General features: G+C 44.4%; 3 protein-coding genes across 14 annotated transcripts; 1 reads left to right on the plus strand and 2 right to left on the minus strand.

The window, feature by feature from the left end:
- Nucleotides 1–555: 555 nt before the first annotated feature.
- On the minus strand, nt 556–31758 carry LOC118384579 (histone acetyltransferase p300). 11 transcript variants are annotated; one of them, XM_052518859.1, is made up of 29 exons: nt 28979–31758; nt 24951–25540; nt 23425–23601; nt 22598–22877; nt 22269–22382; nt 21874–22098; nt 21577–21679; nt 20979–21113; nt 20644–20761; nt 20307–20490; nt 17578–17655; nt 16126–16211; nt 15843–15983; nt 15258–15743; nt 14745–14975; nt 14390–14582; nt 13987–14105; nt 11382–11621; nt 11132–11220; nt 9536–9616; nt 8959–9015; nt 8618–8695; nt 8256–8323; nt 6603–6753; nt 6073–6333; nt 5677–5842; nt 5368–5535; nt 4975–5139; nt 556–4881 (listed from the first exon to the last, which is right to left on the minus strand). In XM_052518859.1, the coding sequence occupies exons 1-29, from the start codon at nt 29070–29072 to the stop codon at nt 1702–1704; spliced, it is 8058 nt and encodes a 2685-aa protein (XP_052374819.1). In that variant the 5' UTR covers nt 29073–31758; the 3' UTR covers nt 556–1701. The 11 variants fall into 11 exon arrangements, with proteins under 11 accessions (XP_052374819.1, XP_052374810.1, XP_052374818.1 ...); XM_052518850.1 differs by having other exon boundaries at nt 5362–5535; nt 8247–8323; nt 9536–9646; nt 13954–14105; XM_052518858.1 differs by having other exon boundaries at nt 15258–15746.
- A 147-nt stretch (nt 31759–31905) lies between these two features.
- LOC118384580 (xaa-Pro aminopeptidase 3-like) lies at nt 31906–39299 on the minus strand. 2 transcript variants are annotated; one of them, XM_035771232.2, is made up of 10 exons: nt 38990–39299; nt 38423–38507; nt 37771–38178; nt 37364–37548; nt 37227–37289; nt 36991–37104; nt 36725–36810; nt 36443–36626; nt 33704–33824; nt 31906–33301 (listed from the first exon to the last, which is right to left on the minus strand). In XM_035771232.2, the coding sequence occupies exons 2-10, from the start codon at nt 38481–38483 to the stop codon at nt 33129–33131; spliced, it is 1395 nt and encodes a 464-aa protein (XP_035627125.1). In that variant the 5' UTR covers nt 38484–38507; nt 38990–39299; the 3' UTR covers nt 31906–33128. The 2 variants fall into 2 exon arrangements, with proteins under 2 accessions (XP_035627125.1, XP_035627124.1); XM_035771231.2 differs by having other exon boundaries at nt 38385–38507.
- Nucleotides 39300–39441: 142 nt separating this feature from the next.
- LOC118384581 (hsc70-interacting protein-like) lies at nt 39442–46169 on the plus strand. Its single transcript, XM_035771233.2, has 13 exons — nt 39442–39599; nt 39928–40062; nt 40493–40541; nt 40634–40718; nt 42739–42812; nt 43041–43107; nt 43225–43309; nt 43409–43519; nt 44323–44425; nt 44538–44654; nt 44731–44782; nt 45005–45165; nt 45270–46169. Exons 2-13 carry the CDS (start codon nt 39953–39955, stop codon nt 45399–45401), a joined length of 1146 nt encoding a protein of 381 aa, XP_035627126.1. The 5' UTR covers nt 39442–39599; nt 39928–39952; the 3' UTR covers nt 45402–46169.
- Nucleotides 46170–64417: the final 18248 nt, after the last annotated feature.

The following is a 64417-nucleotide window of genomic DNA, read 5'->3' on the forward strand; positions in this document are numbered from 1 at the left end:
AATACTTATGTCATGCAATAAAATGCTAATTCATTAAATCATACAATGTGATTTTCTGAATTTTTGTTTTAGATTCCATCTCTCACAGTTGAAGTGTACCAATGATAAATATTCAATCAAATCAAATTTATTTATATAGCCCTTCGTACATCAGCTGATATCTCGAAGTGCTGTACAGAAACCCAGCCTAAAACCCCAAACAGCAAGCAATGCAGTTGTAGAAGCACGGTGGCTAGTAAAAACTCCCTAGAAAGGCCAAAACCTAGGAAGAAACCTAGAGAAGAAACAGGCTATGTGGGGTGGCCAGTCCTCTTCTGGCTGTGCCGGGTGGAGATAACAGAACATGACCAAGATGTTCAAATGTTCATAAATGACCAGCATGGTCGAATAATAAGGCAGAACAGTTGCAGACCTCTACATGCTTTGTTAGTAGGAAAACCTGCAAAATCAGCAGTGTATCAAATACTTGTTCTCCCCACTGTATTTAGGGCGATCCCCCCACCCCAAAATAACATGCACTCTTAATTTGACCAGCTACAAGAAGAAAATATTCAGCACATTTCATTTTCATTTTATTATAAAAAACAGTATTTGAGTCCACAGTTCTTTGTACAGTAAAAAATATTAAATTAAACTCTCAAAGTTCTGAGCAGAAAGGTAAATTGGGGTTGGGAGGAGAGACAGCAATTATTCTGGGGCAGGAGAAGGGGACCAGTGCATTGGGCTCTTGAGCTGCTGGGGTTAAGTCCAGAGGGAAAAGTAAGGGTGAGGCAGAGTGTGACTGGTCACAACTCCCCCCTTCCTCAGTTCTATGCAGCACAGTCCATTTGGATCCATTCCCTCTATTTTACAAGAACCGCAATGTCCTCTGCACTGGCGGACCTCCCCCATACCTCATGTACTCTAAACTTTACAGGCATATAGGTATGTGCCCCCACCTCCAATACTAAGTGTCTTACAGGAGTGCTCACACATGAGGGTGAGGGAGGGCATGTGTGGTCAGTGAGAGGGATGGCCCTTCCGGTATTGATGTCCAATGGCTAGGCATTTCAAATGTAGTCTCCATTGGCCACTGAAACTTGCAGCAGGCCCTCAACCACAAAAACACTCATTTTATTCCAGATTGAAAGCCCAACCCAGACATCAGTGAAATGAAATCACCCCACCCCCATTTTAATAACAAAAATATATTCTATGTGAATTGTAGCAGTCTTCGGGTATATGCCAACAAACCATCAAAAAACAAAAATAAATAAAGAAAACTCAAACTTAAAAGATATGCATGATGTTTGGATTTATAATAATATTAATCCAAATCACCTCTGCTAAACTGATGGATAAATTACAATAAGTCCATTGCATTAAATCATTTGCTCTTACATTTTTTTTTTTTTTTTAATCTTAAACATTTCTTAAAAAGGCAAATACTCCCATAGTCCCAAACCCCAAAAATATTACCTGCGTCGTATTCTCTAAGGGAGATACCATCCCCCTATTTGTACACAATTGGCAAAAAATATATTAACAGCAATAACTTACCATTCATTTATTAATTAATCGTCGTGTTGATTTATAGTTGCATCTCCCATAGGAAGTTCACTTCAATGTATTTTTTTATTGAAAACATTAAATAATATTAATAGTAAAAAAGAAAAAAAAGAAAAGGCTAACACTGTCCCAGGTGCAGTCCCGAAAGCACGGCTACATGTCTAAAGTGTTATGATTAATGTTCTGCCCAAGGTCCTGGCTGTTCCCAGACAGCATGTCAGGTCCTCCAGGCCCATGGAGACCACCCATCCCACTGAGTTGAGACAGCATGGCATTCTGGTCTGACCCAAAGTGGTCCATTGAGTTCTGCTGCTGAGGCGGCTGTTGAGAGGGGACCACCATGCCAGGGAGGTGCTGGGGTAGCTGGCCCGGGTGCGGGGAGCCTGTCTGGGTCTGTGGGGAGATATGGTGAGGGGAAGGCTGGGGCTGCATGCGCGGGGAGGGGCTAGAGTGTGGTGGCTGGGACTGGGGTCGCGGGGAGGGCTGTGGCGAGCGCACTTGGTTGCTGAGGGATGTAGACAGCGTCTGGCCCTGCAGGTGAGGGGACTGGGCCATCTGCTGCTGGGGGCTCATGGGGCTGCTGTGCTGGGCCGGAGAGCCCCCACCCAGGTGTTGCTGCTGTTGAAGCAGCCTCTGGTGCAGTGCCTGCTGGAGCAGAGCCTGGGAGGACTGCGGCTGGGGGGCGCCCTGCGGGGGCTGGGGCTGCTGAGGGGGGCCTCCTACTCCAGTACCCGGACCCCCCTCAGCCCCCTGGTGACCCGACATGACATTCTGGTGTTGCTGCTGCATCTGAAGTTGGTGCTGATGCTGGAGCCTCTGCTGGAGCACTGCAGCAGCTTGCTGCTGGGCAACCGTGCTGGGGTAACCCTGCTGCTGCTGCCCTGGCTGGGCTCCAGGCTGCTGCTGCAGTCCAGACTGGCCTAGACCAGGCTGCTGGGGGGCCATGCCCGGCTGGCCCATGTAGCCCTGCTGCTGGAACTGGGCATGGTTCCCAATCTGTTGCTGCTGCTGTTGCTGTTGTAGTTGGAGATGCCTCCTCATAAGGAGCTCTCTGAACTGGGGGTTTATGTTGGCCATGTTAGGTGCCTGCTGGCCTGGCATCCCTCCTTGCTGATGCTGTTGATGCTGCTGAAGTGCTGCCACCTGTTGCTGCTGCAAACTACTAAGCATAGGACGCTGCTGCTGCGGTTGTTGCTGCTGCTGCTGCTGCTGCTGCTGCTGCTGTTGTAGCTGCTGTACTTGCTGTAGCTGAGTCATGGTGGGCATGTTGACTCCCTGACCCATGTGCATACCTGGCTGACCAGCCACAGCATTCACATTGACCTGTTGGCCACCCATACCTCCTGGAACTCTGCCTGGACTTGGCCCGCCAGGGGCTCCCGGGGGTCCTGGGCCCCCCTTATACTTGGAGGCTCTCTGCTTGATAAAGGCAGCCATTAGCTGAGGGTTTGAGCGGAGGATGTTGAGCACCTGCTGTTGCTGCTCGGGTGAGCTGGGGGAGCGAAGGGTACGCAGCAGTTCCTGAAGGGCAGCCTGCGGGAGGTTCCCACCCCCAGCTGCACCACCTTGCTGCACCATACCAATCAACCCACCAGGTCCCTGAGCCTGCTGCCGCTGTTGCATTTGCTGCGGTTGTTGCTGCTGAGGCGCCACCATGCCTGGATGTCCCATCATGGCTTGCCTCTGCTGGGGTGGCATTCCCTGGCCGGCCCACTGTTGCTGGGGATTCTGAAGCGGGGGACCAACCCTCTGCTGCTGCACCTGTGGAGGCAGCTGGCCTTGGGGGTTAGGCTGCTGGGACTGCTGCTGCATGGAGCCAGGGCCCACCATCATACCTGGAGGACCCTGCTGCTGCTGTTGTTGTTGTTGCTGCTGCTGCTCCATGTGAGCCCTGGCAGCAGCCTGAGCCTGGGGAGGCAGCCCCTGGGCCCCCACCATGCCCATCTGGCTCTGGGGCTGTTGGTGGTGAGGGTGCGGAGGCATCATGCCAGCTGCCTGCGCCGCCTGCCTCTGGAGGGACATCTTCCTTTGGGCGTCTGCCACTTGTTGAATCTTCATGGCGATCTCCACAGCCGCTGGAGGAGGCCCTGAAGGAGGTTGCTGCTGCTGCTGGGGCATAGAAGGCTGGCCAGGGTTGGGCTGCTGTTGTGGTGGTTGCTGCTGAGGTGGTGTGGCTGGTCCCAGGCCCGGTTTGCCTTGGGACTGAGGGTGCGGTGAGGAGCCTGGAGGCCTGTTGGTGTAAGGGGACAGGCTGTTGGGGTGTTGCTGGAGCTGTTGAGGGTTCGAGGCTTGGGACTGCTGCTGGACCTGAGGAACCATCTGCTGTTGCTGGGGGGAGTTCATCATCCCCCCTCCTCCAGGCATCTGCTGAAACTGGTGGTGAAGCTGGTGGTGCTGCTGAGGCATCCCACCTTGCTGCAAAGTTCCTCCAACACCCATCCCTGGCTGGGGCCCAGGAGGCATATTGGGCTGGGTGGGTGTCTGTGGTGTTGGGGGCTGGGTGCCTCCTGATGTGGGTGTACTGGGGGCTGTGGTGCCATTGTTACCTGGTGATGGCAGCCCCCCAGGAGGTCCTCCTCCACTGCAGGCAGGCTGGCCCACCCTCTGCATGCTGGCCATCCTTCTCCGAAGCATCTGAGCCTGCTGGAGGCGGTGCTGGAGTTGCTGCTGGCGGAGCTTGTGCTTGATGTTGAGGCAGAAGGGTACGGGGCACTTGTTCTCCTGGCAGTGCTTGGCATGGTAGCAGCACAGAGCAATGAGTTGCTTGCAGATGGGGCAGCCACCGTTGGTCTTGCGCTTGCATCCCTTGGTGTGCTGCACCACACGCTTCATCTTCTGGCAGGACGGCAGGGAACAGTTGGCATTGCGGCATTGGCAGGCGTGGACCAGGGACTGGATGCAGCGCTGAATGCTGAGGCGGCGGGAGTCCCCGGGGCTCTGAGTGGCGGCGGCCGCTGCGCTGTTGCTCTCGTCGTCCAGGCCCAGGCCCAGCTTCTCCATCTTGTGTTCATGGCCCTTCGTGTTATAGCAGGTGATACACAGGTCGTAGTCCTCGCAGACGGTGCAGTGGAAGCGTGTCTCCACACTTGCCTTGCACTCGTTGCAGGTGTAGACGAAGCGGTCCTGGCTCTGATTGTGTAGCTCCACCAGCATGCACATGGAGCTCCACTTGGCTCTCCTCAGGGAGGAGAACTCCAGGTGCTTGTCCCGGGCCAGCGTCAGGAAGGCGTCACGCCCATCCATCAGGTCGCAGGCCATTAGGGGGTCCGGGTCCGTGATGGGGGGCAGGGAGTTGGCAGTGGGGCCGGCGATGAGACGGATCACAAAGAACACCTGTATTGGGCAGAGAAGAAAGGATGAGCACTGGGACTGAGAATGTGTTTGTGTATGTGGCTTTATTTAGAAGATGGCGACAGCATCAAATACCTCCTTGTGTTTCTCCATACAAGCGTAGAGCTTCTGGGAGAGGTCATTGGACACATTGGGCATCCCTGGTTTCTTCTTATTGGCTCGGATCAGGCTGCTGTTCTTGTTCTTGCTCGTCTTCTTACTGTTCTTCTTTTTGGCATTCTTGCTGTCACTTTTCGGGGCCTATGTGTGGAGAACACCAGATTAACGGCAATACATTCCATTAAAGCACTGAATCTGAAGCAGCCTCAAAATGGACCCAATTAGCAATGGTTCAATATCTATCCTCCAAGCAATACTTTTTAACAACAGCTACTCCTATCATGTTATTATTGAGGACCACCAATATATCCCACAACATATTCACAAAAACACTCCTCTCTCCTGTTGTATTGAAGTCCTTACACTCACATCTACACTCTCGCTGGAGGTGCTGTTCTCTTCCCTCTTCCTCTCCTCCTCCTCCTGCTCCAGCTCCTTGATGCTTTCCTCCAGCACGTTGGGCCAGAAGTCCCCCTCAAAGTATGGTAGTTCGTTGGCACTGGTGAGACGGTCCTCTGTGGCCTGCTTGAAGACATCCTGAAACAGAGCATGAATAAGATGTGTCAAGAGGGGGTGGGGGGGGACTCCATGCATACAATTACCTCAGAAGAAAGCAGTTGGATTTCTGCCTGGCACAGCCTGTGCTATCTCTGACAAAACAAAACTGATTGTAGTCACCTTGTAGTCATGCACAATGCGCTCAACTACGGCCTTGTCCAGCATCTTCTTGTACCACTCCTGTAGACGCTTGGGCTTGGGGATTTTCTGGTCCACAGGATGACAGTGGAAGATGTAGTCGTCCCCTTCACTTGGGGGACAAGCCCAGATGTGCCCCGTTGTAAACCTGCCATGGGAGAGGTAGGGTTGAAGAATCAGACCAGCAACTAGAAAGAGTGAATCTTATTAGAACAATAAAGTAGAATGAAATCTGCAACTGACCCTTTAGAGATTTAGTACATATCATTACACTATGTTTAGAGTGATGAGGTCAAGTCATGTTCTCAAGAATCTATGCCCACTAATAGGTTGAGCTTAGTAAAAAAAAAAGAAAGAAAAAAGGGCCTTGTCTCTTACCCCAACTTCTTGACGTACTCCAGGTACCCTATGAGTATCTCATGGTAGACGCCTGTGCGGAGATGTCGAGGTTGGAAGAAGTGCACGCTGTCCAGGTAAGAGATATACACGCGTCTCTGGTTGGGCGGAGGGCTGTCTGAACCGTACTCCTGCACATGCATGCCGAAGAAGCAGACGTCAGCCCCGTCTATGTCCTCGAACGCAAACAGCGCCTTCGTCCTGTAGGGAAAGGACTCGGACATCTCCCCGGTGTCCACAAACCTGTATCAGTTAAAGGAAAGCATAAGTAGACACACCCAGACAAACCTGTATCAGTTAAAGGACAGCATAAGTAGACACACCCACACAAATACTGTATAGGCGCTGTCCCACGAGAACAGATAACATTGTTAACTCTCCAGTCTACAATGGGACTAATTGAAATACCACATGAACCGTGAGTCCATTTATGCTAGGATCAATTTGACATCTTTCTTGGTGGTCTATATTTGACTCCATGTTAAAGAATCACTACCCCTCAAGACTCTCACCTGGACTTCATGCCTGGCTTGACCTCCACCACCTTGTCGGAGACATGGACCACACGGATAGTGACGTCACCGGACTCTGGATGGTTCTGCCGCCTGAGGTAGTCATTCACTCGCCCCTCTAGGAAGCTGCCCAACTTAGTTTGGGGGAGCCCTGTGAAAATTAAGTAGGGGAAGAATAGAATGGGAGAGGGAGGGAGAAAGAGGAGGAATGATGGAGGACGGAAGAGAGGAAATGAGTGATAAGAGATTAAAGGAAAGGTCACATGGTTTTGGTAAAAGCCAACCCAGTCTGGGGTGGTAGGTGGGTGTATGGGGGTTATGTCTGTTAAGTAGCTCAGAGCAGAGAACTTCACTAGTGACATTAAAGATGGAAGAACGACTGGGCTCTAATCTGACAGTTAAATGTTTTTATAAAAGGGCAAGTCAGAAGCATACAAACTCAACCACTGACTGCTTCTAGAGTGTTTCAGAGTACTCTGGAGTCAGTCTAAGGCACTTGGTAAATTAATATCTAAAATGCCTTGATAGCGTTGTCAATTTGGCAACTAACAACATATCTGAGACTTTGACTAATCCTCTGCTCTGAACACTCAAATCAGAAGATATGACAAGGTGCAAACTAGATCTGACACCATATAAGGACATTCCCCCCTCTTCCATTCAAGACATATTTCATTGAGGTCCTTGTATGAGTCTAGGCCAGTTGGTCCTTTTAATTTGCACGCCCGCTCGCCTACCTGTGATTCCCTAAAAACTTTTCCTTCATTGAGGGTGTGGAGAATGGGATGGGGGAGGTAAGATTTTCCACACGTGGAAGGATTTTAGGCTCTCAAAAACAGGACAACTGTCAAAAAGTTGGGGGGAAAAGCGTGAGTATCGATGCCATTGCAAACTGAAAAAAATTAGCCCAAAATATGATGATTTCTGGACAGTGGACACCCACCGAGGAAAAAAAGATGACATAAATAAGGCTCCAACAAGATAAAAAAAAATGTATTAAAAAAAAGGAGGTCCATGACTGCCTCAGTGACACATAAACCTTAAAAACAGCAAACTGTAAACCGAGAAACCCTGAATGACAACGTTTTGCCATGGCCAGTGTGTACAGGCCTGGGATAAGAGTGAAATCGAACCAGAAAAAGCTGCAGCGGACTGGCAGCGGCAACTATTGTCTGAGGACTGCCTTCTGAAATACAAAAATAGGGTTGGTTACATATAACATTTTCATTGGGGAGGGAGGGGGAGATACGAAAGGGTTGGGTCATGGAAATGGAAAAAGGTAGAATATGTGTTAACTGGAACACTCGTCCTCTAGAGTAGTGTATCAGGGCGTCGGGAATTAAACCAGACTGCCTCGGAGGAAATAAGAAAATTATTTGGAATACACAGTGCACCAAATCATACATTTATACAAAGATTTGAAGGGGGGAAAAAGTCAATTGCGTCTTCACATGAAAGTATGGTGTTATACTTGTGGGATGTGTGTTTAGGAAATTAGCATGTGTCAGTAACAGCACCAAAGGAGAAGAGGGATAAAGAGAACACCGAAAAGAAACGGCTGAGTGACTGGAGAGGGGAGGGGAGACACAGACTGACACCCCGATGAAGATGACGGTAGATGAGCGCCCCCCGTTTGTCACTTACTCCACTTACTTCTGGCCGCGTATTTGTTCTCTTTCCGCGTCTTATTGGCCTTCTTAAGGCAGCTGTCACATACAAAGCTGTGGAGATGAGAGGAAAAGGAACACACTTTATGTCATTACTTCAAATACATCATACATGCATTTGTTATTTATCATATCTCAGTGGCCTTCAGCTTCACTTCTTTGCCCTACTGAATAAGTTGTCTGCAATGAATGTTGTAAGGTATTGCTGAGGGTCATGATGGCAAACGGGCAACACAACCACAGTAAGATTGAACCTGGAACTGCACCTTGGAATAAAGTGGGCAGTTTCACAGTTCTAACAGTCGCATTAACGTAATATGTACAGAACGTGTATGCAAGTTGGCTCACCCTGCCGGCCATATGGTGTCATTATGCAGGACACAGATTTGGTGCATTTTACGCCCGCAGTCGGTACATTCCACAAGCCTACAGAAAAGAGAGAGGTGGACAGAGAGAGTCACAGGTTATTGATACCATGTGTCACACACGGAAAAAGTCATTATCTTCTCAACAGGAGGTTCAACTAGCAGAACAGTTCAAACACAAAAGCCATGACGATAAACTTGAGTAACTGACTAAAGCACAGTAAAGATTAAATATTACAGTATCTCAAGTTCATGCAAATGCAAACCACATGGATAACAAGTACAGATCAAATGTAAAGGGGCAACAAAAAAAAGAGTAGGTACCATTCTGGGTCGAGCGTGTCATTCTTCTTCCTCTGAAACTGATCTTTGCTGATGGACCTGTGAAGAGGAGGGAGAGAGGCCCAGGAGTGTGGGAGGTAAGAACAGACTCAAGCCAATCACTAGGCCAGAAATGCAATGTACTATATTACAGCCACAAAGAAGTCACAAGCAATAAGAGCAGGCTCTGGCTTTATACAGGCTAGGACTCAGCCATTTCAAAACATCATCTAACACTTCCAGAACATTAGGAGCCCTCAGTATGTTGGGGTTTTGGCTGAAGAGAGAAGAGGCAGAAATCAAGTAAAAGGAGGGAGACGGCAGTTGAGGTGAACTGCTGCCTTAAGAGGTAGAGGAGAGAGAAATGCATTTGATTTTTATTTTAAGTTGACCATTTCACTAAGGGAGAGACTGAAAAGGTATTCAGTGATGGGGAAAAAGAGAAGTCCCATTGAAGAGCTTAAACATTTCTCAAACGCATTGCTAAATCAAGGGAACCAAACAATATTTACATGTCATCAAAATGAGCAATAGAAGAACCATGTCAGTATTAACATGGTGGGGGGGTGCTAGTACTCACGTCTGAGGCTGAGAAGGATCATCCCCCAGGGACACGCACTCGCCCTGGATTTCGTTGAAACACTTCTCACAGAAGTGGTACCTGTCAGCAAGAAGCCCAAATTGTGGTGAACTAGACCATTCGCCAACCGCACAGCCAATCACAGAGAAGGCACGAGGAAGCAGTCACCAATCAGGCAGGGCAGGACAGGCCAGGAGAAGAGCAGAGGGCAAGGTCGTCGCCAGGTAGCAGCCAATCATGATGCAGGGTTTTTGTGTGGGCAGGTGTTTTGATTTTGCAGTTAAAATTTGGAGTGGATGATTGGTCACACCAAAGCAGGCCAATGCAGACATCACAAGCGTTAAAAAAGGAGGGAGAGAAGGGAAGAGATGGGGGAAGGGAGGGCAAAATGAATATTAAAAAAGCGTGAAATAAATCGTTACAGGTCAGACGAGGACAATGGAGGGATGAATAGGATGGGAAGAGTGAGGAACATGGAGAACATAACATCAACAAGGACAGAGATCCAATGCAAAGCACAGATTAGTGTGTCAGTGAGTGGACAAAAACATAATTAAAGGGATACTCCGAGATTTTGGGAGCGAGGCCCTTTATCTACTTCCCCAGAATCTGATGAACTCGTCGATAACATTTTTATGCCTCAGTGTGGTTAATGATGTTAACTAGCATTAGCACAATGACTGGAAGACTATGGGTAATTGTGCTACTGCTAGTTAGCATTGCCTCATGAAACTACCTCTATCTTCCTTCATACTCGACAGACAAAATTAATCCACAAATTAATCTGCCAAAATCCCAAAGTATCCCTTTAAATTAACACAGTAACAAAGGGGGTGGGGGGGTGGGGGGCTCAAAAAACAGTGTGGATGCGGAAAAGCAAGTGGTAGTGCAACAGCGACCGATCATCCTTCTGCTCCATTTATAAAGAGGGTTCCTTTCTTGTGTTGGAGAGGAAGTATCATACATGTAGTGAGGTTGTTAATACTGTTGCCCTAACATAACTACACTATAGTGATTCTGTCTTGATGGTGAAATGAATCAAGCCAATCAGCTCTACAGCTTTGTTCAATGAAAGGTTCTGCTAATCAAAGTGTTCACTGCAGCTGTGCAGCAATATCGAGTCTTATTTGAAGTATTGTGTCCAAAATAAATTATGTATCCATTTGCCAAATATAAGTTTGATTAAATTCCTTACCTGTAATTGATCAATACATTTCTCTATGCATTCTAAGTAGACTAGTGAAAACATGTAGATTTCAAAATAAACTCAAGACAGGGAACCAACTTTGTAAATGTCAAAAGTGAAAATTAAATTGGTGAAGGATGAAGATGAAAACGGTGGCAGGGTGTAACCATTTAAAGCCATATTAAAACGTAACTCATTTGTGATTGAACAATGCTATACTGCAGAGAATATCAGCATGCACAATATCACAATAAGACAATCACTCAAGTAGATTTGTGAAATGTGGATTTATATAAAATATGCAGAAAACATGACTTGTGTATGTGTGTGTGAGCGAGAACCATTGAGGGTGTGAATGACCCTGCTCCTTTCAGTGTCTGAGTATGTTTGTGCTTCTGTACGCCCCTTACCTGTTCTGGTAGCTAAAATAAGCAGCGTCGCGCGGGATGGTGCATAACTGTTTCCCATAGCAGCATAGAGTTTGAGGGGAAAACTCAAGCTGCAAACATAAGAGGACATAGTAAGAGATAGTCTATGTACTGAAAAATACTTAACCAGGAAGCCAATTATTTTGTACGATAGTATGTTTAACAGGCAGTGGTAAGGAGAAGGTAAAAGCTGTGCTGACTTCAATGACTGATGTTACACACATCCACTCACCTTCCTCCCGCAGCAGTAGCCCAGGCCCTGCATGACCGGGTCGATTTCGGCTTCGAACACCTCTGCCAGCTTGGAGCAGTACTTATAGACGCGGGAAGTCTTGCGGTTGTACAGCCAGGCGTTGTTAAACATGAGCCAGATGTCATCCACATATTGCCAGGGCTCCTGGTACTGTCCCGTGTCCAGCTTACGCTTTATCGTCGACAGGTCTATGGGGTTCTTTACAATGTCAAAGTAGTCCTGGAGAGGACCAAGTCCAGGTGTCAGCGAGTACGGTTCAGCCCGGAAAGGAAGGTGGGGAGAAAAGGGATGTGGTCATTTTTTGCGGGGGCGGGGGTGGAGATGACCATGGTCGTCATCATCATCATCATTGTAGTTGTTGAAGTAGCAGAAGTTGTGGTGGACATCCAGGTGGAACCAGAGGAGGGGAGAGAAGAGGGTGCAGGGGACAATGTTGACGGCTGCAGAGAGGTTCACATGCACACAGAGAGACATGACAGCTTCTCCCCTTCACCACTCAAACTTTGCACCATTTCTACATTAAATGGGGAACAGGCCAAGGAAGGACACTTGGGTGGCCAGGCTTGTCCCCTCCCATTCTGCCCAAATTCAAACTTCTCCTCAAATCAAGACTAGATTAGTACTCTAAAGGCAGACCAACCTTTACATCCAACAGTTATCAGAAACGACAGGAAAAGCACCTGTTGTGCAGTGTAAATGTGTGTTTGTTTTTCAAGCAGTGAGACGGTTCCAGTGCAACCGCTTTCTCCTCTACAGGCTCTCCTAAAGGAGAGCATCTTCAGGGCATGAGTCAGGGTGCAAAGCTGAGGTGAACAGAGCAGTAACACCAGTCAGTCCAGCAGTAACAACACACACACTGGTAAACTGGCAGCATGGAGGTTGGCAACACGGCAGTCAAAGCCAAGAGCACTGAGACAAAGGGGCAAAGCCAAGGATCTCTCTCCGTCTCCAGGGAAACACAAACAGGAAATGAGACCCTTCACTTTGACAAATAAAGGACACAGCAGCCTGTGATGCATGAACACGTGGCACAAAGTATGCTGTATTCCATTAATCTGAGCTCAATTACAACAACTATGAGTGTTGTTTCTACAAGTGTATTGGAAATTGAGGTGTGATAATCCCATTGTGGATGGATAAATCCCTGCACTTATAAAGGTGTGGTATTGGTAGTTATTTGAGCATGTTAAAAGTATTTGAGCAGTTTCTGAGCCTGGTTGTGTGTCCATGTTGAATACCCAGGTGGTGTTCTGGGGTCAGGTGCATCACTGGGGCTATTGAGGGTTACTGAGGAGAAGTGTGCCAATGACCTCTGAGAATGGAGTAAGTGTGCCCTAGCACTGCTTGAGGAGAATTAAAACTACGGTGAGGACCATACGATATTAAGTCCCCCTCTCAGGCTGCATTTACAGTCAGCCTATAGTTCTGATCTTTTTCTACTAATTGGTCTTTTGACCAATCAGATCAGCTCCTCTGCCAATAATTGGGGGAAAAATATCAGAATTGGGCTGCCTGTGTACATGCAGCCTCAATGGCGTACAAACAATTATTGTAATTAGTGCCAGACATTGCCTGGGTATCTCTTCACGGGTTTTCAATAAGAGGTCTGAGATATTTGATTTGCTAGCTATTAGCATTATCTGAGACACACTACTGCTGCATACAGGCATTGGCACAACTCTTCACATAACTCACAATCAACTTCAACAATACTTATTACTGGCGAGGAACTGTCTAGAAAGCTTCTATGAATAGGCATATGTGGGAGAAAAAAAGATGCAATTGAAAGAAGACAGTTGAAAGAATAAAAGAAAGTAATGGGCTATGAACATTTTTGGCTAGTAAATTTCCCTTTTAGGGTATGTTACTTTAAATGCAGAACGGTGATGTGCCACTGATAAAATGGCTGCTTATTTTAGGCCTTTTGAAGTCTGATGAAAGGCAAAAACACAAGCCACCATTAACAAGGCCCAGGGGTCTAACATTCATGGCCAGGGCCAAACCACCCCTCAAGTGTTGATTTTAATCAAAACTGACCGGTAGAAACCAATCCAAAAATATTTGGCAGAAAGGTTTAAATTTGCATCTCTTAAATGTTACGGACAGACTTATTGATTTCTGCTAACTTGGTTTACAAGCAAAACAAGTTTTTAAAAGATTTACATAGCATTGATGTGTTTTTTTTTGTGGTGGAAGAGAATTCGAGAGAAGCAAGCATGAGCTGACACACACACACACACACACACACACACACCTACCCAAGAACCTACAGTAAAAACCAACTGACCTACGTTTGATGTATAGTATACTCTACCTGAGCAGAGACATAACAATCAAATTCAGGATTGAGACAGCTTTCTCTAACACACACACAGTAGCGCTACAACTCCCCTAGCCAACAGTCACTCCCTCAGCCCACTCTTGCACACATGTGGCAGTGGTAAGGATGAAGAGGTATGAAAGAAAAAAGGAATGAGAGAAAAATCAACTAAAAAGAACGGTAAGAACGTTTTTAGAGGGAAGCAAAATGGAAGCCAGCGCAGTCCCTTACCAGGTTAGTTTTGTTACTAGTTCGAATACGTACGGGTATTCCCAGTAACTGGGGGTCCACCGGTTGGCGGAAGGGCAGAGACTCAGGGTCTTGGCGGTACAAGGCCTCCAGGGTGGGCATCAGAGCCTGACGCAGCTCCTCAGGCTTAAAGACTGGGGTAGTGGAAAGAGGAGGAGAGAGGGAGCGACAGAGGAGAGGGAGTGGGGATGTTGGCAGTGCAAGTGGTGGAAAAGGAGGAGCAAGAAAGATGTGAAAAATTGTTTTTTGATTAGGCTGTTTACCGGTGAATATACAAGTCGCTTCAAAGATTCATAGCCTAGATCTATACACCATGTCTGACTTAGGTGAGAAACAAATGTTGAGGTACATTACTCCTACTCCAGGTACATTACTCCTATGAAGAAGAGAGGAAAGAGTAAGGGGTGGGGGGTCTTACTTTTCCTCTTGTTTTGAGCGCTGGCGGGGGAGCTGTGCGTGCCCGATGCCCCCGAACTCTCCTCTTCGTCCTTGGGCTCAGTCTTTACCTCTGGCTTCCTGTCTCTGTCCTCCATCTTTGGCGTTGCTACCGATGACGATGTGTCCATAGGCTCGCCCTTGCAGCCGTCGCCTGAAGGCTTCTCCTTCTTAATCTGAGAGGGGACATCATGTTCAATATCCTATACACATTTCCAGACATCATCCTGAATGTAATAAAATCTGTTAGCTGTGTGTAAAATAATCTTCACCACGCTGGCTAGCAAGCACTGTCTTTTGCTTTTGGACCCCTGCCTTAGAAAAACTAGAAGCCTCACCTCAGGTTTCTCTTCTGACTTGATGTCTGCCTGTCCCTTGCCCATCTTCCCAGAGGCCTTCCCCTCTCCCTGGTCCTCGGCATCCTCATCGTCCTGCTGTTTCACCTCCATCTTGGGCTCAGCTGGGGCAGGGACGTCAGACGAGGTCAGCTGGGAGCTAGGGTCCACGCTGCTCACCGAGGCCGGAGTGGAAGCCTGGCCGTCTGCCGTCAGTGAAGACTTCTGAGACAGCTGGGAGGACAGAGAGAGAAAAGTTAATGGAAAGGAAATTAATAACAGAACCAGCCAAAAAAGATAGTGAAAAGAGTGAACAGGCAAAGACGTAGACCAACAAGGAACAGAGGGCAAGAGAACGGCTAAGGTGTCTGTCCAGGCAACGAGGGAAATCTCAGAGACGTGACGGTATATGGAGGTATAGCCAGAGATCAGGGATCAGCTTAGAAATTCAAAGAAAATAACTTCTGACAACCACAAGGAGTTGGGTTAGTGAGACTATGGGGGAAAACTACTCACTGGAGTTCGCGGAAGCTGGGTTGGCACATGGGCATTCTGGGTAGGCACAGACTGAGCCTGCCCCGTCTGGAGGCCTCCAGAAGCTCCACCACAGTTTGTCTGCTGCTGGAGCTGACTGGGCTTCTCCGAGTTCATTCCTTGCCCCATTGGTTGTGACGACTCTAGCTGCTGCTGCGGGAGCGGAGCGGCAACCTGGGGCGGGTTGGGCGTGTGAGGCTGGGGGGTTTGCGAGCCTGGCAGACCAGGCGGCGTCTGATGAGGGGTTGGCGTGAGGCTGCGTGCCGGGGAAGGGGAGTTCTGTCGGATGGGGGGGCAGTGCGGGTGTGAGTTGAGCTGAGAGGAGTTGGGCAGTTGCAGGTTGGAAGGAGGGCCTCCACCTACACTGCCTGGCCCCATAGAGCCCTGGGAGGGCCCCGATCCTGCCACTGAGCCTGGCTGGGCTGCAGGGCTGCTGACCGGGAGCGAGGGCGGCGTGGGCATCTGGGCCTGCTGGAAAACACCATGGAGGTTACGGTTAGAGTTAATAGCAAACAACTACTTTACTGTCACCCTTTACTTATAGCATTGGTTCCAGTATCTATTTACCTGTGCCACACCTCCTTGTGGCCCTGGATGGTTCATGCTGACTGTGCCAGCCCCGAGGCCAGGACTGGACCCAGGAAACTGACCAGGAGGGAGGTACTGGGGCACGTTGGGCTGCCCCATCCGCGTTGGCCCCATACCCATCTGAGTGAGACCGAACAAGATAAATTACTCAATTTTGTTCTAATGAGACCATGGTTAAAATGTTGAAATATAATACATTTCTATCAATATTGAATGCAGTTAAACTTAATTTGGATATTTGTAATGAGAGATGGCGACGAACCTGATTTAGAGGTCCACCAAGTGGGAGGGGAGGCGTTGACCTCTGACCTAATGACTGCATACCCATTTGTCCAAACTGATTCATCCCTGAGACAGACGAGAGAGAGCAAACCAGTAACACACATTAGCCACCAGTATATGTCCACCCTTCAGACTGGTTCGGGTTGTGCCAAGCAGCAAACTAAGCTGAGCATATACAGTTGAAGTCGAAAGTTTACATACACTTTGGTTGGAGTCATTAAAACTTGTTTTTCAACCACTCCACAAATTTATTGTAAACAAGTCGGTTAGGACATCTACTTAGTGCATGACATGTAATTTTTCCAACAATTGTTCACAAACAGATTATTTCACTGTATCACAATTCCGGTGGGTCAGAAGTTTACATACACTAAGTTGACTGTGCCTTGAAACAGCTTGGAAAATTCCAGAAAAATATGTCGTGGCTTTAGAAGCTTCTGACATCATTTGAGTGAATTGGAGGTGTACCTGTGGATGCATTTCAAGGCCTACCTTCAAACTAAGTGCCTCTTTGCTTGACATCATGGGAAAATCAAAAAGAAGTCAGCCAAGACCTCAGGAAAAAAAAGTAGAACGCCACAAGTCTGGTTCATCCTTGGGAGCAATTTCCAAATGCCTGAAGGTACCACGTTCATCTGTACAAACAATGTCACACAAGTATAAAAACCATGGGACTACGCAGCCGTCATACCGCTCAGGAAGGAGACGCGTTCTGTCTCCTAGAGATGAACGTACTTTAGTGCGAAAAGTGAAAATCAATCCCAGAACAACAGCAAAGAACCTTGTGAAGATGGAGGAAACCAGTACAAAAGTATCTCTATCCACAGTAAAACGAGTCCTATATCAACATAACCTGAAAGGCCGCTCAGCAAGGAAGAAGCCACTGCTCCAAAACCGCCATAAAAAAAAAGCCAGACTACGGTTTGCAACTACACATGGGTACAAAGATCGTACTTTTTGGAGAAATGTCCTCTGGTCTGATGAAACAAAAATAGAACTGACCCCAATCCTATAGAAAATGTGTGGGCAGAACTGAAAAAGCGTGTGCGAGCAAGGATGCCTACAAACCTGACTCAGTTACACCAGCTCTGTCAGGAGGAATGGGCCAAAATTCACCCAACTTATTGTGGGAAACTTGTGGAAGGCTACCTGAAACGTTAAAATATTTAAAGGCAATGCTACCAAATACTAATTGAGTGTATGTAAACTTCTGACCCACTGTGAATGTGATGAAACAAATAAAAGCTGAAAGAAATCATTCTCTACTATTATTCTGACATTTCACATTCTTAAAATAAAGTGGTGATCCTAACTGACCTAAAACAGGGAAATTTTACTAGGATTAAATGCCAGGAATTGTGAAAAACTGAGTTTAAATGTACTTAGCTAAGGTGTATGTAAACTTCTGACTTCAACTGCAGGAACAACTTACCTGCAGGGTTCTGCATCCTGTTCACCATCAGATTGGGTCCGGTGGGTCGAACCATGGAGGGGTCAGCATGAGAACCATCTGAGAGTGAAGAGAAACACATTCATTAGCTTTGCATCGATGGCTACAGTAACCAGGTTTCCATCCAACCATTGCATGCGGATGAATTAACTGACGGCCTGATGGAAACAGGAAATGTGTCGGTAAAATATCCTCATTTCCAAAAACAAAATACGCTAGACAAGGGTGGATAACTGATTAAGCGACAATTCCGGTAGAAATATTGATATAATAACCATCATATCGAAGTAAACTCAGAGTAACGCAATGATATGTTACATTGTAGGCCGACCACCACAACACGACGTGAAAAAGCATGAAGAGTTTATATGCAGATTAAACAAGCTATGATCAACTTCACATGGTGGTTAAGTGCACGGTTATCTTGCAAGTTTCCCCAAAATATTGACGGTAGGCCATTATTTGAATGTTGGTGACAAGATGATTGGTGTTTGGCTGCCAATTAACAAATAAAAGGATCTTGTTCTTATTCATATCATATAACCCACCCTGTCCACTTCACCAGCATACTTGTGTAATTAAGAGTTTGTGACAAACCCATCAGTAGAGTTGAAAATGTGCTTGAAACATATTGAACTTCTGTTATTAGTTACCGTACCTGAGAATTAACCGCAAAAGTACATTTTATATGCATTCTGTCATTACACATAGAATTTCATGCAGTTTAAAAGCTATTTGTCACATGTGCAGAATACAACAGGTGTAGACTTTACAGTGAAATGATTGTTTTCAAGCCCTTCCCAATGATGCAGAGTTTAAAAAACAGAGAAATTAACAACAAAAAAAAACACACACACACGAGGAATAAAATAAGTTTGATGGACACAAACCTCTGCTGGGAGAATGCTAATTTAGTTTTTATGCTGATTTTTGAAGTCTTGAAAATCTGTTGCCCATTGGATGGAAATCTAGCTATTGAAGTAAATAGAGCCAGGCAATTGGGATCAAGCAGTGCAAATCACACCTATGTTGAAAGAGAGTAGCGACAGCTGTAGTCGGAAGTTTACATACACTTTTGTTGGAGTCATTAAAACTCGTTTTTCAACCACTCCACAAATTTCTTGTTAACAAACTATAGTTTTGGCAAGTCGGTTAGGACATTAACTTTGTGCATGACAAGCAATTTTTCCACCAATTGTTTACAGACAGATTATTTCACTGTATCACAATTCCAGTGGGTCAGAAGTTTACATAAACTAAGTTGACTGTGCCTTTAAACAGCTTGTGAAATTCCAGAAAATTATGTCATGGCTTTAGAAGCTTCTGATAGGCTAAATTACATCATTTGAGTCAATTGGAGGTGTACCTGTGGATGTATTTCAAGGCCTACCTTCAAACTCAGTGCCTCTTTGCTTGACATCATGGGAAAATCAAAAAGAAATCAGCCAAAAGAATTGTAGACCTCCACAAGTCTGGTTCATCCTTAGAGGCAATTTCCAAACGCCTGAAGGTACCACACTCATCTGTACAAACAATAGTACCCAAGTATAAACACCATAGGACCATGCAGCCGTCATACCGCTCAGGAAGGAGATGCATTCTGTTTCCTAGAGATGAACGTACTTTGGTGCGGAAAGTGCAAATCAATCCCAGACCAGCAGCAAAGGACCTTGTGAAGATGCTGGAGGAAACAGATACAAAAGTATCCATATCCACTGTAAAACGAGTCCTATATTGACATAACCTGAAAGGCCACTCAGCAAGGAAGAAGCCACTGCTCTAAAACCACCATTAAGAAAAAGCCAGACTATAGTTTGCAACTGCACAAGGGGACAAAGATCGTACTTTTTGGAGAAATGTCCTCCGGTCTGATGAAACAAAAATAGAACCGTTTGGCCATAATGACCATCGTTATGTTTGGAGGAAAAAGGGGGAGGCTTGCAAGCTGAAGAACACCATCCCAACCGTGAAGGACGGGGGTGGCAGCATCATGTTGTGGGGGTGCTTTGCTGCAGGAGGGTCTGGGGCACTTCACAAAATAGATGGCATCACGAGGATGGAAAATTATGTAGATATATTGAAGCAACATATCAAGACATCAGTCAGGAAGTTAAAGCTTGGTCGCAAATGGGTCTTCCAAATGGACAATGACCCCAAGCAAACTTCCAAAGCTGTGACAAAATAGCGTAAGGACAACAAAATCAAGGTATTGGAGTGGCCATCACAAATCCCTGACCTCAATCCTATAGAACATTTGTGGGCAGAACTGAAAAAGCGTGTGCGAGCAAAGAGGCCTACAAACCTGACTCAGTTACACCAGCTCTGTCAGGAGGAACGGGCCAAAATTCACCCAACTTATTGTGGGAAACTTGTGGAAGGCTACCTGAAATGTTTGAACCAAGTTAAACAATTTAAAGGCAATGCTACCAAATACTAATTGAGTGTATGTAAACTTCTGACCCACTGGGAATGTGATGAAAGAAATAAAAGCTGAAAGAAATCATTCTCTACTATTATGCTGACATTTCACATTCTTAAAATAAAGTGGTGATCCTAACTGACCTAAGACACTGACTTTTTACTAGGATTATATGTCAGGAACTGTGAAAAACTGAGTTTAAATGTATTTGGCTAAGGTGTATGTAATCTTCTGACTTCAACTGTATGTTGTCAAATGTATGTGTGTGTGTGTGTTTAAAGGGTCTACTCACTGGACGGCTGTCCGGGGGCCAGAGGCGACTGGCCCATGCCAAGGGGTCCCTGTGGCAGGCCTGAGGGGGGCATGCCGGGTTGCGTGGGCATCATGCCCTGCTTCTGTAACCGCGTCCGCCGCTTCTCCTCCAGTTCCTTCTGGATTTTATAGATCTTCTCAGCCAGGAGGTGGTAGTACTCCGCCTAGTAGCGATTTAGGAAATTCAGTAAATGTATATACACCCTCTAGTCCGCCATTACTTGTTGTGGTCAGTTATTGAACACGGTGATTTAAACTTCCTGGTATACTACTGTAATACCAGTCTTCACCCACAACATTGAGGAGTCAGTTCTCACCCTGCTGTTGGCCGACTCGTACATGTCCCCCTCTACTTTACGAGCGTAAGCCACCAGGTTCTCCATCCGCCGGTCCTTCAGCGCAGCCGGGTCCGGGGTGGGGAAGATGGCCTGCACACTGCTCACCCAGCAGACGGATAAAGAGATACAGAGAGATAAGCCAAAAGACACTGGCAGCCTGCAATGAACCATAATTATGTGGTGTGGGTGCAGTCCAGAGTCACATATTCAGAGTACCCGTCTAATAGCAACAGCAGATAAAACACTTTTTAGTTTAAACTGCAATGGCCTACGTGTCCCCCTCTGTGACTCTGGTGCAGTCAGGGCAGACTCACAGCTTGTGGACGAGGTGGTTGCGCAGGTCCTGAGTGATGTCCTCGTGCCAGTTCTTCCTCATGCCCGCGGCTGAGGGAGGGGTCGCCATGGGCATGGAGCCCAGGCTGCCCACCCCGCTGCCGTCGTTCAGCAAACTGAGAGACGACGAGAGAGGGAAAGAAACGACAAGCTGGAAGTCATCATTTTGCTCAAGGTAGTCAATGAAGTAGCTTTGTGAACTTGTGAGTGTGTTGCTGTGTAAAATAATGTTTTAAGTCTTTAGAGCTGGCAGGACCATAAAATCAGTGTTGAATTCCAAGGATAGTGAGTTCTTACCTCGATTAACCTCTACCCCTGCACATTGACTCAGTACCGGTACCCCCTGTATACAGCCTCATTATTGTTATGTATGTCTTGTTACTTTTTGATTGATTAAATTATTATTTATTCTTTTAGTTTATTTAGTAAATATTTTCTTAACTATTTCTTGAACTGCATTATTGGTTAAGTGCTTGTAAGTAAGCATTTCATGTTAAGGTCAACCTACACCTGCTGTATTCGGCACATGTGACAAATAAAATTTGATTTCAGGGGGAGGGTACGAATGTGTTGTTGTACCTTTGCACATTCATATTGTTGTGAAGCATGGCGTCTGGTAGCAGGTTGGACTGATTGGGGGGCTGCACCCCCACCCCTCCATTCATCCCCATGGGGTTCCCTCCTACAGGGGCAGAGAGGACAGGTTCAAAGCAGTTCCTTTCCTCGGAATCACAACCATTCACTTTAAAAATGTTCTCCTGCTCAATCAATGACTAAACTAAGAAGTCTGCTACACTGCCCCTGGTCGTTGTTCATTTTTCTAGATTCTTCCTCCTCTTCATCAACACTGTTGTTGACGAGCCAATGCCCACTCACCCATGGCGTTTAACGACCGCATGCCAGGCTGGTTGGGCAGGTTGGACTGCGGCGGTTGCTGAGGCATCTGGTTGCCCTGGTAGGTGAGGCCCAGGGCGGCGTAGGCCCTCTCAATGGAGCTGGGGTCGATCTGGCTGGGTGGGGTGAGGTTAGGGGTGCTGGGCTGACCCCCTGGCACTGCCCCTAATGAGTTGCCCAGGCCAACCCCAGCACTGCTTAGTAAAGCTGTGGAGATGGAGAGAGGGGGAAAAGAAGTGAGAATGAGAGATAATCAACTTGCCATGATCGATGACGGGAACAGATGCTGAACAGGTAGCCAGCCATCTTGGTTCAAACACACGTAGTACATCACAATGCAGAGGACGGACACATAGCTCAATACAAACCACACTCACACTGCTGGTTCCTTTTATCTCCAGCGTTCTTTAGCGGCAGGCAGACAGGACAGTCGTGCCGAGTGCAGTTCTTCCAGTGAGAGATGATCTGTCGTGACGAGGCACAGTGTGCCACTGAGGGGGACGAGAGAGAAAGTGAGACAACTGACAGCGCAACACAATGACCGTGTCCCAGTAGAGACCTAATGATAGAAATAAGGCAGGAAATCTAACTGTAAAAACAAAGGAACCCCCAGAGCATGATTGGCCTGATTGTTGAAAAGCAACCTACAGAAACATGAATGAAATTAAGCTCAAACCAAGATGAAGGATGCATCTCAACAACTCACCCTGGCAGGACTTGCCAGCCTGGCAGTGGGTCATGTGGTTGAGGACGTTCTTCATGGTGCGGCAGTGGGGCAGGCTGCACTGGCGCACCTCCCCGTTGGCCTGCTCCCGCCGCTGGCACTTGTGGGCGTGGAGCAGGAGCACCAGCTGCTGCTGAATCAGCTTGCGCTTCTCCGGGTCGGCAGTGGGAGGCGCTGCCCCCGGACCTGTTGCCACAGTACCAAGGCCAGCCTGGGCCCCGGCTCCAACCACCGACCCTACTGCCGAGGTCTGCTGTGAGGCCTGATGACACAGAGTGAAAAGAGAGTGCGTTAACCAGAGGGGATAGGGGGATGTAGAAGGAAGATGGCTGGGATAGAGGGGCTGTATGGAGGATTAAAGACAAGGGAGGCCTTTAAAAAGGGAGATCAAGTTGACAAGGTGGGATGGGCCGAACTAAGAGCAGTGGGTTGTGAGTTGATTACCACTTAAGTCCAGAGGGTCTTTAATCTAGTATTTTAGTAGGAATGACAACACCAATATCGCAATGTTTTTTGCATGGCAAAAATGAAAACGGGAAGCAGACCAAACTCTTTAGTTCTTTAAAAACCTGCAGTATGTAAAATAGTCTGTTATAGCTTGGGAAACAAATAAATGTGACTCTGGATGACAACAGAATGACACTTGTTTCCAACACTAGGGCTGTTAGCCTAATGAAGTGAAATCCATTTCATGTTTTGTTTCCTTGCCACGACACGTATTGCAATACTGGTATTGTCCCAAGCCCTATATTTTTCACTAAAATAAGAGGAACAGAAAAATATAGAAGTCAGAAGGAGCATGCCCTCACCATCCCAGCCATGCCCTGTATAGGTGGTGTCTTCTTGTCCAGGTTGAACTGGGCCAGGCTGTTGGCCAGACCAGCCTTGTTCTGGTGCTGTGGGCACAGCCCAGCACCACCCAGACCTTGGCCTGCTAACTGACCGTACGGACCACCATAGGGGCCCGCATTAGCCATCATATTCATCTGAGATAGAGACGGGGGCAGAGGAAGAGATGGGGAGAAATTAAGGGAATGTTAGGTGAGTGAGATCTGGTTTACACTCATGTTCCTGGTTTTCTTTATCGGACAAAAATAAATAATTGGCAGATTTTTTTAGAGCAGATTAAACGACACTAATGAAGCTTCATTAACTTTAAAGTCACTAGCAACCTGAGATAAGTTGTTGACAGATAATAGAGTTCAATCTCTGGACCATTAGGCATTACACTGCTTTGAGCAGTAGTCAGTCCGGTCTTATTCACGGAGTTTGTTAACAAAGCATTAACGCTGACATACTTACAAAAACATAATTCAACAAACAGCTTGAATTTCCTAGCCTTTTCACACAAACACCAAGCACTGCTGAAGACAATAGTGATCTAGGGGTGACAATGAGAGAACAGCTGCTTGCTATGGGGGAGAAAGACCAAATCAGCTCTTGCTCCAGCAGCTTTCATCATCTGTTAACCCTTATCCTTACAAACTATCATCAGCCTAAAGGAATGTAATCAACTACTTCCAACAAAAGACAGATACGGCCAACAGATAAATAAGCTGGTCACTGCTCAGCTGAGTCCCATCAGGATCGTTTTGGATGGAACTTTACGGCTCTAAGTCTGCACCCTTCTTACTCCCCACTGTTTTAGACACCTTATGGAAACGCATGTAGACACTGCCCCAACTGACAACGAACATCTATGCTCTTAGCTGCCCAAACTAAAAGAGAACATGCACTGATGGTTTGTGCTTTTTAGCCTCAGCCAGTCTACAGCTCTGGAGGTGTTAAGCAAGGCAACATCAGCCTGAACATGACAGTATCCACTGCACCCTGCCCTTGTGAAAACAGCTCTGACAACTGATTAGATTGTCATATTTACAGCACCAACAAACAAGCATTTAAACTGAAAAGCACCAACATACTGATCCAATTATTTTCATAGCAATGTGAAGTGCGTATTTAAAATTAGCCTATGCCAACATGATAGCTGGGATACACAATAACAGGGTTAAAGGTTGATGAATCTGCTCTGCTGCCGTCAGACATACTTGATCAGTTCCGAAAGAGGCACTTCAGGGTTCACACACTAAATACTCTTCTCGATTCTGGTCAATTAATGTTCATTCAGAGCAATCTTGAAACCATCTAATGACATATTAAACATAGCATCTCACCGTTGTCTGGTGTCAAGACCGCTAGCATAGCCAGATGCACTGAACACCATGACCAGCACAGAGCTAAAGTGCAGTAACGTCAATATGTGTAAAAGAGGATTCCTGCTCCTGTAGACATTAATGAACACAAGTCCATCTACAAAACAATTAGCAGGTCTTACCTTGTTCAGTGCTCCAGGTTGCTGTGGCCTCATCCCAACCTGCCCCCCTGCCCCCATTTGCTGCCCCCCCTGCTGCTGCAGGGTTTCTGCCAGCAGGTTACTGTTACTTCCCATGCCCGGGTTGACCTGGTAACCCATTCGGGGCGAGCCATTCATCACCTGGCTTCCCATCATGCCCTGGGGTGTGGGCCCTTGCTGCTGTCCATTGCCCTTCTGGGCCCCCATCATGGCCCTGTTCAGTCCACCCACCATACCCACCTGCTGCATCATGCCAGCCTGCTGGGGTGAGGGGTGCTGCCCCTGGGGACCCATACTCTGGGGCCCAGGGGAGGCATTCATGCTGCCCATGAGTCCCATGGAGCCACCGGGGCTGTTGGTGGCTCCCTGTTGACCCGACGGTGGCAGCGCTCCAGCCCGGAGAAGCTCCGAGAGCTGTTTGTGTTTGGCAGCAGCGTCCTGGCCTCCTCCCATTCCTCCTCCCAGGCTGGTGTGCAGCTGGCTGAGGTCCCCTCCGTTGACCAGGCCCAGCTCCGACGAGTTGATGAGCTCATCAGGTAGGTCGTGCTCCAGGTCAAAGAGTGAACCGAAATCTGGGAGGGTGTAAGAGGAGGAAAGAGAGGGCAGGGTAAGTGGGATATCCTGAGGTGTAAGTAGCAAAAAAAAAATGCACTTGTGCCCCTTGACATTGCAAGCTCACTAACAAAGGTCTAACCTCCTTCAAATGTAGGTGCAGCAATAACTCATTCTGGAAAGGGAAATAACTCCATCTAAAAAGAACCAACTAAATGAATCCCTCCTCTTTCTGGACACCAACGGCGTCTGCATACTATGTTCCGTTTTCTCCTAGAAAAACTTGGTTAGGCGAGATGAACGTATGTGCCCTCGCATACTCACTTAAAAGATATTTGTTTAAAAGACCTTAGCCAGTATACACTTCCTGAAAATGGCCTGAATAAATGTAAGATATTGCAAGAAATCTGTAATTCACTTGGATGTTTTTGCTGAGGTGGTCTTAGTCATGCAATTTTACATCTAACCAAGATGTTTGTTGCTGTATTTCACAAGTGAAAAAAACGTGCATGAAAACAATTCGTCTCTCGTTTAATGACAAACACTTTATTGAAGAATCCATACGGTTGACCAATCACCGACAAAGGGGTGTAGACTTCGGTTACGGGACTTCGGCTTGCCTCATGAAAAACTGTGGTGTGCACAAACAGCCGAACAAACCCTTGCCGAACACAAAATGTCATCATAATATACGCACAAACTGTTTCAGATGGGAAGCATGAGGACGCCTTAAGTCAGTGCAGCAGCTGGCTGCAACCAACCAAATTAATCCCTCCCCTTTCTGGACCCTAAGTCAGTGCAGCGGCTGGCTGCAGCCTCCCACCAAAGAGTTTCCTCTTCTGGGCCAGTTTGTGGTTTGATGGGGTGTCAAACAGGGTGGGGTCAGAGTGCGAAGCCACAGAAGTAAACACTGACTGAACAGCAGGTGGATGTGTGTGTATAGAGGACATTTCTCTGCCTCTTCATATAGAAAGGGAAAAAGCAAGAGCACAGACATACCTGCTAAGTTGCGAGATCTACTTGAATTGCCCCTGTCTGAGACGTGTGCATTCACTTACAGTGCATGGTGGATACCAAACTAAGGCAAACATTTGTGTCCTTTATGACTATCATATGGCAAACAAACACCTCTGGATATAGAACTTCGGAAACAGGGGGGCAAGTGGTCCATTTATGACACCAGGTTGAGGATGTACTTATCAGAGACTTGAAACACCTATGGCACCAGAAGCATCTCACAGTCTCACCTCTTGCCATCTCTAGCTTAGAGCAGCAGACTGCAGCCATCTTAGAGGGGGGAATCTAACATGAAACACACAAGAGCTGATCCGCTCAAATATGCAAGCATGCATCCTCAGTCAAGCTCAAATCTCTTTTAGAGAAACAGGTGGGTGTATTGATATTTCTACACTATCCTCCAAGTTGCAGTGACTATAGCACAGGCAACACTCAAATTGTTCTTCTGGACGGCATGGATACAACATCCGTACGTGTAGTTTAAGACAAGAGGAGCTACATACAGACGTTGAACCCCGTCAGTCTCATAAACAAGAAAGAGAGCCTTCTCAATTTACCTCATATCTCCCGACTCTTACTAAAATGAAGATCTAGGCTAATCCCCCCCCCCCCCACGACCAATGAGACACATAGTAAGTTGTGTACACTTGTGTCTGGGGGATGATGAATGACAGAAACTACCTCTAAAGAAGTGATTTTGCAAATGATTGGTTGTGCAAATGCTACTGTGAGCTACACAAGATGCAGTCCAGCACCAACGCCTCAGACTCCCATCACAATGGGAGGCAACAGACAGCAGAGGTTTACTGGACTGACATCACCATTTTCACAGTCCAACCGATTGATCCTTCACAGGGTGAAAAGTCTTTTTTTTAGGAAAGGAGGGGGGTTGCATGTTGCATTTGCTCTTCCCTTTCCAAACAGAATCAACTTTTCACCACAGAGTGGTTTGTTAGACCTGTGCAGAGCCTTTCTTAGAATTCCAGTAATGGCTCAGTTGGTACAACAGAACTTGGATGACACTTAAATCAGAGCTGTATGTTGAGAGAACATGCTTGTACAAGGCATATGCTTCATGTGTAATGGCGACTTGGTTGAGCTGGTACAGTACAGATTCTGATCTCTTGCCGAATTGTGTCCATAGTGCTCCAAAAAAGTTACATCTCGACTTTGTGTCATTTGAGAAATTGCATTGAAACGAAAGCTACAATTTATGGAGGGACCTATTTGGGCAATCCTGAATTGTTTAATTTGTGATTAAAAACATCCTGATGACAGACATAACATGGAGAAACAAACAAAATGGGGAATCGTGGGTGCCAACTACCAGCTAATTTAGCATACGCATTGAATAAATATGAATTGCATGCGTCAGGGAGTGAGTGGGGTCTGCACAATTAGATGTGTTTTCAATCTGGCCTATAATAATTTAAACTTGACATTGAACTTTTACCATGTTATCAAAGTATTCGAAGGAGTTAAGATTGTAGTAGTCCTGCAAATTAGGGGCAAAAAACAACGACAGGACTCAATGGTAGGAATAACGTCCAAACAATTCAGACTTTAAAACAACGGGTATGAAAAGGCTAGATACGCATACAAACGCATAAAATAACATTACGCTGCCACATATGTAGAGACAAAAGCCACTACAACTTTCGTCTGCTCACGAGCAACTTGACTCTCGCTATCAAGTGTAGCCACTAGACAACAATGCAGCAGTACACAACACACAGGAGTGGTGATGGCTCGGTCACAAAGCTAACTAACTGCCGTAAGTATAACAACACTTCAGACACCATGTTAAAGTGAAGTTGTCTGAACAGGTTCAAATAAATAAACCCCTACACCAATCCAATACTGAAAATGTACATGGTGTCACCTATCTGATAAGCTAGCTATGCCATCTTACCTAAGATTGATAAGAGCTAACGTTCAGCTAGTTAGCTACCCACACATCAAAAGCAATAATCTTTATTGCTTGCAACGTTCAAGTTAAATATCTAACGTTAGCTAACTAGCTGGCTATCCATAAATGGTATCAAGCTGCAGCTAGTTAAATAGGAGAAGCAACGTTAACTAGCTAAATTGGCTAACTAGCTACTGTAGCTACCTAATACATTCCAATACTGTGAGTTCACAACTTGCTATACGTGGACTATCCCATTGTTTCAAGCGGGCAGATGACTTTAAACTTTCACTTCAGACCATCGCACTTCAGACCATCACAATTAGCGAGTCAACTTTACTTTGACCGGTTGGGTAACAAGCAAACCTTTACTACTACCACCTAATTGGTAGCTAACGTTGGCATCATAACTTGGCCGATGATGGATGTGGCTCATTCTTGTGAACTTAGTAAAACAAGCAGGTTAACTTGCTAGGCAATATAACATCCCTGAACAGCTAGGCAGGACTGTTATAACATTTAAAATGTTTACCGTTTCCATCACTGGCGGAGACTGAGAGAGCAGGGGATGATAGTTTAGGCCTCTTGGCTGAAGGCGGGCCGGACTCCAGAACATTATCGGCCATATTTTTTCAAGAATTAAAAAATAGCTATATATCCACAAAGGATTGGCTTATTCCCTTGTTTGCGTCTGAGTTCTTTCAAACTTCCCTTCTGTAATTGTTTGTGATTCTTCCCCCACCGTTTAGGGACGGTAGGGGGAAAAGAGGCAATTGCGATACTCTTCCTTTCAGGGTTCCCACTCTCGATCTATGCTTAGTCGTCGCTATCAATCCCCCTCCCCTGTCGGAGATGATGTTCCTTTATATATTTCTCCGAATTTAGAAGGAGGGAAGGTAGAGTCGATGAAAAAGACAAGCAAGTATGCCTTCGACAATCTCATTTAGCCTCTTTGGTGTCGGAAAAATTGTCCCAAGACCTGTCCTCCATGGCAGCATCAGTCTTTTCCGCCTAGTCGCCGGCGAAATCGAGTGTTTAATTCTAGAGCACTCCACTGAGGGGTCGTGTCCAGGGAAGCAAAATGGGAAACGCGATAAAGACCGCAAGCAAACCGTACCTTTGGGGGCCTCGTCTCATGCAACAGTTATGAGGGACCCGAAAACGGATAAATCTTCCACTTTGTCTGAATTGCCATTGCAGTCAATGCAATTTGATCCCAACATTACCACAAAGTAATGAGTTGTCAAATAATACAATTATGGCGTTAGGTCCTTAGTCTAATAAAAAAAACACCGATGAATGTGTCCGACAGTGACATAATATCAAAATCATCCCCATATGTAAATTGGGATCGTCAAGAAACAAGAACTGGATAGGCTTATCTATATTTGGGGCTATGAAACCGGGATACCCAGTCCCAATGAGTGATAGTGGTTTAAGATGCATCTAAAGCATGGGTTAAAAACCTCATTCAACATTGAAAACAATTCGCATTGTCTTTTAGATAAATACCATTGTATAGGGGTGCAATTCAGATCTGAAAAATAATAGTGAAGCTGACTGATCAAGTTCTGTTCTCCAATAGACTGTACTACACCTATGGGCTCCTTCCTATTCGATCAATTAATTCCATGCAGTTAATACATTTCCCTTACCATCTACTTGTAGTCTACATCGTGTCATTAGTTTGTTAGTTTGTCAATGCAAGGCACTGAATTGGAAAAAATAACGGACATGTGAATGCACATTTGGATGTTGCAACCTTTGCGCGATTATGCCAATTACATGCAATGAGGTTAAATTTAAGCAATACAATTTTGAGCAATTAGTTTGTGTTATGACAAATAATTTAGGCTAAATTCTGAGATTTGATGTTGCAAAAATCGTTTGAGTTATAGCCCAGTGTGCCAATTAATGTCCTATCAAATTGATTCAATTAGTCCTAGTTTTATTTTGCAGAGGACGTTTGGTTTACTTGCCCAAGTGTTGAGATTTAAAGCTTACCCAAGAAAGGTAATCATATAACCTACTGCAATAAGATCACCATTGATTAGAAAGATGGAATTGGTTGATAAATATAAGAAATCATCGGTCACTGCGTATACTGATTTTAGGTTGCAATGTATGTGAAGAAAAAAATCCCGACCAAGAACAAGAGAACACAGCGATGAGCGAAAATCTGATAAAGCGAGGGGGTCGCTACAACATTATGGCTATTTTAGAAAAGTGTCAAGCTTCGTCCATAAAATAATGATAGCAACACCCCCAAACGTATGTGGTCCACAAAATCCTTTGAGTCTTTGTGGTGGTAAATGCCCCCCTTCACGATTATCCTAATTTATATTTTCCTTTAAACCTTCCTTTTTACTCCCCCCTCAAATACCCAATATACAATTATCGGTATATTTGTCTATGCGGGCATTTTTTCATCTGTGGCGATGGGTAAATTACGATTTTTTTTTCATGTTGTATTTTTCTTTCGCTCGCAGGTTTTTTCTTCGTTAAATGTATTGCCTTCTTCCGCCTCTCCTCTCCACTCCGTAAAAACACCCCTTCCTTGGATTTTCAGAGAATTTCCCTTTTTCACTCCCTCATTCTTCTTCTGCCTTATCTTTTATTTTTACTCTCTTCCCTCTTTTCGCACCGACACGACATTGCCACTATTTCACCCGCGGGTCTCGGAGTCGCTATTATCGGTGCTGAAGTCGCTTTCTTTCTCGGTATCTCCTGCCTCTCTCCGTCTGTCCGCACAAACAAAATGGCGGCTTGTTGTTTCTACTCCTCTGATACGGGGGAGGGTTGAGGTACAGCAACATTAGGCGTGAAGGGGGTTGGTACTCGGGTTTGCCCGGAAAATCCTTTCGTATTTTTTCGGAGCGGCAATACTAGTGTTATCATCTGTAGAGGGCAGTAGTGTTCCACCAACATATCAGAATATATTTAAGAGGGCGCTTCGCTTCTATCGATACAAATAAGATTATCATTGCGGCAAACGATGCTCATATAGGCTATATCAGGTGTCTCATTTAGGTAGATTTAGGACCACCCGTTACATATAATAGAACTGAATATTCTGTTATAACAGCATTTTCAATTAGACATGACTACGTATAAAAACTAACACACACACAAAATATACATTTTGTCTTCATCAATAAACTAATCTCAAATCCCAATATTCCTAATAAATGAGACAATTCTTGCACAATAGAGCCATTATCTAATGCTCTCCTATCCAGCAAGGAACCTGTGAATTGTATTAGTTTGTGAGAACAGACATTTTCTATTTTTACAATAGAAAAGACAATGAAAACATTACCGCATTCAGATCCATGAGGAATAATCAAGCAGTCCTCCAGAAACCCATATAAATAATTGGGAAAACAAGTGATGCTAGTGAATACATGGTAGTGGATGTACCACAGCCTGTAGTAAATGTTTTCTGCCAGTCAAAAGATACCCTGTGTTAAAAATGTGTATTTTGTGGTGCTCATTGCCAGTTATAAACTGTGGCTCAAATCTCAAAGAAGTCTAAGAAACTGGACATTATTGTGGCTTGCAGTAGAAACGTTTTTGGGACTTAAGGATTTTATACTGAACAAAAAATATAAACGCAACATGCAACAATTGCAAATATTTCACTGAGTTACAGTACATAGAAGGAAATCAGTCAATTGAAATAAATGCATTAGGCCCTAATTCTATGGATTTCACATGACCCAGCAGGGGCACAGCCAATTGGGAGCCAGGCCACAAAAGGGCTTTATTACAGACAGAAATACAACCTCCCCCTTCTCAGACAATCCCCCGGCAAGAAGCCAGATGTGGAGGTCCTGGTCTGGCATTGTTAAACGTGGTCTGTGGTTGAGGCCGGTTGGATGTACTGACAAATTCTCGAAAACAACGTCGGAGGTGGCTTATGGTAGAGAAATTAACAGTACATTCTCTGGCAACAGCTCTGTTTGGACATTCCTGCCATGTCAGCATGCCAATTGCACACTCAAAACTTGAGACATCTGTGGCATTGTGTTGTGTGACAAAACTGCACATTTTATTGTTCCCAGCACAAAGTGTACCGGTTTAATGATCATGCTGTTTAATCAGCTTCTTGATATGCCAAACCTGTCAGGTGGATTGATTATCTTTGCAAAGGAGAAATGCTCACTAACAGAGACTTAAAACACATTTGCACACAAAATTTGAGAGCAATAAGCTTTTTGTGTCTATGGAACATTTCAGGAATCTTTTATTTCAGCTCATGAAACATGGGACCAACAATTTAGATGTTGCGTTTATATTTTTGTTTAGTATACATCTGAAGCACTTGGAAGGGGTATTGGTGCCGGAAGACAGCCCGCCCTCCCAGGCTCCCCCTGGGCCTGTGTAGGGATCAGATTAGTTAATTTTTTTAACAGTAAAGTTGTTTGATATTTATTTTTGTTAGTTTTTGTTGGTAGTTCCATTTTTTTGGGGAAACCCCGTTTCCATCCCACACAGTAGGTGGCGGGATGCACATTAAATTGTGCAATCGCCAATATACTGAAGACGAACCCACTGAAATGTGACCAGTCACTCGAGAGGGATGAACACTCACTCTTGCTCACACATAGCATTTTGAGGAGTGTATACAGTCACACTCCAATTGGGAGCAAGGTATATACCCTCCCCATGTCTAGTCTCTCTCAGCCCCAACTCTGTGCACAGGCTCTTTCAACATCAGCAATGGTTTTGGGTGTGTCAGAGGACAGGATCAAGGGGTTTATCTCGTCTTGAATCACAACGTCGTCCTCTATTCTCACCCCAAGTCCACGGAATCGATCTGGAACCTGGTCATCGTCCTCACATATGTACAGCCCTGAAAGAGAGAGATGGACTGGAGTGTAGTCACTTGATGTATTCATGCACACACATGCATTAAACACTGGAACAGTAGTGCTTCAGTGTTTGTATAGGAATCTCTGGCTGTTTCACTGGGAAGGCTGGGTTTAGACTACACAAAACATTCTCCTAAGCAAACATAAATGATGCTTGTGTAAAGTTACAAATTCTACCATGCAAACTATGTGGAGCCCACCGTGCGTGCGGTGAGTGGTGCAGTAATAAAGTGTTGCCTCTAAGGCAGAATACCCCTAGTGGAGTGTTAATCCAGCCTACAAAGTGCACAGTTTTTCAAAGTTTGTCAATCAGTTGAATATGACTAATATGAAGAACTGAGTGAGTGAGAGAGAGATTGTACCCTGGCTCATGGATACAGTACCTGGCTCTATTGTGATTGCCATTCCAGGCTGGAGGGGCTGAGAGCGGGAAAGCTCAGGGGTATCGTGTACATCCATGCCCAGGTAGTGACCAACATGGTGGGGGCAGTAGCGCCGTGCCGCCTGGAAGCAGCAATACAGGTCACTGAAGCAACAAAGTACACTGCATGCTCAAGCGCTGAACTGAATGTGACTGTTTGATAGGGTCCCTTCTTTCAGTTCTGTGTCTGCCTTTTATTTTGACATATTTGGCACATACACCGGATAGGTGCAGTGAAATGTGTTGTTTTACAGGGTCAGCCATAGTAGTACAGCACCCCAGGAGTAAATTAGGGTTAAGTGCTTTGATCAAGGGCACAGTCAGATTTTCACCTTGTCGTCTCAGGTATTTGAACCAGCAACCTTTCAGTTCCTGGACTAACGCGCTGATCGCTAGGCTACCTGCCATCATGGGTAGGCCTAACACTTTATAATAACGGTCAGTAATAAACCATTTACAAACAGTTTGTTCAACATTTATTAATCATTACTCCAACATTAGTACATCACACTACTACAACAGTGTGATTGTTCTGGAATAAAATGTTCAATATATTTCCTTAAACATCCTGTGTTGTGTTCTTATTCCCTTAACATTGACATGCTCTAGGCCAGATTTTCCCAAACTAGGGGTCACGACCCCATGTGTGGTCACCTGATTTGTAGTGGGGTCGTGAGAGAATTCACATTTAGTTAATAGAAACGGGGTTACATCAGTAACCACCGGTATCCGCTAAATGCAGTTGTAATGAACAGAGCAGTTTCTGTTTTCTTCCTACAACCAAGTGGACAAGATTAGGCACTAAATCAGACTTGAGGTGGTGATATTCTTTTCTACACAGAAGATCATACAACATTATTGCCTGATAATCTTCTGAATTTCCCAATACCTTTCTGATGCATTTCAGTCATTTCAAACCATACCGATTGAAATACTGTCAAAAATACTGTCAGACTGATATGACTGACTGTCATAGCCCAATTTTTTTAAAGTTTACATTGGCCGTTGATTCATTTTTTTACGTTTTTTTTTAATCAAAATGGGGTCGCAGGCCAAAAGTTTGAGAACCCCTATTCTAGGCCTTTTTGAGACCATCTGGTACTGCTAGAATGCCTAACATGGCAATGGAATGTCCATCTTTTGCTGAGAAATTACACGGGTCACTCTAAACATTTATAAAGAACTATAAATCGAGAAAACAAACATATCAATCACTTCGGTGCCATTGCTGAAAGCTCCTCCACCACGCACCAGTCTTGCTGAATGCCTTCTCTCCTACCCAGCCTCCCAACACAAGCGTCACCCAAGCCGGTGTGATACCTAGGCTACTCCTGTGGTGTGCTGCAATCCTTGTCCCCCACCTTTCGGTCTTCTCTCAACTACCACCCAGGCCTGATTACTTTGCAACCTCATAGGCCTAATATTTTAAATCGGAGTCTTAGAAAACGTATGGCTATTTCTCACGTTGATCTGTAGGCTACAAATGAACATGTTGCTATTGTCTACCCTAGACTTACACTGAGGATGATGAATTTAGGGCCAGATGCCTCATAAACGCAGAGAGATTTGAGTGTTTTTACAATGTTGCATCCTGGGAGAAACGATACGCTTGCCCAAGTATTGCACTAGAGAACTGAGTGTTTTTCACATTCGACACGGAAAAAACTGCACGTTTGCGTTTACATATCTAGATTGTTCTGTCGTTAATTAACCATGTCTCTGGAATGTACGCACCTTTTGAAATCAGTGGTGTTAAAGACTGATTCTAGTACTGTCTGAATCAAAATGTAAAATCCAAACTAGACTTGCCATTATTTTTGTTGCTTTTAAAAATGTTTATTTAACCTTTATTTTATTGGGGCGGCAGATAGCCTAGTGGTTAGAGCGTTGGACTAGTAACCGGAAGGTTGTCAGCTCAGGGATTCGATCTTGCAAGGTCAAAATATGTCGTTCTGTCCCTGAACAAGGCAGTTAACCCACTGTTCCTAGGCCGTCATTGAAAATAAGAATTTGTCCTTAACCGACTTGCCTAGTTAAATAAAGGTAGAAAAATGTAAAAAATACAATTAACTAGGCAAGTCAGTTAAGAACAAATTCTTATTTAAAATGACAGCCTACCCTAACCCAGACGACGCTGGGAAAATTGTGCGCCACCCTATGGGACTCCCAATCACGGCCAGTTGTGATACAGCCGGAAATCAAACCAGTGTCACCTCTTGCACTGAGATGCAGTTCCTTAGACTGCTGCGCCACTCAGGAGACCATTTACTGTCAGGAAATGTGCAATCAAACTCAGATCCTGACATTTCTTACCCATCTGAATTAAAAAGGTCAGCACATAAATTTAAGGATTATAAAGAACCTAAATGGTTTATTACTGAACGTTATTAGTATTAAAGTGTTTGTTATACAATCAGGTTTTTGATAAACAGCATTAATCTCTAATACACTTTCCTAGCCATTGAGTCTACGTGGTTAAGTCCCCTTAAGCCACAAAATATAACCTATTACTTTCAGTTAAATATTACTATTAAAACATTTGAGTTAATAAGTGATATATTATCATTTACGTTGATGCAAAACACCCTTCAGTTATCAATGCATGCATTTGATACCATTATCAAGTTAACCTGGACCTGGAGTTATTTTCTCCAACCATGGAACTACTTTGAGCAGAAGGACACAGCGACACTGAGCGTACCTTAAGTGTATCAGCATCACTGGTGGAGCCCTTCACGATACCCAGCTGTTTGAGTTGGCGTCCCAGCAGAGCCAACATGGTGCTGTAGATGTGGTCCAGACTGGCTCCTGGGGAGCACAGAGACAGACAGGACTTCTGCACCTCCAACACCCCCTCATACAACTCTGCCTGGGCAGGGCTGAACCTGGGCTCACCATGCAAGAGAGGGGTAGAAAAGGAGACTTAAAAGAATGGAGAGAAGGAGAGAATATCCAAAATGGTATCTCTGTTGATGCAACTCACTTTCCGTTCACCGGCCAGGTGCGAGTAATATCACTGACATAACAGAAGTATTCACACCCTCCATCAAGTAGCACCATCTCCCCATTCTGAGAGAAAGAAAAGACAAGGAATTGGGCAAAGTCTTGTTTGTCTGGACACAGACAGAGAGTTACTGTTATAGATGTAGTATGTACCATCGTGGCAAAGCTGGGGTGTTAATAATTCTAAAACTTCTAACCTCAATTGTGGGCCCACATTCAGCAGCAGCATTACATATGTCCCTTCACCTTGACAATCTGGTTGTTGTTTATGTAATGAAGTGTATTGGCTCGGTTTCCACCAGCAACCACAGGAGGATAGGCCAAGAAATTGGCTCCATGGGCACGGCACTCAAAATCAAACTAGGGTTGAGAAAGAGATTCACATTAAAATTTCAACATTATCGTTGCTACCATAGGTGTTAAACCATATTTTCAATGACAACACACCATAATTATAAAGTGTCTAAAGACCTGTAACTCACCTTAGCATACAGTAGAGATTCATCAATGTCCCCTTGAGACATACCCATAGTCTTCTTGAATGCCTGAAAGAGGGGATGCAGAGGGTTACGTGAACAGTTGAGAGTGCTTCACTCATGGCGTGTGTGAGGTGACTCACCTGTGCTGTGATGCGACCAGCCTCCTTCATGAGAGCCACCTCGGCTGGGCTCTTGAGGGCCCTGAGGGAGTGTGTAAGGGGTCTGAGAGAGCGCACCATGGGCCCCCCTTCCAACAGGGGCCGAACATGGGTCTGGTGGAGCCCAGGGTGGCAGGGCTTGGAGCCATCATACCACACAGTGCTACCTGAGAGGGAACAATCAAAGTAGAATTGTTAGTGATATAGTTTGGCTAATTTCTTTACATCAATTTAAAATGGTTAAAACAGTTGCATTTGTTCGGAATGAAAATTTGATCCACAATTTGGAGCTATGTTCCTCAGGCTTTTAATCCCTAATCTTTCATCCCAAGAGTAACATTTACTCTAAAATATGTATGTTCAAATTACTTTCTCCTAGTTACGCCTACCTTTAAGGCTTTTGAGTACAAGTCCCAACTCTTCTGTGCAGTGGACCCTCTCCACCCCCGTCAACGCTGCCGCCCCGTCCTTCCCTGACCTGGGCCCGTCCCACAGCTCCCTGGCCGGGTCCCTGCGGGGTACAAAGAGGATGGCTTGGTCCGGGCGGTCGGTACCACACAGAACCAGGGCGCTGTCTGGCTCAAGGATGCCTGTGAGGTAGAGGAAGTCCTGGTTCTGGTGGAAGGGGTAGGGGATGTCATTGGTCATGTAGCGGATTGGGTGGGAGAGGACTATGACGAGGTGTTTGTTGGACGAAACAGTGGGTCCCAGCCGATCTGCTTGAACCTCAATGAGAGAGGCCAGTCTTTGCCGACGGAGATCAAACTCTGTTTGGGTTAAGCCAGGGATCACCTCACCTGTGACAGAGAGCAAGAAGGGGAAGAAGTTATAAACCCACCATTCAAAACTCCCTGAAGCGACTGCTCTGTACTACACAACAGTATTCATAGCCATAGTTTGTGATTGTGAATAGGATAACAATGAGCTTTGATTTCGGGTAAATGCTGTAGAGTAACTGATTGGCAGAAATGGGAAATAGCTGTATGCCCATGAGTACATCAACCATTTTTTATGAGGTGTGGATGAGTGAAGGGGCTTAGCTGGCCGAGGTATCTTGGTGGAACCTTCTGCGGTTTCCACCCTTCTGGTTTAACGGAGACATTCCGGCATGGGCACCACAGATGACCTGCAGAGAGGTTACCAATGAGGGAAAAGTTTGCTAATAAATTCACAGTTCTTTTTCACCTAGGTCTTAAAGAATATTCCACAATCAGCTGGCCATAAAAATCTACCTTATTTAAGACCTATAATAAAATTATGACATTATTGGGGAATAACATGCATTATGCCTTCAATCTTGCTGAGGCAAGCATTTGTGTTATTCAAACATAACATGTGAAATTAGCTTGTATAAATCATGGGGCAGATCTCAATTGCATACTCCACGCGTCCTCTCTAAAAACCCATTGGGTGAGAAAGCAAGAGGTCCCTCCCCTCAGACCTTCTCCTCCAATAGGATTTGAGAAAAGGACGCCAGAAGTACACAATTGTGATCTTGACCCTGACTACAGTAGTTATAAGCTAATTTGTCTGTACAGTGGCAAGATATAAAAATGACCTACCATTGTAATACATTAAATACAAATAACCAAATATTTCACCACTCACCTTGACTCCAAAACTTTGAGTATGACACCAATTGGGAAGCGGATCTGGTCAAAATGTTAGGTGAGGGCAACATTGTTGCAACTCGGTCAGACTATCAGCGACAGTTAACTCGCATCATCATGATGCCACAAGTGGTGTCGCTAAATTGTATTGAGGTATATACAATTACATCAAATATAAATACTTTAGATTACTAAAAACCAAACATAAACTATATAACACAACTACCTCTTCATACCACAGCCAACATTTAGGAATCTGTGACTATATCATGTCGCTAAATGCGTCTGTCCGTCTGCAGTGCTTGTGAAGTGACAAGTTTCAGCCTCTCCTGTAAGACAATCGTTACCATTGGTGGAAGTACAATTTTACGTTTTTTGATTGGATAGCAATTATATGACCTCTTTTGTTTGCGACTTGATCCCATTCACGCAGGACCTCATCGCTTGTTTTGTTTGTCATATGTTTCTATCTAATTAATGCCTGCGTTAAATAAATCTACGGAACAACATACACCATCGACTAGTATTTTAAAGCGATTGTTGTGGAGGCTTGATTGCACCCCTCTACTCGAAGCTACCCGTCGTTGAAGAGCTGTCTGGGCATACAGGTAGCTAATCTAACCCTCATGTGCAGTGTTTTATTGGAAATAATTAACATTTCTGGTTTGTTTTCTCTGATTTGATCATGCATTCAACTAATCCCCACGGCATGACTAACTCGACAGAATTCCAGAATATTCTATCCTCACAATCCATGCTACATTTATGCACGTGCCCTGGGACAAACTATGTTTTCTGAGATAAAGGAGTTAGCTAGTTTACTAATAATACTAAATGAGGCTGTGCAGCACAAGTGTATGCTATCAATGCTCATATTTAACTAGCTACCTAGCTAGCAGTTTCATTTTTACTTCCTCGCACTTTCTTGTTGTGTAGCGTGTTCTGGACCTGTGAAGTGAGAATGGACCCGCGGAAAGTGCATGAGTTGAAGGCCTTCGTGAAGTTGTGCGACGAAAATCCCTCCATATTGCACCTTCCCGAGCTCGGCTTCCTCCGGGCCTGGTTGCAAGGGTCAGTTGATAATCCTTCTGTTTATCGCATAGCGTCAAGCGTGCACTTGCTCTTTATCGTTAAAATTAGCGGGCCACTATCTGTTAGGAGTCGGATCAACCCATGTTCAAAACCCGGTTTATTCCCCGGATATCATGAGTATTAGAGTTAAATGAATGAATTCATTGTTAATGCATTTGTGTGATTTTTGTTGTTGCCAATTCTCCAACTACCCTGAACGAGAATGCCGCAGTCACACCCACTCGCTGCTGCTAAGTATCAGGCATATTTCTCTGTCTGATAATAAAGTACGTTGTACTGACTTAATTGAATAAAAGATAGAAATTCCTACTGTACTAAGTAATACACCAACATGTACTGACAGCAGTTGGCAAAATTGAAATGCTCATATTGGAAAGAATGAAATTGATAGAAGATCCTTTTTTTTCAGAATGGGAGCTACAATTCCACAAGCCCCCCAAAATGACTCATCATGCAAGGTATAAGTATGACTTGTTTCATATATCCATCCAGTTGCTATATTTGACAGCCTACCAGTACAGTTCAGCCAATAAAACTTAATTAATTTCAGGGTGGGTGTCCATGTGCTGGCGCTCCTCCCCCTGCCTCTGCTCCTGAGCCCCATGCCCCCTCTGAGAGTGAGGAGAGTGAACTAGGTATGTCCATGGCAGCTTTCTCACACCTGGCCCACACATTTTCCCACAGTCACCCATCCAGTTCATAAAGAAAATGAGTACACAGGCCAAAGGGTTATTATCCTCTGAAAAGGACATTTTTTTTTAGACTCTCACACCATACCAATAAATCATCACCCAGACATTTAGTTCCATTCCATCTAATACATTGTGATACAGTGAAGACCGCAGATCAACAAACAATACGTTGCATGACCACACAGTTTGTAACGCTGCCTTGTAAACTGATTGCTAAGCTCTTGAGCAGTGCTTATACAACCAGTGGCGATTACAGCATGTAAGTCTTGGTGGGGCAAAAAAAATAATGTTGCTCCACTAAATGATACATTAATTGCACTATAATGGTGACAAACGATGCCCACAAACTGTTAGGGCCTACATAAAGCTGTCCCTACAGCAGTTACAACACCTTACCACTGCTACACCTGGCTATCAGCAGAGCCTTGTCTGGCAGCAAAACAGTTCATTCAGCCTCATTTACTGCCTTTTAAAAAACAGCTGATATGACTGACTTGCTTAAGCAAATGTGGTATCTACTGACAATTGAGAGGTACAAACTATGGCATAAGGGGACAAGCGGATAAGAGGTAATCAGTCATTTCGATTAAGACAATGAGCAAACCAGGACGGATGTAGTCAATATAACTATTTGTTCTGCACTTTTGAAATGTACAGTGACAGATTTCAGAACATGGGCCGTTCTTAGTGTTTTCCCTGTACACCAAATCGGAACCGTAGGATAAATAAAAGGGGCATATAAGCACACAATGAAAGCTCTTACAATATTCAATGATGACATTTATCAAAAACAGGTTATAGGCTACATGTACACCACTGAGTCAGAACAGTAACTTCAGATGAAATTAAGAGGTGAAAATAGACCAAATTATTAGGGTGAGGCACATTGGGCTACTAACAGCTTACTACACAACATATACTTAGTATTACTTTCTTAGCTACAGTATACATATCTCCCTGGCATGTTACATCATTTATGCAGCAGCATATAAGACATTTTTGGACTCTCCTTGTTGCGATTTGCTCACTTGAAAAGGAAGATGGTGTGGCGATCCTTCGCATGCCAATTTTGTCATCAAAGAAAGGCCTGGGCCGGATTTACAATTCCGATTTGGATGACCGTTCAAAACTTATTTTCCCTGTCTGAGCTCGTTTATCCCCAACTTCCCAGTTGCAATGCTTGCAGTTAGCCACTGTCACAAATTCCTTCCAAACAACTCATTGATGAATTTGCGTTTTCCAACTTGTGTAATGTTTATGGCCGATGAGCACCGATACGTTTTATTTTATTTATAAATACATTTAACTATAATTTCTCAATTTATTTTCATATGACAACAATTAAAAGTGATTTGCCAGTAGATTGTTGAATTGATGACTGCTAGCTAAGATTTTGAAAGCAAGATGTTGACATGATCAGTCCAATCAGCTACTGTACATAACGTGATTTGATGTCATTTTATGTGTCGACAAAGACCTTGAACCTTCTTGGAAGGGCACTACTAATGTAATTCTATGGCAGGAGCCAAAGGGCTTGAATTTTCTATGTTTACCCTTAATACTTGTTTGTGACGTAGTGTCCCTGTGAGTGACACAACACTGAGCCAATCACGGCGCAACGCTCCTCTATTTTCTGCAGGCTTTCCCCACCGCCACAGAAAGCACTGAGCTAGGCTGAAAGACCATATTTTTATGTGGATTTATTAACTCAATGATATATATTTATTTTTACATTGTTTGCAAACTGATATGTGACTCGTATTCATGCTAAAATAAAAATTTAAAACAGGCAAACACACAAAAAAATGTGGGGCTCAAAACAGGTTGGGCTCTGTCCCACCTGTCCTGAATGACGGGTTGCCACTGTATACAACATACAATAACGGAATTAGAGGCGCAAGCTTTCAGTGTCTCATATCTGCTAAAATTCTGAAGTCCTTGATGGATCCCCTTGCTACTTCAGAGATCGACCAAGATGGGGTGATTGAGCCAGACACAGACGAACCTCAGGAGATGGGAGACTTTGAAAATCTGGAGGTGAGAATATTTACTCTACTGAAGACATCCATTATTAATATAACTTAAGGATGGGAGAGTGCATGAAGTGCTTTTCATTTGGGGGTTTCTGCAGATGAGAACTATTGAGAAATGCATCTAGTGAGCATGCAAGCCCTGAAAAAGACTGCTTGAATTTTCCCAGCCAAAGCAGAAGACCACATGGCATCTCATGTCTTGCAGGTAAATAGTGTGTTCTTCTTCCTTTAGGTGACAGAGGAAATGATGGACCAGGCCAACGAGAAGAAGATGGGAGCTATCGAAGCGTTAGGAGAAGGTGGGTTGGTTGTTCTAAGGTTCTTGCATTGACATTGCACTGACCTTGTAGTAAATCGGGAAGACATTTTAATGACCAGTGGTTATAATTATCACTTTTTGTTGCTGTCAAATACAGGTGACTTGCAGAAAGCCCTGGACCTCTTCACTGAAGCCATCAAACTCAATCCACGGGTAGCTATCATGTATGCCAAGAGGGCTAGGTGAGTCCCGCGGCTAGACTTAACAATGCCATACCACATGATGTGCTCTAGTACATGATCACGTAGTATTCATACAGAATGACTTATGTTCTTTGCCAGCGTCTACATCCGGATGCAGAAACCCAATGCAGCTAAGCGGGACTGCGACAGAGCCATTGACATCAACCCAGATTCTGCACAGCCCTACAAGTGGAGGGGGAAAGCTCACAAGTATGCTGCTAGATAGGCTGCATATTCAGTCTCATCAGACACAATGCAGTTGTATATGATTTATAAGTAATACAATATATGGGGGTGCCAAGTAGTCGGACAAAATGAGTATCGTAAGGGATGTTGCCAATTTTCTGGAAACGATTGTGATCACAGCATTTTTATTATTTGTGATTGGAAAAAATACATTTGAGTGTCAGCCACATCTTTCTCAAGTTAGTCAGTCATGTGCAAGGTTCTACACTAAATAACTCAACTGGCTGGCTGTCTAAAGAAAAGGCCTGGCTGTACGTTGATCATGATGCTCTGATTGGATAGAGTGAAGCTCTATTTCTCTGTCCACTCAAGTCATACTTTCACCAGATCAGTTTTTCTTGCATATTTTTCAGGCTGATCATTTAGATTGCTGCTGCCTGCTACTATGATAAATCACATGGCGAGGACATTTGCTATGAAGATGTACATAATGTCTAGCATGGGTAGGGGGGTATGAATTGCTGATGGGCATTCTGAATGAGTGTCAGCAAACTTGGCAGCCCATTGCAAGTTGAGGACACAGACACACACAGCCGCATGCTGCTCCTAATCTGCAGCTTTATTTTGCAGTGAATGTGCAGGGAGGTATTTTGCCAACATCTAATAAGTCCATAGTTAAATAAAATATTAAAACACTTCTGTTTTTTCCGCTCACGAGTATCATCTGATCTGACTATCAACTGTCAATTTACAGATACGAGTATGGCCATTTTGGCACACCCCTAATACAATACTTGGATTGAGTCTCTTTCATCCCTGTGTGTCAGGTTGCTGGGGCACTGGGAGGAGGCAGCTAAGGACCTGGCCACTGCCTGCAAACTGGACTACGATGAGGACGCCAGCGCTATGCTGAAAGAGGTCCAGCCCAAGGTACCCAGCCCCAGCCACTAACTGTCTTTTTGAAACTAGAGCAGTTTCAAGGTTGTCTGGTCAATCAGTGTCTTCTGGTCTGACTTTCAACTCATGCTCTTTCTCTCCTCAGGCTAACAAAATCATTGAGCACCGGCGCAAGTATGAGCGCAAGAGGGAGGAGCGAGAGATCAAGGACAGGAAGGAGAGGGTAAAGAAAGCGAGGGAAGAGCATGAGAAAGCTCAGAGGGTGAGTGTTTGGTGCAAGAACAGAAAGGAGAATAAGAATTTCAAAATAGTGTCTCAATGTTTTAAACTCTGCGCAGGAGGAGGAGGCGAGACAAGCAGCAGGAGGAGGTGGCTTCCCAGGTTTCCCAGGTAAGAGAGGGAATATGGGTTCATGAAATGTCTTGACGATAAGTTGATTAGCTAAATCAGGTTTGTTAGTGCAGGGCTTGAACAAAGGCCTGTAATCCCTGGCCCTGTAATTCTCCAGTACCTGGGCTGGTGACCACTGCTCTACATTATCTGACCATCACCCAAGGGTCCATTGGAGCCCTGTAATCGCATTAATCCTGGGTTCCTTGTTTCATGCTGTAGGTGCTGGCGGTTTCCCAGGGGGTGCTGGCGGTTTCCCAGGGGGTGCTGGCGGTTTCCCAGGGGGTGCTGGCGGTTTCCCAGGCGGGGCTGGAGGCTCTCCTTTCGGCATGCCTGGTCTGGGAGAGCTCTTTAACGACCCAGAGGTGCTCAACGCCATGAAGGTACGATGCCCCTTAAATTGAAGTGTTTGCAGTCTTACAGTTAGCCCTTGGATTCCTTGTCAGTATCCATATCTAATCTCAACTCTCCTGGGTTTTTTCTCCAGGACCCTGAGGTGATGGCAGCTTTCCAGGATGTGGCTCAGAACCCAGCTAACATCGCCAAGTACCAGGGTAACCCCAAGGTCATGGCCCTCATCACCAAGCTGAGCGCCAAGTTCGGGAGCCCTTCGCCCTAGAGGAGAGGTGAAGAAAAAAGAGGGGCGATTTAAAAAGAGGGGAGCGGGAAGAAGAACGAGTGGCGGGAGAGTAACAAATGGATGTCGTCAGGTGTTGGGAGAGCTAAAAAGCTTATTTGAGATTATTCCACTGTGTATGGATCAAATGGGTAATGTTGATTGGCATATGGGTAAAGAGGAGACTAGAGGCATGCAGCAAGTTTTACACTAGACAAGGGTTTGTGGAGGGGGGTCAACAGCAACTCTTATACTGTATGTTCTTAAATGGAGCCCACCTATTTGGGGCTGTTAGCTCTTAGTGGTTATTCAAGCCAACTCATGGATACTGATGGGACCACTACTGGTTAATGATGGGGAATCAAAACAGCCTGTCAGAGCCTTCTCATTCAGAATTCCCATCGACTCCTCTTCCCACCCACCCCATCCCTTGTTGTTTTTTTGCCTGAATCTGGAATAGTCAAACAGGACTCACAAATTAACATCAGATCAGAGGAACATTTTAGAGACATTATTATATGGAGTTGTCATCTTCTGTGTTTTCTACTGAGCCAACCAAATCAATGGCTATTTGTTTTCTATCAGGAGTGGATGTGGTAAAGCTATTTCCCTCAGGTCTTCTGTTTTACTCACTTTTACTGTAACGTACATTATTTTAATGTCTGACTCTCCTTCCAAATGCAAAAAAACAAGTAATATTACTATTTTGTTTGATTTTGAAACCGTGATGGAAGTATCAATTTGAATCAATAAATATTTGGTTGTTGCAAATTATTTTGTCATGGTTGTTTTAATCAGATGAGTTGGTCATTAAAATGTAAGTTCCCATGATGAACACAGATCATGGCATTAGGAAAACGTTGCTTCATTTCACCAGTTCTGAATGCCCTTGGTGCATTTGTCAATTAATTCCCATCAATTTATCATTCAACTACTTGTCAAGAGGCACAAGGCGTGTACATTTTTGGCTACAACCAGAATGCCTCCTATCACATTTATTTGTATATATCCACCAGTGGAGGCTGGTGAGTGGAGGATGGCCAAATTAGTAGCTGGAATGGAGTAGATTAAATGTAATGTGTGGATTGAGTGTTTCATTACGTTCCAGCTATGAACTGCCCTCCCTTCACCAGCCTCCACTGATATCCACTGTATGAATCGCGTTGGTTCCTATTTCCGTCATGCATTTGTTCACGAGGGTCAAACACCCTAATATATTGGTTGACAGTAGAGAGCCTCCCACAATGCAGGCAATGGCTGCAGAATGAAGTTGTTGAAGAGCAACTACAGAAACTTGCAGGGATACTGTATATAAATAATGGTGAGATAGATGGCTTGCCTCCGCCCTAACAAACCTAGGCAGGCAAGTCAGACAATTCTCTCCATAATGCTTCGAAGGGCAGTGGCCATCACTGGGGCGCGTTTGTCATTGCAGACGATTTTAAAAGCAAGGCGTGACTGACTAATTTACAAATCACCTTGCATCATAAATAACTTATTTGTAGATAAGTCCGTCGGTCACAATTTACCCGTGATATCACAGTTTTGATGCTATAGAACACGTTTCCAATCACACTTTTATGTAATAAATAAATGAAGACCGCTCTGATGGAAGGAAACAAGAGGTTTCGGTATGATTGTAAAAATGCTCATTTGTTAGTATGACATGGTGGATCTTGTTGTGAAAATGGTGATTGAAACGCATTTATGCGCAAATATTGATATAAAAACCATCAAAGTAAACTTGGAAACCCGATGGATGATACGGTGTGTGGTCCTCCCACTACGAACCCAGAAACCATGCAGTTTATTAGGCTAAAATGAAATAATTGATGAACTACAAAGGGTGATGAAAGTGCACGGTGATCTTGATGCTCCTTTCCAATAAATATTGAGGTTCTGGTGAGATGGTGATAAATGCTTGACTGCTGTTTAAAATAAATAGTATCGCTCTTATCCAGAAACAGATCCCACCCTGTCTAGCGTATTTTTAGGTCGACATTTGGACAGTTTGACGTAACATTTTCAGTTTCCATCAGGCCTGTCATTACACTTTACTCACTTAAAGTTGTACGGAAACCTGGTTACCGGTGGGAAAATTAGCATATTTTCTTTTTGCGGATTTTAGAATATAAACATTCAAATCTGTCGCCAATTGGATATAATCCTAGCTACTGACTAATACCACAGGTGATATTACAGACCAGCCTGTACCACAGGTGATCTCACTGCTGTGGCCGGGATTTTCCCTGGCTATTTGTCTTCCTGCTGGGGATTACCATCTGTTCGTAGTACTGTCGGCTGTTCGTGCACACACTTTTTTGTTTGTTGTTGAGGCAAATCGAAGTTCGGTAGCTGAAATCTATCTGCTTCCTCAGTTTGGTCAACAGTACTACTCCGAGTAGGACGCAATCACTTTTCACCCGGTTTAAACTACTCCGAGTAGGAGCCTGTTTGCCTCCTGAGCGTGAGCGATGTGCCCGCTCTGGCTGACAGCAAAATCGTCTCAAAACAAAAGTGACATAATTAAGCACATGGAGTGATGAGTAGGATTCTGTGATTTTACTCTTTAAAAAAACGCTTAATCTGCCATCAAAATGAAAAGTAGTTTGAAAATTCTAATTGTATTTTATGTAAAGAGATGTTTCTGGAAGATGTACCATGCTGCCTTGTTGACAATATGACCGAGCGGGCGCAGATTACTGTTTGATTTAAAAAGTGCCTCCTCCCTCCCTGTTTCTGCCCCAATGACGTGTCAGGCCATTGCCCGGTTCAACCTGGGCCAGGGTAATATAACTCCCTCAGTGGGAAATATGTACAGGAATCTTTAATGAAGTGTTTGTTGTCATTCCTCCAATGAGAATAGTTGTTTTCGTGCAAATGTTTCCATTTGAGAAATACTGCACCAAGCATCTTAGTTAGATGTCAAATTTCGCGTCTAAGACCTCTTCGGCAAAAACATCTAAACGAATTACAGATTTCTTGATTTAGTTTAGATTAACTAATTTGAGGAAGCTATGTTATTGCAAGAGGGACACTGTAATATTGACACTTAAATAAAACTTTAAAAAGGACTGCCTTTTGAAAAGCAACGAATCCCTTTGAAAACGGCCTGTTGCATCGAGTTGAGTCAAACAGTTATTCTAATGTCAAAATTGACTACAACGTGTAAATAAAATTATTTTGGTAATAATCATTAACATCTCTGTGTCACAACGGATAAATGAAGGTTGGGTTTTGATTTGGCCACTAACATGGCGTGAACAGCTGCAGTGATTGCTCTCTATCCAATAGTATAGAGCAGGGTTTCCCACTCTGTCCCCGAGACTCCAAGGGGTGAATGTTTTGTGTTTTTGCCCGAGCACTACACAGCTGAAGGGAGTATACGAGGCACAGACGTTTTCTTCGCCTAGCCGAGTTCTACTAAACTCAGCAAAAAAATAAACGTCCTCTCACTATCAACTGCATATATTTTCAGCAAACTTAACTTATGGAAATATTTGTATGAACATGAGATTCAACAACTGAGACATAAACTTAACAAGTTCCACAGACACAGAATAATCTGTGACTGAACAAAGGAGGGGGGTCAAAATCAAAAGTAACAGATGTATCTGGTGTGGCCACCAGCTGCATTAAGTACTGCAGTGCATCTCCTCATGGACTGCACCATATTTGCCAGTTCTTGCTGTGAGATGTTACCCCACTCTTCCACCAAGGCACCTGCAAGTTCCCAGACATTTCTGGGGGGAATGGCCCTAGCCCTCACCCTCCAATCCAACAGGTCCCAGATGTGCTCAATGGGATTGAGATCCGGGCTCTTTGCTGGTCATGGCAGAACACTGACATTCCTGTCTTGCAGGAAATCACGTACAGAACGAGCAGTATGACTGGTCAATCAATCAATCAATCAAATGTATTTATAAAGCCCTTCTTACATCAGCTGATGTCACAAAGTACTGTACAGAAACCCAGCCTAAAACCCCAAACAGCAAGCAATGCAGGTGTAGAAGCACGGTGGCTAGGAAAAACTCCCTAGAAAGGCCAGAACCTAGGAACAAACCTAAAGAGGAACCAGGCTATGAGGAGTGGTCAGTCTTCTTCTGGCTGTGCCGGGTGGAGATTATAACAGAACATGGCCAAGATGTTCAAATGTTCATAGATTACCAGCAGGGTCAAATAATAATAATCACAGTGGTTGTAGAGGGTGCAACAGGTCAGCACCTCATGAGTAAATGTCAGTTGGCTTTTCATAGCAGATAATTCAGAGTATTTCTACCGCTCCTGCTGTCTCTAGAGAGTTGAAAATAGCATGTCCGGTGAACAGGTCAGGGTTCCATAGCCGCAGGCAAAACAGTTGAAACTGGAGCTGCAGCACGACCAGGTGGACTGGGGCCAACAAGGAGTCATCAAGCCAGGTGAGTGCGAGTGAGTGAGTGAGAGAGAGAATACTTAAATTCACATAGGACACTGGATAAGACAGGAGAAATACTCCAGATATAACAGACTGACCCTAGCCCCCCGACACAAACAATTTCAGCATAAATACTGGAGGCTGAGACAGGAGGGATCATTGTCTGCTGGCATTGTCATGCTAGAAAGTTATGTCAGGATGAGCCTGCAGGAAGGGTACCAAATGAGGGAGGAGGATGTCTTCACTGTAAACGCACAGCGTTGAGTTTTCCTGCAATGACAACAAGCTCAGTCCGATGATGCTGTGACATACCGCCCCAGACCATGACAGACCCTCCACCTCCAAATCGATCCCGCTTTGGTATAACGCTCATTCCTCCGACGATAAATGTGAATCCGACCATCACCTCTGGTGAGACAAGACCGCAACTCGTCAGTGAAGAGCACTTTTTGCCAGTCCTGTCTGGTCCAGCGACGGTGGGTTTGTGCCCATGGGCGACGTTGTTGCCGGTGATGTCTAGTGAGGACCTGCCTCACAACAGGCCTACAAGCCCTCAGTCCAGCCTCTTTCAGCCTATTGCGGACAGTCTGAGCACTGATGGAGGGATTGTGTATTCCTGGTGTAACTCGGGCAGTTGTTGTTGCCATCCTGTACCCGTCCTGCAGGTGTGATGTTTGGATGTACCGATCCTGTGCAAGTGTTGCTACACGTGGTCTGCCACTGCGAGGACGATCAGCTGTCTGTCCTGTCTCCCTGTAGCATTGTCTTAGGCGTCTCACAGTACGGACATTGCAATATATTGCCCTGGCTACATCTGCAGTCCTCATGCCTCCTTGCAGCATGCCTAAGGCACTTTTATGCAGAAAAGCATGGGCATCTTTCTTTTGGTGTTTTTCAGAGTCAGTAGAAAGACTTCTTTAGTGTCCTAAGTTTACATAACTGTGACCTTAATTGCCTACCATCTGTAAGCTGTTAGTGTCTTAATGACAGTTCCATGTTCATTAATTGTTTATGGATCATTGACCAAGCATGGGAAAGTGTTTAAACCCTTTACAATTTTTTTATTTTATTTTATTTCACCTTTATTTAACCAGGTAGGCTAGTTGAGAACAAGTTCTCATTTGCAACTGCGACCTGGCCAAGATAAAGCATAGCAGTGTGAACAGACAACACAGAGTTACACATGAAGTAAACAATTAGCAAGTCAATAACACAGTAGAAAAAAATGGGCAGTCTATATACAATGTGTGCAAAAGGCATGAGGAGGTAGGCGAATAATACAATTTTGCAGATTAACACTGGAGTGATAAATGATCAGATGGGCATGTACAGGTAGAGATATTGGTGTGCAAAAGAGCAGAAAAGTAAATAAATAAAAACAGTATAAAAACAGTATGGGAATGAGGTAGGTGAAAAAGGGTGAGCTATTTACCTATAGACTATGTACAGCTGCAGCGATCGGTTAGCTGCTCGGATAGCTGATGTTTGAAGTTGGTGAGGGAGATAAAAGTCTCCAACTTCAGCGATTTTTGCAATTCGTTCCAGTCACAGGCAGCAGAGTACTGGAACGAAAGGCGGCCAAATGAGGTGTTGGCTTTAGGGATGATCAGTGAGATACACCTGCTGGAGCGCGTGCTACGGATGGGTGTTGCCATCGTGACCAGTGAACTGAGATAAGGCGGAGCTTTACCTAGCATGGACTTGTAGATGACCTGGAGCCAGTGGGTCTGGCGACGAATATGTAGTGAGGGCCAGCCGACTAGAGCATACAAGTCGCAGTGGTGGGTGGTATAAGGTGCTTTAGTGACAAAACGGATGGCACTGTGATAGACTGCATCCAGTTTGCTGAGTAGAGTGTTGGAAGCCATTTTGTAGATGACATCGCCGAAGTCGAGGATCGGTAGGATAGTCAGTTTTACTAGGGTAAGCTTGGCAGCGTGAGTGATGGAGGCTGTTTTTTTGCGGAATAGAAAGCCGACTCTGGATTTGATTTTTGATTGGAGATGTTTGATGTGAGTCTGGAAGGAGAGTTTGCAGTCTAGCCAGACACCTAGGTACTTATAGATGTCCACATATTCAAGGTTGGAACCATCCAGGGTGGTGATGCTAGTCGGGCATGCGGGTGCAGGCAGCGATCGGTTGAAAAGCATGCATTTGGTTTTACTCGCGTTTAAGAGCAGTTGGAGGCCACGGAAGGAGTGCTGTATGGCATTGAAGCTCGTTTGGAGGTTTGATAGCACAGTGTCCAATGACGGGCCGAAAGTATATAGAATGGTGTCGTCTGCGTAGAGGTGGATCAGGGAATTGCCCGCAGCAAGAGCAACATCATTGATATATACAGAGAAAAGAGTCAGCCCGAGAATTGAACCCTGTGGCACCCCCATAGAGACTGCCAGAGGACCGGACAGCATGCCCTCTGATTTGACACACTGAACTCTGTCTGCAAAGTAATTGGTGAACCAGGCAAGGCAGTCATCCGAAAACCGAGGCTGTTGAGTCTGCCGATAAGAATTTGGTGATTGACAGAGTCGAAAGCCTTGGCGAGGTCGATGAAGACGGCTGCACAGTACTGTCTTTTATCGATGGCGGTTATGATATCATTTAGTACCTTGAGTGTGGCTGAGGTGCACCCGTGACCGGCTCGGAAACCAGATTGCACAGCGGAGAAGGTACGGTGGGATTCGAGATGGTCAGTGACCTGTTTGTTGACTTGGCTTTCGAAGACCTTAGATAGGCAGGGCAGGATGGATATAGGTCTATAGCAGTTTGGGTCCAGGGTGTCTCCCCTTTGAAGAGGGGGATGACTGCGGCAGCTTTCCAATCCTTGGGGATCTCAGACGATATGAAAGAGAGGTTGAACAGGCTGGTAATAGGGGTTGCGACAATGGCGGCAGATAGTTTCAGAAATAGCGGGTCCAGATTGTCAAGCCCAGCTGATTTGTACGGGTCCAGGTTTTGCAGCTCTTTCAGAACATCTGCTATCTGGATTTGGGTAAAGGAGAACCTGGAGAGGCTTGGGTGAGGAACTACGGGGGCGGAGCTGTTGGCCGAGGTTGGAGTAGCCAGGCGGAAGGCATGGCCAGCCGTTGAGAAGTGCTTATTGAAGTTTTCGATAATCATGGATTTATCGGTGGAGACCGTGTTTCCTAGCCTCAGTGCAGTGGGCAGCTGGGAGGAGGTGCTCTTGTTCTCCATGGACTTCACAGTGTCCCAGAACTTTTTGGAGTTGGAGCTACAGGATGCAAACTTCTGCCTGAAGAAGCTGGCCTTAGCTTTCCTGACTGACTGCGTGTATTGGTTCCTGACTTCCCTGAACAGTTGCATATCACGGGGGCTATTCGATGCTAATGCAGTCCGCCACAGGATGTTTTTGTGCTGGTCGAGGGCAGTCAGGTCTGGAGTGAACCAAGGGCTGTATCTGTTCTTGAAGATCTGTGAAGTTATTTGGATATTTACGAATTATCTTTGAAAGACAGGGTCCTGAAAAGGGGACGTTTCTTTTTTTGCTGAGTTTAGGAGCAAACCGAACATAGTATGCGGGGCAACTTTAGTATTCCCCACTGGTCTCACAAGACTGAGGTAAAGTTAGTTTTAGATTCACACATTCGGACATTCAACAGACATTCGCCAAAAGCCATTTAAAAATGTTAAAATCAATAACTAATTCACCATTTGTCACAAAATAATAAAACTATGTATGATTTATTCTATAATTGTTGAGCATACTTTACAACCTTTGTTTTGAGGAAAAATTACTGTTTTAATTTTATAGAAATACATTCAACAGACATTCGCAAAAACCTTTTAAAATGTTAAAATCAATAACTAATTCACCGTTTGTCACAGAATCATCAAGCTAGATATGATTTATTCTATAAATGTCGAGCATACTTTTACAACCTTTGTTTTGAGTAAAAATTCCAGGTTTGACTTGATAGAGGGCATGTAGTCCGTCTAGAGCACATATGTCAGAGTCAAGGCCCGCGGGCCACATCCGGCCCGCGAGAAGGTTTTTTACGGCCCCTGGGATGATCTTGATTTATTATTAGAACCGGCCCGCAGACCGCAGCAAGCCGGCAGCCCGCAGATCTTTTACACGCACCAATACTACATTTCCCACAATGCAACGGTGACGCACCGAGCAGTAGGCTGCTTCATTTCAATATTTATTGGCACAGCAGTTGTCAGCATCACAGTAAAATTAACTTTCAGATACCCATCAAAAATGGCAAAACGGAAGGTGGACACTGAGAACCGGGGGTTTCAAACAAGGTGGGAGTCGGAGTATTTGTTCACGGACATGGAACAAAGGCTACAAAAGGCAGAGGAATTAAAACGAGGCCTCAAATCTCGACAGGCTCTGTTCAAAAAAGCCAAATCACAAGGCCAGGCTGCTGTCAAGGCCAGTTTTATTTTGGCAGAAGAGATCGCTAAATCAGCCCGGCCATTTACGGAGGGGGATTTCATCAAAAACTGCATGATTAAAGTTTGTGACGAAGTTTGCCCAGAAAAAAGGCAACTCTTTTTAAATGTGAGTCTGAGCAGAAACACCATTGCCGAGAGAGTAGACCAGTTGTCCATCAATCTAAAAGAGCAGCTTGTGAAAAAGGGAAAAGATTTCATTGCATATTCCTTGGCTGTGGATGAGAGCACCGACATTTCTGACATTGCCCAGTTGTCAATTTTCATCCGCGGAGTGGACTCCAGCCTAAGCGTGACAGAGGAGTTTTTGGCTTTACGTCCTATGCATGGCACAACTACGGGGCATGATTTGTATGAAGAGGTGTCAAGATGTGTAAATGAGATGGAGCTGCCTTGGGAAAAACTCGTGGGTTTGACAACCGACGGAGCACCTGCGATGTGTGGACACAGGAGCGGACTGGTGGCGAAGATACGGGAAAAGATGCAAGAGGAAAACGCGACAGGTGAGCTGACAGCTTATCATTGTATCATACACCAGGAAGCGTTGTGCGGTAAAGCCTTGAAAATGGAGCATGTAATGAGCATCATCACGCGCACAGTTAACTTTATCAGAGCCAAAGGTTTGAATCACCGCCAGTTCAAGGCATTTCTGACGGAGTTAGAAACGGAGCATGGTGATTTGCCTTATCACACAGAGGTGCGATGGCTAAGCCAGGGAAAGGTGCTTCAAAGATGTTTCGAGCTTCGTGAGGAGATTTGTCTGTTCTTGGACAGCAAAGGGAAAGACACAACACAACTCCGAGACGAAATGTTTCTGTGTGAAATGGCTTTTCTGTGTGACATTACGAGTCATCTGAATGCAATGAACTTGCAGCTGCAGGGTCGGGATCGTGTCATCTCTGATATGTACAGTACAGTGAAGGCATTTAAAACCAAACTGACTCTGTGGGAGACGCAGATGCGGAAAGAAAATTTGAGCCACTTTCCCAGCTGCCAGACCATGAAAGAGAAGCTCTCTACCAGTGCGTTCCCGAGCGCACAGTTGGCTGATAAAATAGGTATGCTTGCCGCTGACTTTCGATGCCGATTTGCTGACTTTGAAGCACAAAAAAGCAGGTTGGAACTGCTCGGTAACCCATTTGCTGTTGACGTGGAAAGCTCACCACCAAACCTCCAAATGGAGTTGATTGACCTCCAATGCAATGATGCACTGAGGGCAAAATATGCGGCAGTGGGTGCTGCGGAGTTCGCCCGTTTCCTCCCGACACAATGCCCCAGCTGCGCATCCAGGCTGCTCAAACGTTGTCTATGTTTGGCAGCACATACCTGTGTGAACAACTGTTTTCTTTGATGAACTTGAACAAAACATCACACAGAAGTCGACTTACTGCTGAACACCTCCACTCAATTCTGAGGATTTCCTCAGCTCAGAGCCTTACCCCGAACATTGATGAACTTGTGGAAAAGATGGGACACCACCAAGTATCACCCTCAACCTCAAACAAGTGAACATTACTGTGCAATCACATATTTAGAGTTTTACTCAGTTCAAGTTTAAAAGTTAAAGTTTAATATTTGTTTTCACTGCATGTTACTTCTCCTTAAACAAAGTGTTGTTTTTGATTAATAGATTTTTGCACTTTATTTTATTGTATTTCAATCCAATTATATTTTTAAAATATTTCAGTTGAGTGGATGATAGAAAATTGCTATTATAGTTTTTTTCTTTGAAGTAAATTTAGCCCACTTTTGCTAAAATAGAAAATATAGGCTACTGATGGTGCCTTGAATACCGGTTTCTTTCATTTAATGTTCATGTTATGGGGATTTTTATATAAAGGAAATTTGTCTTTTGTGTCTGTTGAAAATTAAAGATTACTGATAGAGCCATAAGAAAATATTGCTTTATTTATCTGATCATATTGGAATATATTTGTTAGGTTTTCAGTAGGTTCAATTAGGTTCACTAGACTATATGCGTCATTTAAAAAATGTTCAATGAACATTCGAACAGTCCGGCCCTCGGCTTGTAGCTAAATTTTTTATTTGGCCCTCCGTCCATTTGACTTTGACACCCCTGGTCTAGAGGGTGTGTGGTCAAAGTTCTAAAGAGTCTGGTATACCATATACGAAGGGGTCTGGCATAAAATTCTGTATCTTCAGTCATATTAAATTAGATTACAGGACAAAAGTACAGGATGAAGGGGTCAGGCCTGACTAACAAAGAAGACAGGTGGATGGATCAAGAGGACCAAGATAACCAAGAGGATCAACATGGACATTCCACAGTGGAAATAAGAAAAACTAAGAGTGATAAAATAACATACGTACAGTTGAAGTCGGAAGTTGACATACACTTAGGTTGGAGTCATTAAAACTTGTTTTTCAACCACTCCACAAATTTCTTGTTAACGAACTATAGTTTTGGCAAGTTGGTTAGGACATCTAGTTTGTGCATTACACAAGTAATGTTTCCAATAATTGTTTACAGACAGATTATTTCACTTATAATTCACTGTATCACAATTCCAGTGTGTCAGAAGTTTACATACACTAAGTTGACTGTTCTTTTAAACAGCTTGGAAAATTCCAGAAAATGATGTCATGGATTTAGAAGCTTCTGATAGGCTAATTGACATAATTTCAGTCAATTGGAGGTGTAGCTGTGGATGTATTTCAAGGCCTACCTTCAAACTCAGTGCCTCATTGCTTGACATCATGGGAAAATCAAAAGAAATCAGCCAAGACCTCAGAAAAAGACCTCCACAAGTCTGGTTCATCCTTGGGAGAAATTTCCAAACGCCTGAAGGTACCACATTCATCTGTACAAACAATAGTACGCAAGTATAAACACCATGGGACCACGTAGCCATCATACTGCTCAGGAAGGAGACGTATTCTGTCTCCTAGAGATGAATGTACTTTGGTATGAAAAATGCAAATCAATCTCAGAACAACAGCAAAGGACCTTGTGAAGATGCTGGAGGGAACAGGTACAAAAGTATCTATGTTCACAGTAAAACGAGTCCTATATCGACATAACCTGAAATGCCGCTTAACAAGGAAGAAGCCACTGATCCAAAACCTCTCTAAAAAAGCCAGACTATGGTTTGCAATTGCACATGTGGACAAAGATTGTACTTTTGGAGAAATGTCCTCTGGTCTGATGACACAAAAATAGAACTGTTTGGCCATAATGACCATCGTTATGTTTGGAGGAAAAAGGGGGAGGCTTGCAAGCTGAAGAACACCATCCCAACCGTGAAGCATGGGGGTGGCAGCATCATGTTGTGGGGGTGCTTTGCTGCAGGAGGGACTGGTGCACTTCACAAAATAGATGGCATCATGAGTACGGAAAATTATGTGGATATATTGAAGCAACATCTCAAGACATCAGTCAGGAAGTTAAAGCTTGGTCGCAAATGGGTCTTCCAAATGGACCATGACCCCAAGCATACTTCCAAAGTTGTGGCAAATGGTTTAAGGACAACAAAGTCAAGGTATTGGAGTGGCCATTACAAAGCCCTGACCTCAATCCCATAAAACATTTGTGGGCAGAACTGAAAAAGCGTGTGCGAGCAAGAAGGCCTACAAACCTGACTCAGTTACACCAGCTCTGTCAAGGGGAATGGGCCAAAATTCACCCAACATATTGGGGGAAACTTGTGGAAGGCTACCTGAAACGTTTGACCCAAGTTAAACAATTCAAAGGTAATGCTACCAAATACTAATTGAGTGTATGTAAACTTCTGACCCACTGGGAATGTCATGAAAGAAATAAAAGCTGAAACAAATCATTCTCTCTACTATTATTCTGACATTTCACATTAAAATAAAGTGGTGATCCTAACGGACCTAAGACACAGAATTTTTACTAGGATTAAATGTCAGGAATTGTGAAAAACTGAGTTTAAATGTATTTGGCTAAGGTGTATGTAAACTTCCAATTTCAACTGCATATACAGTATGTATATATATTAACGTGTGTATTGAAAAATACTAGAGGGTGGATAACAAAAAAAAGCACTAATATAAGAAGTAGAAGGTACATGTATGGTTTTTGGGCTGAATGTATACTTAATGATTTGCTTCTGAACTGTATGTGAACCCCTCTGCAATCTACTTGCACTAACCATTAGAAACTAGGACTTCAACCAAGCTGTCCCTCTGCTATTTGCTCTCTTAAACTGCTAGCACAAAACCTATGTGAAAATGTGTTTTTTCACAAAAGTTCATGAAAAAAATAAAAATAAACTGGCCCAAATCAGCTCTACATACAGAAGCATGGGGGTGGCAGCACGTATTTGATAAACTGCCGATTTTGCAGATTTTGCTTTGTTTTCCAAAAAAACAAAGCATGTAGAGGTCTGTAATTTTTATCATAGGTACACTTCAACTTTTGAGAGACGGAATCTAAAACAAAAACCCAGAAAATCACATTGTATGATTATGATTTTTTAGAATTTACCCCTTTTTCTCCCCAATTTCGTGGTATCCAATTGTTTTAGTAGCTACTATCTTGTCTCATCGCTACAACTCCCATACGGGCTCGGGAGAGACGAAGGTTGACAGTCATGCGTCCTCCGATACACAACCCAACCAAGCCGCACTGCTTCTTAACACAGCGCGCATCCAACCCGGAAGCCAGCCGCACCAATGTTTCGGAGGAAACACATGCACCTGGCAACCTTGGTTAGCGTGCACTGCGCCCGGCCCGCCACAGGAGTCACTGGTGCGCGGTAAGACAAGGACATCCCTACCGACCAAGGTTTGCACACACTGCAGCAGGGATTTTGGCCCACTCCTCCATACAGACCTTCTCCAGTTCCTTCAGGTTTCGGGGCTATCGCTGGGCTATACGGACTTTCAGCTCCCTCCAAAGATTTTCTATTGGGTTCAGGTCTGGAGACTGGCTAGGCCACTCCAGGACCTTGAGATGCTTCTTACGGAGCCACTCCTTAGTTTCCCTGGCTGTGTGTTTCAGGTCGTTGTCATGCTGGAAGACCCAGCCACGACCCATCTTCAATGCTCTTACTGAGGGAAGGAGGTTGTTGGCCAAGATCTCGCGATACATGGCCTCATCCATCCTCCCCTCAATACGGTGTAGTCGTCCTGTCCCCTTTGCAGAAAAGCATCCCCAAAGAATGATGTTTCCACCTCCATGCTTCACGGTTGGGATGGTGTTCTTGGGGTTGTACTCATCCTTCTTCATCCTCCAAACACGGCGAGTGGAGCTAAAACCAAAAAGCACTATTTTTGTCTCATCAGACCACATGACCTTCTCCCATTCCTCCTCTGGATCATCCAGATGGTAATTGGCAAACTTCAGACGGGCCTGGACATGCGCTGGTTTGAGCAGGGGGACCTTGCGTGCGCTGCAGGATTTTAATCCAAGGCGGAGTAGTGTGTTACTAATAGTTTTCTTTGAGACTGTGGTCCCAGCTCTCTTCAGGTCATTGACCAGGTCCTGCCGTGTAGTTCTGGGCTGATTCCTCACCTTCCTCATGATCATTGATGCCCCACGAGGTGAGATCTTGCATGGAGCCCCAGACCGAGGGTGATTGACCGTCGTCTTTAACTTCTTCCATTTTCTAATAATTGCGCCAACAGTTTTTGCCTTCTCACCAAGCTGCTTGCCTATTGTCCTGTAGCCCATCCCAGCCTTGTGCAGGTCTACAATTTAACCCTGATGTCCTTACACAGCTCCCTGGTCTTGGCCATTGTGGAGACGTTGGAGTCTGATTGATTGAGTGTGTGGACAGGTGAAAATCTAACAGGTCTGTGAGAGTCGGAATTCTTACTGGTTGGTAGGTGATCAAATACTTATGTCATGCAATAAAATGAAAATTAATTACTTAAAAATCATACATTGTGATTTTCTGGATTTTTGTTTTAGATTCCGTCTCTCACAGTTGAAGTGTACCTATGATTTTTTTAAATACAGACCTCTACATGCTTTATAAGTAGGAAAATCTGCAAAATCGGCTGTGTATCAAATACTTGTTCTCCCCACTGTAATTCAGCAGGGAGGTGTGAAATTGCCACACATTTGACCCATTATACCAGTGTAGAAGCTACATCACCTAGATAGGTATTACCAAATCCCTTTCCATTCACATTCCTTGCAGAAATAACTATTTGCAAACCTTTTAAAACACCCAGAAATACAGTGGTCTTGGAAGGGTATTTATACTTTAAAATACATATTTTATGTCAATGGATGTGGATGAAAGAACTCTGCCAGTTTTCAATGTCCTAGTTTCATATTTATTTCTTTACCTCCAACTCTATATATCCAAGTGAGCCTATGAAGACCTTGGGGATCAGATTTACCATTATACCCATTGATCTAACGTATAACAGACAGACACTGCTCAAAAGGAGTCGTTTGTGATATCTACACTCAGTTGCCACTTTATTAGGTTCACCACCCTATTCACAAAAATACATTGCTCCTACACACACCAAGTCCAGTGGTCTTGGCTTGCTAGACAAGTAAAGCATGCAGAGAAGTATTCAGGTATTCTGTTACTGTTTGAACTTTAGAATGTGCAAAATGACAGCACAGTCTGTGATGGTCTTTTGTAACTCAGAAAAGTTCCAAAACTTGTACTGACTGTAATAAACTCCAACTGGACTTAATAACTTGAACAGTCCATCTCCTTTCCCAGGTTCATCAACAGTTTTTAATTCATGCTGTTCCAGATGCAAAGGGGGTTGTACCTAATAAAGTGACCACGGAATCTATAGACTTTCCAGAATGTGTTCTGGGAATTACCAGGGTATTAAACATTTGGCTGTAAGTGTTGAACAGTTGAATCTATTACCTCAGGGAAAAAAGCCTGAAAAAGGAAATACTGATACTGGAAAAAACATTTTGGGAGGTTTAATATACTTTGTTGTAGGTTTGATATACCTACTGTAGTTATTGTGATTCATGTTACATATATTTCTAAATCCCACATGTGGAACCTTGCTGTTTTTATGTCTTAGCCAGGGGATGTGTTATTTAAATTCTACATTAGGCTAACAGGAAATACAGAAAAAAGGGAGGGAAATGCTCAGACTTACAGTAGCTTACAAGGTTGACTAGGTGTTTTCGAGGTAAACTTTTGGCTCCAATGGGTCATGTAAAGCAGAAAAACAATCCTTCGGGAACCCTTTGCTACAGGGTGTGGGAAGGAGGCAAAGCAGACAGTGAGAGAACAATGTAGTATTTAACTGTGAGGGACATTTTTGTCTTTGAAGCACAACCTTTAGAACTATGGGTTCCAGAAAGCGTCTTTAAATGTGTCAACAATGCATAAAAATGTGGTCCCCTTTCTCTTTTATTTTTACAGTCTTCATTGCGAAGGAAGACTGCAAAGCACACATTGAGCATCATCCAGATAAAAATGATCTGACCAACTGGGTTTGTCATGGTGTAATATAATGGTAGGCTATGAAAACTCATGTAGTTTCATCCTTCAAGACATTTAGAAGTATGAAACTTTGTCTTGAAACTTTTTATCAGGGTGATCCTTGTGTTATTACTAGGGTTGCACATTTTGGGGAATATTCAGAGGTGGAAAATTCCGTGGGAATTAACAGGAAAATATGGGAATTAATGGAAATATGTGAAAATGAATATTAATACCGTTGAAATGTAGATGTCTTTTGCATTGGATATATCTATCATATGGAGACAGAAACAAACATTTTACCTTATCATAAATAGACATAACAGCAAATGATTAAATCCTTCTAATAGAAATAAAAATCAATTTAGTTACGAATTGAAGTTTAATTAAATGAGTTGACTCTTCACATGGGATGATTTCACTGAACAACAAAAGAAAGGGAATATTGAATGATCCCCAATGATCCATCGCATCTCCCAAAAACGTTTAACATAAATCTGTAAAATGATAGTCTAGAAACTAAAGCTTTTGTTGTCTTCCTCTCAGGATTCCATGTCTTCTCCCTGGACATCCCCAATGTCCACCTATTGAACATCAGACTGAGGCCTCATCTTCACTGTCACTTTCCAACAATGTTGAGGATTGCTCATTGTCAGGCTCAAAAAGTCTCAAATTTGCCCAGTTGGCCACCAATTTTTCAACCCTTATATTGGTCAGCCTGTTGCTTGCTTTGGTGTGTGTTCCCAAACAAGGACCAGTTGCACTCTGAGGCGGCTAATGTCGGTTGGATTTGGAGGATGATGGAGGCAACAGGGGAAAGAGCCTCAGATCCACAAAGTCCCTTCCACCAAATGGCTGATGAGATATGTTGGCACAACTGCTATATTACATCTCTATCCCAAAGCCCTTGCTTGGAAGGGTACTTCACCAGACTGCCAAGAACCCTGCCCTCATCCAGGCCAAGGTGGCAAGACACGGTAGTGATGACACCATAGGCCTTGTTGATCTCTGCACCAGCCAGCATACTTGGGCTCCAACATGTACGCTGTGGCGTGTATGGGCTTCTGGCAGAAGTCTTCACGCTTTTTGATGTACAGTATTTAAGAACTGCAGTTCCCTCTGCTTGGAGCAACAGTGAAGTGGGCAGGGCAGTACGGATTTCTTTTCTTACATCTGCAAGCATAGTCTGAACATCAGACAGGGTGGCATTGTCTCCCTCAATCCATGCAATGGCTACTGCTATAGGTTTCAGGAGTTTCAGGCGGCTTACCATTCTCTCCCAAAATACATCATCCAGGAGGATCCTATTGATGGGGCTGTCCATATTGGCAGACTGTGATATGGCCATTTCTTGGAGAGACTCCTTCCCCTCCAGGAGACTGTCAAACATGATGACGACACCACCTCTACGGGTGTTGCTGGGCAGCTTCAATGTGGTGCTCTTACTCTTCTCACTTTGCTTGAGGTAGATTGCTGCTATAACTTGATGACCCTTCACATACCTAACCATTTCATTGGCTCCTTTGTAGTGTTTGCATTGTTTTCAGTGCCATGATGTCCTTGAGGAGCAGATTCAATGAATGAGCAGCACAGCCAATGGGTGTGATGTGAGGGTAAGACTCCTCCACTTTAGACCAAGCAGCCTTCATGTTCTCAACATTGTCTGTCACCAGTGCAAATACCTTCTGTGGTCCCAGATCATTGATGACTGTCTTCAGCTCAACTGCAATGTAGAGACCGGTGTGTTTGTTGTCCCTGGTGTCTGTGCTCTTGTAGAATACTGTTTGAGGGGTGGAGAGTGTAGTTAATTATTCCTTGCCCACGAACATTCAACCCCCCATCAGAGATGATTGCAATACAGTCTGCTTTCTCTATGATTTGCTTGACCTTCACTTGAACTCTGAACTTTGCATCCAGCAAATGAGTAGATAAAGCATGTTTGATTGGAGGGGTGTATGCTGGGTGAAGAACATTCAGAAATCTCTTCCAATACACATTGCCTTTGAGCATCAGAGGTCAACCAGTTGCATACACAGCTCGAGCAAGACATCCATCAGCATTTCTGACTACGTTCCCCCATCGAGTGAAAAAAGCGTCTGATTACAGGAGGACCATGAGCTGTTACTATCGATAAGGTATCTGATTCATCATTTTCACCTCGAATAAAAGTAGAGGGACTTTTGTCAGAGGTTGCTTGTTGTGATCACTGAGGGAACTTTATGCACTTGGCCAGATGATTCTGCATCTTTGTTGCATTCTTCACATATGATTTGGCTCAGTATTTGCAAATGTACACAGCTTTTCCTTCTACATTAGCTGCAGTGAAATGTCTCCACACATCAGATAGAGCCTGTGGCATTTTCCTGTAAAGATCAGAAGAAAAGGAGTACATAAAAACAAATACAATTCCATGTACAGATATAGAGTTAAGCAGTTAGATTAAACAACTCCTTTGTAAGATAAATGGTTTAAAATTAAACATGTATGGAAACAGGTGAATTAACACTCCTCAGTTAGCAGGCTCAAGCAAGCTAAACCCCACATGGTAGCAAAACCTAACTAGCAGTAATTGTTAATAAGTTAGAAATGATTTAAACACACTTTACTGTAGGCTACTATTTACTAGTTAACAAAAAAATCACGTATGTCATAAAATATATTCACCCCACCCAGTATTGTAATCAAAACTTACCAGAAAGCATGTAGTCATTGGCTCAGACAGTGTAGTAGTGTGGGCTCAACAGCATGTCATTAGTGTGCAAGATCTTGAGAATCAGCTGTAC

Source organism: Oncorhynchus keta, chromosome 5 (assembly GCF_023373465.1).
Source record: "Oncorhynchus keta strain PuntledgeMale-10-30-2019 chromosome 5, Oket_V2, whole genome shotgun sequence".
Taxonomy (NCBI): Eukaryota; Metazoa; Chordata; class Actinopteri; order Salmoniformes; family Salmonidae; genus Oncorhynchus; species Oncorhynchus keta.

Bases quoted from the DNA above. Each gene is read 5' to 3' on its own strand.
- LOC118384579 (XM_052518849.1), bottom strand. From the start codon at position 29,072: ATGGCCGATAATGTTCTGGAGTCCGGCCCGCCTTCAGCCAAGAGGCCT. The intron at 23,602-24,950 runs GTAAGACCTGCT...TCTCTATCTCAG, and splicing joins AACCTGGAGCACTGAACAAG to ATGAATATGATGGCTAATGC. The intron at 14,976-15,257 runs GTGAGTAGTTTT...CTGTCCTCCCAG, and splicing joins CCCAGCTTCCGCGAACTCCA to CTGTCTCAGAAGTCTTCACT.
- LOC118384580 (XM_035771231.2), bottom strand. From the start codon at position 39,062: ATGTTGCCCTCACCTAACATTTTGACCAGATCCGCTTCCCAATTGGTG. The intron at 37,105-37,226 runs GTGAGTTACAGG...TCTCAACCCTAG, and splicing joins AATCTCTACTGTATGCTAAG to TTTGATTTTGAGTGCCGTGC. The intron at 36,627-36,724 runs GTGAGTTGCATC...TGGTGAGCCCAG, and splicing joins ACCTGGCCGGTGAACGGAAA to GTTCAGCCCTGCCCAGGCAG.
- LOC118384581 (XM_035771233.2), top strand. From the start codon at position 39,953: ATGGACCCGCGGAAAGTGCATGAGTTGAAGGCCTTCGTGAAGTTGTGC. The intron at 40,063-40,492 runs GTCAGTTGATAA...CTTTTTTTTCAG, and splicing joins CTCCGGGCCTGGTTGCAAGG to AATGGGAGCTACAATTCCAC. The intron at 43,108-43,224 runs GTGGGTTGGTTG...TGTCAAATACAG, and splicing joins TATCGAAGCGTTAGGAGAAG to GTGACTTGCAGAAAGCCCTG.